This window comes from Xenopus laevis, chromosome 8L (assembly GCF_017654675.1).
Source record: "Xenopus laevis strain J_2021 chromosome 8L, Xenopus_laevis_v10.1, whole genome shotgun sequence".
In the NCBI taxonomy this organism is placed as follows: domain Eukaryota; kingdom Metazoa; phylum Chordata; class Amphibia; order Anura; family Pipidae; genus Xenopus; species Xenopus laevis.
The window spans coordinates 130,738,000-130,805,545 of record NC_054385.1 but is presented as its reverse complement, the minus strand read 5'-3'; the positions used below and the strand labels follow the sequence as shown (position 1 = coordinate 130,805,545).

Genomic DNA, 67,546 nt, shown 5'->3' with positions numbered 1-67,546 from the left:
CTACTAGGAATTGAAATCCTTCAACTTCTAATATCGAAGTCGAAGGATTTAGCGCAAATACTGCGATCGTACGATCGAAGGATTATTCCTTCAATCGAGCGATTAAATCCTTCTAATCGAACAGTTCGAAGGATTTTAATCCAACGATCGAAGGAATATCCTTCGATCAAAAAAACTTAGGAAAGCCTATGGGGACCTTCCCTATAGGCTAACATTGAGTTCGGTAGCTTTTAGCTGCCGAACTAGGGGGTCAAAGTTTTTCTTAAAGAGACAGTACTTCGACTATCGGATGGTCGAATAGTCGAACGATTTTTAGTTCGAATCCTTCGATTCGAAGTCGAAGGTCGAAGTAGCCCATTCGATGGTCGAAGTAGCCCAAAAAATACTTCGAAATTCGAAGTTTTTTTACTTTGAATCCTTCACTCGAATTTAGTGAATCGGCCCCATAGCGTAGTGCTGTACATTCTGATTCACTTACTGCAGGAGAGAGATGATATATGTGCTGATCTAAAGGGAGATTCAGATTTAAAAGGAAATCTAATGTGGATGGTACATGTAGAGATTATTTGGTGTTATTGTTACAGGTTATAGAGGTGGATCATCAGACAAATGTCCTTATTGTTGCAGATGGTCTAATAGATTTATTAAAGGAAGAGAGGCCCAGGAATATCAAGGGGCACGAATGTATCATAGACGTAGGAACATCCTAAGTTGGTAGAAAAGTACTGGGGGGAATAAAGGAAAGGAGAATATAGAGAATGAAAAAACTTAAGAGAAAACAAGATCCAACAGAATATGATGAATGGATATCTCCCCTATAGATATGTAGGGACCCATGGGTTTATCGCCCTCCCTATGGTTTTAGATCTCCTTGTTACTGGGCAAAACTCATGTATCTGTTTATTTAATTTCATATTTCTTTGATTGGCCCTTAGTATGACCACTTCCTGATACACTTTAATGTAGTGTTTGGTTAGGGTGGATCTTTGGCCTTTATCTGTTCAACCAGGTGGATGTACCACTGGGATGAACAAGGCCCCAGTACAGCTGTTCTGCCCTAGAGGGACCTGTACCGCTAAAGAAAGTCGGGGAGCAGGGAGCCCGCAAACGAGGCAAAAATAGTTATAGGTTAAATATTGTCATAACACTTTCTAGGAAAGCAGAGATAGTGAGGTTGGATAGAACAAGCAAGTAGCAGGGAGTAGATTTCCCGTAGGCTCTGATTTGCCTAAAGAGAAGGGACCATTGTTTAAAGAGGGATTAAGGCCTAGGCCCTAGGGGTAGATTTACTAAAGGGCGAAGTGACTAACGCTGGTGAAGATTCTTCAGCGTTACCGCTTTCAGGGACTTCGCAGATTTACGAACGGGCGCAGGCGTCACTTCACTAGCAAAGGAGACAGACGCTAGCGTTGATTCGTACTCTATCGCCAGGCGAATTTTCACTCTGGCGAATGGGCGTTAGATGCAGATTTTAATGTTACCTCTTTCGCGAGACTTGCCTTCACCAGCTCAGACCAGGCCAAGTGTTGCGATGGCTGCGAAGCCGTCACTGGCAAATTTTCGCCGGTTAGTAAATTTACCCCATAGTCTTCTCCCTAATCCATTTAGCTGTATGGGATCCAGACCTTACATCTATGGATTTGTGGGTTTTTAACCCTGTGGATCTTTGGCCCAGCTTTGCATGTTAGAGTCAAGTGTAACCCTTGCTATACTCAATTCAGCTCAGTGTCGGACTGGGGGGCCCGGGGCCCACCGGGACAGCTGTCTAGGGCCCCCCTCTGGCCTCCCCGTCCGGCCCCTACTTTGAAGTGCGCCGGCGCGCACGCATTCTGGCGCGCTCAGCGCGCACGCACGATGCTGTACTCGCCGCATCGGCGCATGCGCAGGCTGCGCGGCGCAGTTTTTTCTTTCCGATTTGTGAATGGAGAGAGGTGGTCTGGCCCGGCGGGGGCCCATGAGGGTCGGGGCCCACCGGGTTTTTTCCCGGTGTCCCGCCGGGCCAGTCCGACACTGATTCAGCTGGACATAACCCATTATAACTTAATATAGCCCAAAATAGCATTAGAGATACGTCGGGAGGAACATTTTAAGCTCCTCTCAAGGACAGATCTCTTTTACATGGAACTTCTCACCTTAGTAGCAGAAGAAGGGTCTCCAGGCTGAACTATATTATTCATAACTCATAAGTGCACAGTTTAATGCATGTTTTAGAACTAATCAGCATTTGTTTTTCACCCATAATGCAGCATTTTCCCCATAATTGCAGTACTAATCACTTAAGGGGGCAATGTGCCTGGTATAGTTGTGGCTGTTAAAATCTATTTATTTATATGTGCACTTTAGAGGTAATTTAAGGGGGTTATTTATTGACGGTCAAGTTGTGTTTTTCCCTTAAAAATTAAAGGGTATTTTCACAAAAAAGTGTGAAACTGTGAAGATGTGTAATTCTCTCCCTGAATCAGTGATACTGGCTGATACATATTTTACTTATTACTGTTACTATCTATCACCAAATAAATGTATAACTATAAATGTATATAAAAGTATATAAAATGTGTAATAATACTAATAACATAATAAAAGTAAATAGAAAACTATATATTTTACTAAATTCCACTGCTGAAGTTATCCATAGCAAACTATCAGATATTTGCTTTTATTTTTGAACTTGTAGTAGAATGATGAGTCAAGATGCCCTTTGTTGTAACTTCCCATAAATCTTCTCCAGTTGGGGCTTTTGTGTTCAAAAAAAGATGTTATTGCTCATACCACGGAGTTCAGTAGGATATGGGTCAGGGGCGTAACTATAGAGGAAGCAGACCCTGCGGTTGCAGGGGGGCCCAGGAGTGTAGGGGGCCAGTGAGACCCTAATTAATTAGCAATTTTAATATATCTTGGTAAAATAGGCCAACTTATAAATATTTTGGGGCCCTAAATTGAATTTGCTATGGGGCCCAGTAACAACTAGTTACGCCACTGATATGGGTGTTACAACTGTAGCCAATTACAGCATTGCCCTTACACAGGTAAATATGTACTGTGATGCTCTATTAGGTCTGCCAAGCGGCCCACTGCCCACTGCCCACCCACTGTCTGGTATTGTACAATGTATGGTGAATATCCCTCTCTACATCATACTAACAGTTAATTTAAAGGTGAACAACCCCTTTAAGGCAGCCTTTTCTACCTACCCCTAGTTTTGGTCTAATATGCTAAATTGGAGGTAGAAGCCAAGTTGACTGAGGGGACTGAGGTCTTTTCTTGGCGTTTACTGTCACAACTGGGGTGCTCTCTTTCCCATGTTCAGGCAATGGGTGCGGAATGGTTTTTCCATTAAAACTGAATAAGACAAAAGAAGCAGAGTGAACCAATAGATTTTGATGCTGCTTATGGGGCTGTTTACATGTAATACTCAATGTGACCACATGGGACCTGTCAAGGGATGTTCCCCCCTAGAACCAGTGGGTTTCACAAATGGCTTGTTATGACATCACATGACATAATCAGCTCTTTATATCAAAACTATTAGACAACTACAACTGAGATATATCTCTTAAAGGATAAGTAAACCTTAAAAATCAGTGAATGTAAAATTGATGAGGGTGCTATTCTAAACACTTTTGTAATCTACATTCCTTACTTATTTTTTTCTCCTACTACTGACCTTTGGATTAAAACTCGACCTGTTTCCAGGTAACTTCTACAACTGAACTCCATTTTCCCCAGACCTCTTGCCTGCTTACGAACTTGCTCTTGCTCACCTTCCTAACCACAGATTGACTTGTTTCCATCTTTTCAACTCATTCTGCATTGTTTTTGTTTTCCATTGTTACCATTTAATCCTTTTGCTGCACGTCACATGACTTCTGCTTCCATTCTACCTAGCAACATGCATAACCTGGGTTACACAGCACATAGACTTTCTCCTACAAACTTCTCACCTGAGGTAGTTCCTAACAGATGGAGGTCTTATTACTGATCTTTTTGTAAAACCTACGGACAAGAACACATTGCTTCATTGTGATTCATTTCGAAATTCGCAAAACGGGCAAAAAAATCATGAAAAACGACTTTTCATGCCCATTAAAATCAATGGGCGTCCATTAATCGTCGCCGGCGTCTAAATTGTCGCCAGCATCAGAAACGTCAACAGCTTCAAAAAACCTTTGATGCCGGCAAATTTTCACAGCAAATTCGCAAATTTATTCACCGGAGGTGAAATGCGTAAATTCAACGCAGATTCGCACTTGACGAATAAATTCACCCATCACTACAGATCAGGTATCCGGCAACCCTCTTAAGACAACATCGGTTGGAGATTGAGGACCTTGGTAATGGAGCAGTTATTATGAGCAAGAAACAATAGGACCTTCTCTTGTCTGTCCCACAACTGCTTAAGCGGTAATATGATTTGCTCCCTATATTATGTTAAATGTTTTTAATTTATGGTTATTTTTTTTTTTTACAGATACTGTGTTACGGCATTAAAGCCTGGATGAAGGTAATTGTTGAGATATGACATTGTATCTGTAATTGTAGCCTTTTTTACTTATTTTTGTTTAGATCGGTCCTTGTGATGTAGTAATATGTCTATAAGTGTCTCTGTATACAATAGTATAAAGTTGCATGACCATGTGTAGATCAGTAACTTGAAAAAAGGAGCCGTGTTTGTGTGGTGTTTATACAAATGGCCTGTAGATATCACTGTACACAATAGTTATACTGTGAATACACAGTACTTCCTAGACTGTTTAAAGGTGAGAGAGTAGGAAGTTACTGTTGTGTAATGGCTGCATGAACCAGCTAATAAAGCACTGTTATACTCTCCTCATCCTCGGCTATCAAAACATAACAAATTGGCAATGAGATGCCTCTTCTACCTCTGCAGCAGCCTGCACCTTTTCTACCAAACCCTGGTGAGCCTGCCATACCTTTTACTGCTGGGATCTGTATGTTTGAAAATTACATTATTGCTGCTGACCAAGGGGATATTTCTGTTGCTAGAAAGCTTTACTTATTCACTGTCTGGGAGCAGAGGGACAGCGTATATTCTATACATTACTATTACCTGATGAGACTTATGAAACTGCTCTTATTGCTATAAAGAACTTTTTCATGCCAAGAGTAAATGTGGTTGCTGAAAGATATAAATTCCGCCAACGTGGACAGCGTAATGGCGAATCCACAGAACAATTTGTAGCAGCTATGAGAGAGCTGGTTGTTACCTGTGAGTTTGGGAATCTAACAGATGAAATGCTAAGAGACCAAATAATGGAAAAAACAAACTCACCTCGCATTAGAGAGAGACTGTTCCTAGAGCAGGATTTAACCCTTGCAAAGGCTATTACAGTTGCTAGTCAAATTGAAACAGCAGTGGCAGAGGCTAAAACTCTCAGTCAGGGAACTGCTGGGAATGTACAGACTGTGAATTCAGCACTGTGGCCTAATAATGCACAGTCACAGGCAAAATACAGTGCTAAGGAAAGGAATTCACCTACACTGCAAAACCGTGCTGCAAATACAAATAGAAAATACTGCTTTCGCTGTGGTTCAACACGACACGTCCTGCAAATTATGTTACATGTTCTGCGAAAGCTAAACTGTGCCGCAAATGCACAAAAGTAGGACATTTTGCTAAGATCTGCCGTAGTTCTGCTAAAGATGTTCATGAAGTCACTACTACAAGTGTCACAGTATTAAGTGTGGATAAAGCTGACACATTTATTCCAGACAAGTTTATATGCACTGTCAGTGTCAGTACTGCTTCTGCTGGCAAGGGACACTCCATTGAAGGAACAGAAACACCAAAAAATGTAAGTGTTTTAAAGTAATGAAAATATCATATAGTGTTGCCCTGCACTGGTAAAACTGATCTGTTTGCTTCAGAAACACTACTATAGTTTATATAAACAAGCTGCTGTGGAGCAATGGCGGAAATTGAAAAACAGCTATATGGCACAGGTTAACTAATGGATAACAGATAACACCATTAGGCAGACAGAACTTATCTGCTGTGTAACTTGAGCCTTTTCTCCTTTGAATGGCTGCCCCCATTAGTACACAGCAGCTTATTTATATAAACAATACTAGTGTTTCTTAAGCAAACACAGCAGTTTTACCAGTGCAGGGCAACACTGCATTATATTTTAATTACTTTAAAACACTTTTATTTTTTGACGTTACTGTTCCTTTAACCTGATGCTTGATACAGGTTCAGCTGTTTCTATACCACCAAAGGAGATTTTCATGAAATACTTTGCAAAAGATCCGCTTGTTGCACCTGCCCTGAAACTGGTCAGTTACTTAAAGGATCCAATCCCTGTGCTTGTTTACTTGCCAGTGACTGTACAATTTGAATCAAATACTGCAAAATGTGACTTTTACATTGTGAATAAGGGAACTGCTATACATGGAAGGGATCTCTTTGCTGCATTAAAGCTACAATTAGTTGATGGTCTCATTACTACAGCACCAGTGCCTGCTACACAGCCAGTGTCTAAAATTTTACCACAAAGCAACACTTCACTGGGTTGTGCAAAGAACTTTGTACACAAAGTTAAGTTGAGACCAGATGTAAAACCAGTACGCCAGAAATTGAGGTGATTGTTCTACTCTATAAGGGAGACTGTCTCATAGGAACTAAAGAAACTGGTAGAGCAAGATGTGATTGAAAAATCAGAATCCTCTGCCCTGGATCTTCAGAGTGTTTATCATCAATCAAGTATTACTGCATGAGGAAAGTAGAGACCTCACTGCATTTATCCCCCATGATGGTTTGTTTTGGTTCAAGCATATACCTTATGGACTGGCTTCAGCACCGAGTTGTATTCAAAGACTGATGTCTTCTATACTCCATGACATACCTGGTGTAGAATGCTACTTGGATGAAATAATTGTCTACGCTCCAACTATGGATCTTCATGACAAGTATCTAAAAATGTCCTGAAATGCATTGATTCTGCAGGACTGAAACTGAACCTTTCCAAATGCCACTTCAGACAAACTCAGCTGTCATTTCTGGGTCTAATAATTTCACAAGATGGATTACTGCCTGACCCTGACCATGTCATCGCTGTTACACAAGCATCTACTCCATCTGATTTCCAGACCTTACGAGCTTTCTTGATGGTATTCTAAGTTTATTCCTAACTATGCTTCAGTTGTGGAGCCACTTAGACCACTACTACCTGCAACTTATAGCCTGGTTTGGTCAGAGACTGCTCAACATAGCTTTGAAATAGTGAAACAGTTAAATGTGAACAGTCTAGTGCTAGCTTTATTTGATCCTGCACTACCCACTATGGTTACTACAGATGCTTCAGACTATGGCGTTGGTGCAGTTCTCACACAGATCCATGCTGATCATGCAAAGAAAACTGTTGCGTAAGTATTTAACTGTTGAAAAAGAAGCTCTAGCATGTGTTTGGGCAACAGAAAAATGGAGAACCTACCTTTGGGGTGGAGAATTTACCTTATGCACTGATCATAGCCCTTTAACTACACTGCTTACAACAAAGGGACTAGGAAGAGCTGGAATGCGTATAACTAGATGGTCAACAAGGCTACTGAATTTCAACTACAAAATGCAATACAAACCAGGTTTGAAAAATGTTACTGCTGATTGTTTGTCACGTTTACCTGCAGCTTCTGATACACTGGATGAGGACATAGAAGTTGTAGCACTGACGGATTTACTATCATCTACAGTTACAGCTGCTGATTTTAAGCAAGCTTGCCTCAAATGTCCAATTCAAGTAAAACTACGGGACATCTTACTATCTCCATGTGACCAATCCTTGCACAAGGCACATGAATGTATTTATCATACAGCCTGAAGACCCCCAGGCCTGTGGCTGGAAATTTCAGGGGTGTAAATATTTTTTGTCAAATTGTATACATTAAAAACTACAAATGGTAATTTCATTGTGTATGAGTGCATCATATGATGAGTGGTCATACTGAAGGTGGGAAAAATATTGAAAAAGAAATTTACCCATTGACTGTGTATATAACACTCTAAGGCACCAAAAGCTTTACATCAATGAAGAAGAAATGGGCAGCAATACTCAAGTTGCCACTCAACTGCTGACTCTGGACAGTTCTGGGTGTTCTACAAATGTACCGTAGAAGCTTGGAGCACCTTCACTTTAGGGCCCAGCTGTAGGTTCATGTCTAATTACTACACCCTTTGGGTATAGACTACTTGGCAGTCCTAAAGTACTAGCAAAGACAGTTGGAGCCTTTGTAAAGTCTTGTTTTTACACTAAGTACCTGGAGTAGTGTAACCCCTTTAACTCATATCTGGGCCATGTGATCTTGAGAGTGGAATGAAAAATAATTCTTTTGGCTTTTTCCAGGCTAAAATGCAAATACATACATAAATGTTATAGAATTATATTTTTCCTTACATATTAGTAGCAGAATGTAATCACTGTTTAGTAATATTACCTAAGTATCATTATTCCTGTTGAAAACTAGAAACCTCCTTCCTTTTTACATCACCCCTTTGCACTGCCCCATTCCCCCTTCACTCACACCCTGCTTATAGAACACATTCTAGAGCCACATCAGCTTCCTCTTACAACGCCATTGTAGGAAAATTGACATTTTCTGTCAAAGGGGTTTTTCACATTTAAATTAACTTTTAGTATGATGTAAAGAGTGATATTATGAGACAATTTGTAATTAGTTTTAATTTTTTTTATTTGTGGGTTTTGAGTTATTTAGCTTTTTATTCAGCAGCTCTCCAGTTTGCAATTTCACCCATCTTGTTGCTAGGGTCCAAATTACCCTAGCAACTATGCATGGGTTTGAATAAGTAACTGGAATATGAATAGGAGAGACAATAACAATAAATTCGTAGCCTTACAAAGTATTTAGATGGGGTCGGCAACCCCTGTTTGAAAAGTGGAAAGAGTCAGAAAGAGAAGGCTATAAAAAAAACTAAAAAGGGTGGGCACCCACTCGGAAATAAATACTGGTTACTTGATGGCAGTAGAGCCTTGGGTTAAGAAGAAATGCTTTTTATTCATAGTTCCAGCCCTTTGTTCAGATAATTCATACCCAGCCTCCAATAAATCCAGACAAAAACACCCTCCCAACACCTCAAAATGAGAACAAATTCCTTCCAACTTCAAGTTGACACCCACACCTGCCCCTGGATCCCCCTTACACTGAGCACCCATATCCGTGCCTTCCACCTCTTCATGTCACACAGAGATTCTCTTGTATTAGGACCAAGCAAAATCGCACTCGGTGTGAATAATTTTCTTGAACCTTTATGTGTGAGAACAAAAGGTTGTACATTGATTCAGTTTCTCTCTATGGCAAGAAAATTTTTAAAAAGTTGAGTTGACTGCTAATAAGAACGACAGATTAGAAATGTTTAGGGGAGATCTGGGAGTTTAGGCATCTTGAGAAAGTTCTTATTTTTGTACAATTTCAATATATCATATAAACAGATTATTTCTCCCAGTATCTGGGGATGGAGGGGCTTTCAAGTTTTAGCTGGTGGGCTCAGTAACTTCTCTATAAGATAAACATTATTAGCCAGTCATCCCAATGCCAGTAGGTCAGCTACCAGCAATAATCTCATCAGCATTGGGCAGAATGAGGGGAAACGGAAGTCAAGGGAGTTAAACAGGGAGAGTACTGGAAGGTTATTCTGAGTCCCACAGGATATACAAGATTTTTTTAGACCTTAAAAGGGATGGAGCTTTTTGTGGAATGGTTGATATTTTTTACAGAACTTGGGTGAAACAGGGCTTCATCCTAATTTGTCTTGGTTTTGGATTTTCATATGTTGAAGGTATGGAGTGAAACAGGTGGTTCAGTTGATCCAAACAGTATTGGACCAGTCAGTGCTAACTCCTGATTGGTTGACTGGGCCAAGGTAAATGTGTACCACACATCAAAAATCACTGTCTCCTGTTGGGAGGCCCAATCTCTCTGTTGGGCTGGTTCCTTCCATTTGATGCTCCACAGCAGCAGCACCACCAGCAACTTTCCAGAATAGATCAGAATGCAGAACTTGATTTATTTCAGTATAGCAAGTTTTATTGTCACTTCACATTGACACACAGTTTTTGGTTACACAAGTACAAATGAAGGCCCCTCAGGAGTAGAGGAGATACATGTAGCTGTTATGTGTGTTAATTATTCAGAGCTGCTGTATGATTCTGTATATACATTGTGCAATGAATGATAAGCCCCTGTATGTTCTTGAGTTCTTCCTGGGATCACTGTTGTTCCTTCCTAATATATCTCTGAATCCAATGTGGTATTTGTACCCCTCAGCAGTCATCATAATCATTTCCCAACATCTCAATCACATTCAGAGGAAAGACCAGACACCTCTCAGCTCTCCAGTGAACCCTTTTGTTTTAATTACTTCAAATATAAACGGCCATTATTTGCTTTGTGACCAACGTCAAACATGCAGAGAAGATGAATGAGATCAACAGGGGCTTATGTTCTAGGTGGAGCTTCTGGAGCAACAATTTGGGTTAGAATAAAGGAAACGTAGGCGAAGCACCCACAACATTTTGACATAATATAATAATAATAATGTGAAGCTCAATGCTATATCTCAATACTACTTTACCTAACTTTACTAACTTCTAGGTGCCCTCAGCCTGAGGGTAGTCATGGGCCATACCAAATATTGTGCACGGGCCGTACCAAAATGACAATGCTGAAAGTAAGCAGAAATTATACCTTGTGACTAGGAAAATAGGTGCAGAAGTTCCTCAGTTTGGATATTGTAGGAATGAACCTGTACAGCAGCTCTCCATGTTGGGAAACCAGAGGGTCTAACTGTCACTTTAGTTTCCCTTTGAACACTAACAGTGAGGTTGGGCGACAATTAGGCCTCCATATGGGACTGTCACTGGGAGGTGTAAAACTTACCCTTCCCAAATCTAATGACATCATTTTAGCAAATATTGACAGAACATTAAAGGGATGCTTCACCATTTCATCAACTTTTAGCAATGATGTCGACATTCATTTTATAAGACAATTTGCAATTGGTTTTATTTTTTACTTTTTGACTTTTTTAAATTATTTAGCTCTCCAGGGTGGAATTTCAGCAGATACCTGGTTGCTATGGTCCAGTTTACCCTAGCAACCAGGTAGTGGTTTAATTCATGAAAAAATTTTTGCCTTCTATAACATACTTAAAATTAACTTACAGGTGAAATGCTCCTTTAATAGTACAAAAGCCATTTAGCCCATGTGATATTTACATTAAATACAATAAAACATATATTTATATAGGAAACCCAAAATCAAGCTTTAGTTGCATATTCTTTGGTAGACAGAAAACTGAAATTGTTAAAAATCGAAATTTAGAAAATATCAAATGTTGGTCCATAAACTATAGGTCAGTGTGTTTATTAAATACATTATTATCACCATAATCAAAAGAGCACTGATCCCCGAGATAACTGGGCCCCGTAGAACCCAATGAGAGATGCTGTAAGTGACTAGAATTAGTGTAGGATCTCTCACACCCTATTTAATTAAAGAGATGCCTGGTGCATTCAGAAATTCGAAGTTTATCATGTGCTGTCTCTTTAAAAATTCGACTTCTACCATTCACCATCTAAAACCTGCCGGATTGCTGTTCTAGCCTATGGGGAACCTCCTATTTGGAGTCTATTGGTGGACTTTGAAAAAATTCTATTTTTTTTTTCGAAAAACTTCAATTCGAATTAGATCGAATGCACTGTTACTTTTCGAATTCGGCCGAATATGGACCTATTCGATCAAAAAAAAAAAACATTTGACTTAATTTCGGTTGGTCTTTTTGAATTCGAATTTCGACGTTTTTCAAATTAGAAATTCGACCCTTGATAGATATGCCCCTTAATGTATAAAATACACAGTGGTTTATTATTGTAAACCCTCTAACACACAAAAAGATAAGTCTAAGTAAAACATCGACACATGACTTGTAAATGGAACATGAACTAAACACAGTTAAACAGCAAAGCAGATTATAATATATAAAAGCATAATCCATCGATCAAACGATTTTTCTTCGACCTAAAAAAGCTAGCAAAGCCTATGGGGACCTTCCCCATAGACTAACATTGACTTGGGTAGGTTTTAGGTGGCAAACTAGGGGGCCGAAGTTTTTTTTTAAAGAGACAGTACTTTGACTATCGAATGGTTGAATAGTCGAACGATTTTTAGTTTGAATCGTTCAATTCGAAGTCGTAGTCGATGTAGCCCATTCGATGGTTGAAGTAGCCAAAAAAAACATTCGAAATTCTAAGTTTTTTTTATTCTATTCCTTTACGCGAGCTTAGTAAATGGGCCCCTTAGAGTGTTGTGCTCTAAAACATTAACTGGGGTCAGTGACCCCCAGAAACCAGAGGCACAATGACCGACTGTATTGATTTAGTTATAGATCCGTCTTTTATTTTCTGTGAACCAGCTTTCTATTTAGACATTCTTCTGTTTCTCTTTTATTCTGGCACCCAAGGTCCTAAATGGTTGCTATGGTAACACAATAAAATGATGGTTTAAAGTTCTCTCTGCCTACAACATTCTAAGGGAGTTATTTATTAAAGTCCAAAAACTTGAATATTTGGGTTTTTTTAACTATAAAATCCAAATTTTTAGTGGGTATTTAATGGTATTTATTATACGACAAGGCTGCAAAAAGTCAGAATCTGAAAATCTGCTATCTCAGACCTGCCAAGGCTGTATATAAGTCAATGCGAGAGGTCCCTATATATGCAAATTAGGGGTGGGGAGAGAAATCTCGTGACTTTTTGTCAAAAAACAAGGAAGTAAAAAAATTATTTCCCCTTCACTTCGGATTCGGTATTCGGCCGAATCTTTCGCGAAGGATTCGGGGGTTTGGCCGAATCCAAAATAGTGGATTTGGTGCATCCCTAATGCCTTGACCCTGGGAACAACTCGAATTCGACTATTCGCCACCTAAAACCTGCCGAGTTCATGTAGAAGTCAATGGCCGAGGTCCAGTGGCCCATTTGAAGATGTTAATAGCCTTCCTGACATTGAAAAAAACTCCATTCAAGTTTAGTCAAATTCGATTAGAATTCAATTCGAGTTTTCGGGTCGGTAATATTCGTTCGAGTCTTAGATGTTCGAGTTTTTTCTTAAATAACCTCCCATTGAGTATATTCGAATTTATTAGAGTAAAAAAAATTCACATAAATTTGACGATTGATAAATCTGCCCCTACATGTTATAAATTGAAATAATGATACCGCAACAAACAAAACGCAGTGGGTGTGGCTAGTGCAGAAGCAGTCTGACCTATGGCCTCCACCTCACTCCTTTCACACTGACCATATATAAAACCCTGATCCTTCTGTAGATGCCGATTAAACATCATTTGAAGTCCAAGTCGCATGGCGGCTATGGCTGCATTGTTGCACATTCCTAATCAGCCATGCAGCCTGTGGATTACATATATGTGGCTGATATGAAAGGGATGAAGAGTTAATCCTGTGGGTGGAGTGAATCTTGATGGGGACATCATTTAGGGCCTCAGTGTAACACTCACAGGACCTCCGTCTTAGGCCACAAATCATTCAGCTTCATTTAGAGGTTTTATTATTTCAACTGCACCTTTAGTATGAGGAATTGAGGAAAAGAATGAAAATTTGATTTTATCTCACATAACAACCAGCTCTTTTCTTTTTCTACCGACCCAGGTAAAAAAAAAAAAAAAAAAAAAAATAGGCTGCACCTGGCTAGAATGATATCATTTAAAGGAGAACTAAACCCTAAAAATGAATGTGGCTAAAAATGGCATATTTTATATAGTGAACTTATTGCACGAGGCTAAAGTTTGAGCTTGTCAATAGCAGCAATGATCCAGGACTTCAAACTTGTCACAGGGGGTCACCATCTTGGAAAGTGTCTGTGACACTCACATGCTCAGTGGGCTCTGATTGGCTGTTGAGAAGCTAAGCTTAGGGCTCGTCACTAATTATCCAGCAGGAAATGAGCTTCCCAGGCTGTAATATAAGCTGATGCTACAGGTTTGCTGATTATTCAATTCTGATGCTAATTGCACTGGTTTCTGTGCTGCCATGTAGTAATTATGTGTATTAATTACTAATCAGCCTTATATTGTGACATTTCTATTCTATGTGTACTGTATATTGTGAGTGGCTCCCTAAACTCAGTAAGTGACAGCAGCACAGAGCATGTGCAGTGAATCAGCAGAAAAGAAGATGGGGAGCTACTGGGGCATCTTTGGAGACACAGATCTTTACTGCTAAAGGGCATCATGTACAACATTTCTAGCTACTCCTTTAGTTAGGCTTTAGTTCTCCTTTAAAGTCAATGGGCGTTTCTTATGCAAGTTTTTTGTCCAAATGCATTAAAGTCAATGGAAGTTTTTTGTTATAGGCATTTTTCTCTGCAAATTTTTCTGCAGCAAATTTTTGCCGCAGTTTCACATTGTGAAATGCTGAAATCCATGGCTGGCAAATAAATTTGCTCATCAATAGTGGAGGTTTGCAGCTATTTGCACAATGCCCCGATTGTTAGGAAATGTGTTGGGAGTTAAGTGTGGTCTCAGATATAACAGGTTCTACTCAACATACGTACTTACCTGGGGGTTTTTTGTAAGTCCTGTTAGGAGAAAAAGAAATGTTTATTGTATCAATGGAAATGATTCTGAGTAACAGCGGCTACTTGTCTATAAGAATCAGTTACATTCGCACAATGAATCTCCCAGACATGCGGAAACCGGGGTTTATTTCAGTAACAAGGAAATGTGTTGGCAGGTAAGTGTGGCCTTAAATAAAACAGATTCTACTAAAAATAGGTACTTACTTGTTTATTCTATACTGTTAGGAGAAAAATAAGAAAAAGGAAATGTTAATTTCATCAATGGAAATGATTCTGAGTAACAGCGGCTACTTGTCTATAAGAATCAGTTACATTCGCACAGTGAATCTCCCAGACATGGGGAAACCGGGGTTTTATCTCAGTAACAAGGAAATGTGTTGAGAGGTAAGTGTGGCCTTAAATAAAACAGGTTCTTATTCATTGTGTATTATTTCCTGTTAAAGGAGTTGTTCCCCTTCCAAAAACTTTCCAAATTCCCCCAGCAACCATTGATTTGAATAAGAGACTGGAATATGAATAGGAGGGACCTGAATAGAAAGAGGAGGAATAAAAAGTAACAACAACTATACATTTGTAGCCTTACAGAGCATTTGTTTTTTTAGATGGGGTCAGTGACCCCCATTTGAAAGCTGGGAAGAGCCAGAAGAAAAAGGCAAATAAAAAAAAAAAAAAAACTATAGAGAAGAAAAAAAGAAAAGTCAAATTGAAAAGTTGCTGTTTTAATATTTAAATTTCAATATTTAAAAAAAATTGAATCGTACGAATCGAAGGAACAGCGCATTCGATCAAATTCGATTACCAAGAAAAACTTTGATTTTTCAAATTCCACCAATTGACTCTTAATAGGTTCTAGGAGGTCCCCCATAGGCTAAAATAGCAATTCGGCAGGTTTTAGATGTCAAGTCGAATTTTTAAAGAGACAGTACATGATAAATTTTTAACTTTTTTCAAATTTGAATCGAATTTGGACTATTCCCTAGTTGAAGTACACAAAAAAATAGCTCGGAATTCGAATTTTTTTCATTTGAAAATTCACCTTGACCTTTGATAAATCTGCCCCTTAAAGTAATTGGAAAAAAAAAAAAAAGAAGTATTTATTTCTGGTGAACTATCTGAAAAAAACAACAACAACTGAACTGTAAAAAAAATGGGGGAAGGTAAAAAACTCCTTTAAGGAAAAAAAAAAAAAAAAAGGAAAAGAAATGTTTAATTGTCTATATTAAAGGAGAACTCCGGCTTCTGAACCAAATCAGCCTGACACAACACAGAAACTCCAGCTATACCGAACACTGTAATCTGTTCCTTCAAAAAGTATAAATAAATGCTATTTTGCTTTATTAACCCTTTTTACTCCTTTTCCATTCTCTTCCACTTCTGATTTCCTTTAGATTTATCTTTTCATTTGTGTTTTCACATTTGTCTCTCACCTTTCCTTTATCTTGCTCTTTCCTGCTTTGTAAGTTTCTGTTTTCTTAAAATTTGGTATTTTATTGCCCCTTACTCCTCTCCTTTCTTCCTACTCCCTTGTTCTCTTAGACCACTTTATCCCTTTACTTCTGCCCTCACCAACATCTCCTTTTTCCCAAGATTTTCCCTCTTTTATAGGCTTCTCAGTTTCCCTTCCATTGTTCCATTTGCTTTCCATTTTTTCTAGCTATTTACACCCGACCCCCAACACTGATGTCAGTAAGTAGCCCCATCATTACTTTAGAATTAGGGTTGCCACCTCACCCCTTGAAATCCACTTCCTGTATGACTAATTAGCAATGAATATAGATTTATGCAGCATGCATATTAATTAATTGCTAATTAGCCACAGGTTCAGACTGGTGGGTGCAGGGCAGTAAGATCGGCGGTGTCCCGCCGGCCCAGTCCAAGTCTAGGGTTGCCACCTCACCCCTTTAAAGAATAAGTAAACCTTTAAAATAAGTGAATGTAAAACTGATGAGGGGGCTAGTCTAAGCACTTTTGTAAGATTCATTATTTATTTTCTTTTAATTCCAATATATTACGGGAAATATGTACTGTTAATATGAATGAATTTTGTTACAACAGCGCCACCTGCTGGTCAGTTTCCCACCAGTCTGACCAGCAAGTAGTCAAGGAAGTTGTCAGGAGAAAGAAAGAGGCTGCTCTGATGTTCTTCTGCTTAGGAAAAAAATTATAAATCTTTCTCACATCTTTCCTAAACAGAAGAACATCAACCTCTTTCTTTCTCCTGACAACTTCCTTGACTACTTGGTGGTCAGACTGGTGGGAAACTAACCAGCAGGTGGCGCTGTTGTAACAAAATTCATTCATATTAACAGTACATGTATCCCTTAATATCTTGGAATTAAAAGAAAATAAATAATGAATGTAAATTACAAAAGTGCTTAGAATAGTCCCCTCATCAGTTTTACATTCACTTATATTAAAGGTTTACTTATCCTTTAAAACCCAACAACAGTTATGTTTGAACAATAAATCTCCCAGACATGGGAAATAGAAGGATTTATTCAATAAGAAGACAATATGTGGGGAAATAGATGTGGCTATAAATGAAACAGGTTTTGCTCAACAAAAAAAGTATTAACTAATCATCTGCTATTCAATGTTTTAATATTAACTGATAAGCAATGACAGTTCAGTTGGGATAAGGGACTAATACTGATATTCTTATGACCTTCTTTTGCATTTGTAGATATTCACTTGCCAACATTCCAATATTGCCCTGGCACCCACACCTTCATTTCATGTTCCTGTCCAGGGAAAAGCGAGACAGTCTGCAAGTAATGGATGTAATTGATTTTCATACTTACTGTACTTATAGATGCACCGAACCAAGGCAACAAAGAAAGCAACAGCAACAACGCACCACCCAGTGACTAATAGTGCAATCTGCCAGGGTTCCCAGCAGTCTTTTGGAGGGAAAAAGACAAAATTAATGAGTTAATGAAATGCTGAATTGCCCACATACAAGCTGTGCCGAATAACCCCTTTGCCCCACAGCGCCCCCATCCTGCCCCTACATTCAACTGCACTTTCTTCTCCCTTATGTGTACTGTATATTGTGAGTGGGTCCCTAAGCTCAGTAAGTGACAGCAGCACAGAGCATGTGCAGTGAATCAGCAGAAAAGAAGATGGGGAGCTACTGGGGCATCTTTGGAGACACTGATCTTTACTGCTAAAGGGATGTGGTTGCCTTGGGCAGAATTGCAGAACAGTTACTTCTTTAATTAGGTGTTTGTTTTCCTTTAATAGCTTCTCAACAGAACACACTGAGCATGTGCAGTGCCACAGACAATCCTAACAAAATCCAAGATGGAGAGCTCCTGTGCACATCCTTGAAGGCCTGGATCATTACTGTTATAGAATGCTGAACCTTTAGGCTGGTGCAGTACGTTTAGTATATAAAATATGGCATTTCTAGCCATGTACCTTTTTTAGGGTTTAGTTTTCCTTTAAGAGCTATATGCAGTAAAAGTGAATTCCTTAATAAATTGCTGCAGGTGAACAGAGGATTTCGTTTTTGTCTGCAGGTCACAAAAAGCCCATGCTGACCCCCATACAGTTTGTATCCATTGTACAGAGAAATAAAGTGTGAGAGAAAACCCAACATATTAGAATATTATATGGATTCCTTACGTGATACATCAACAGAGTTCTGGTGCTTTACATTCAGGAGCTCATTACTTATCCGGCAGGTCACAGGGGAACAGTCATCTTGTTTTATGGAAGATGATACTTGGTACAGGGTTATGTTATCAATATATTTTATAGAAACATAAGATTCCAGTATGTTCCCATTGCCGTCCAACCACTGCAACTTGGGCTCAGGATACCAGCCGCTAGATTCACAGGTTCTAGTCTTGTATCCAGTTGGGGCTTCATTGTTTTCTTGAGTATGGATGGCGGGTTCTTTCCCAACAGCTGAAAGAGAACAGATTGTATCTGGATTGTTATTCATCACATAAATGTAAATCAAGTGATACACATCTCATAAGCAGTGACTAGCCAGAGGGGCAACACTAGCACAACTTTGCTACCTTTCGCCTCCCTGAGCGCAACTTCGGATTTTAGTGAATTAGCGGCGCCCTGGCAAAACTTGCCTGCGAAGGCGTCGCTAGCGCATTTTCAGCGTTTAGTGAATTTGCCCCAGAGAGTTTTACTCAAGAAGGAGCTGATATTAAAGAGATCCTAATACTGCAGTTTAATCACAAAAAAAACCTAGTACTGAAAAATATGGGGTTTGTACAATTATGGGTAGATTTATTAACGGTCGAATTGTAAATTATATTTAGAATTTTTGAATTTTTCTTGGTGTCAAAATACCCACATTCGAATTGTAATCCCCCCAATTCGAATGTAGATTTGAACGTGAGATTTATCACACCTCTGCCATGAAAACAGTTCTAATTCGAGGATTCGCCACCTAAAACCTGCCGAATTCATGTAGAAGTCAATGGCAGAGGCCCCTTAAGCCATTTGAATATGTTAATAGCCTTTCCGGACTCTAGCCTTCCTGATTCTAGGAAAAAATCTATTTGAATTTGATTAAAATTCAATTAAATATTAGGGGGGTTATTTATAGAAGGCCCAATTTATGTGACTTTTTTTTTACTGTAATACATTCAAATGTACCGTACCCTCAACTGGAAAGAAAGGTTGTTTATGGAAAAACTTGAATATCTAATATTTTCCTCTGACAAAAACCTTGAATGTCAGGAAGCCAATTAACATATTCAAATGGATCAATAGACCTCTGCCATTGACTTGTAAATCAGCTCGGCAGGTTTTAGGTGGCGAATATTCGAATTAGAACTGTTTCCATAGTGAAGGTGTGATAAATCTCACATTCGAATTTACATTTGATTTGGCGCTTTCAAATTCAAATTTGCGAGTTTTGCAAAATTTGAATTTACCATTCAAACCTTAATAAATCTGCCCCTTGAAGTTCAAATTTTGTCTTAAATAACCTCCCATTCGAGTTGTGAGTATATTTTGAATTTATTAGAGTTAAAAATAAAATTTGACCTTTGATAAATCTGCCCATTACTATTATCTCCATCCGCTTATTGTATTTATATAGTTGTACTTATACACACACATCACTGTATAGCAGAACAATAAATAAAAAGAACAAACAGGACTCGTTACAATAATAATTACACAGTGCAGGTTTATTAAAGATTAAGTACTTATGGGCAAATTTATAAAGGTTTGAAGTAAATTAGGATTTTTGAATTTTCCTTTGTGTCACAATTCACACATTCAAATTTGAATCCCCCAATTTGTGATTTTGAATGTGAGATTTGTCACACCTTGACCCTGGAAACAGTTCTAATTTGAATATTCGCCACCTAAAACCTGCCAAATTCATGTAGAAGTCAATGGCTTCCAGTCCGTTAAGCCATTTGAAGATGTTTATTGTCTTCCTGATATTCTGAGGGAAAACTCTATTTAAATTGGATTCAAATTTTCAGGTTGTTCCTATTCGAAGGAAAGCTAGCAAAGCAGACACCTATGACTAAGTGCCGGAGGGTACGAAACGCGTAAGGTGGGCCATGTGGGGTCAGTATGTATCGTAATTTTAATGTAACCTAAATAAATATTTTGTTTTAACTAATGAAAAGCCTTGGGACATATATCTTTGGATATAATTTGTTCTTTGATAAATCTGCCCATGCTTGTTAAAGAGACAAGAAGGAAGGAGGTCCCTGTTCCATAGAGCTTACAATCTAAATTGGAGGACAGCTTAAAGGAGAACTAAAGCACAACCAAAGAAGTAGGCTAGCAATGTTGTACATTATGTTTTGGGCTATATATACACGATACAAGTATAGTAGGTTGCATTCTCTCCTTTACATTCTAGGGGGCATTTGTAAAAAAAACTCATAAGTCATCATTTTCCTGGAAAAATAGCCTCATAGACTATCTCCTTATAAACAGAGTTAAAAATAATAAAAAATAAAAATATAGTTACTGACCAGCCACCGTCAGTGTCAGTCTTGCCTTATCGTAATTATTTTCATAAGCAAATTGGCAGGTGTATTTCCCTGTGTCTGACATCATAACATTCTTTATTCTCACACCAACTTCTCCCCGTGTGATGTTCTCTTTCAGAATCTCCGTCCTGTCCTTATACTTCTCATCCTGATTATCATGTTCAGTCTGTCCCTTGTTATACACAGAAACATAGGAGTTTGGGTCTCTTTGATAAAATTTGATTCTCATGTCTTTAGCACTGACTGCAGGGTCCAGGTGACAGCTCAAGTTTGCTTCCTTACCCAGGGTGACAATAACTGGGGTGTGGGAGGCAATAACAGTAAAACTATCTGCAAAATAAAGTAAATGATGAAATAATGACAATTTCAATCTGGTTGACATTGCACTATTAGGTCTCATTGACAAAAACATTGACTTATTTCTTAAAGGAATTGTTCAGGGTAAAAATAAAAACTGGGTAAATAGACACTGTACTAAATAAAAAATGTTTCTTATATAGTTAGCCAAAAATGTAATGTATAAAGCAGCGCCGATTCTGGGGCTACTGCTGCCTGAGGCAGCAGCCCAGATGCCGCCCCCCTCCTCTTCCGCTCTGCGCTTAAAAATTAGCATTGGAACGGGTTTAAGGGGGCAGTATCGCTAGTGCATTGAGCGCAATATCGCTCTTTGCACTAGCGGAGCCGATTTTCTAGGTTTAAAGCCCAGAACTTCGGCTCTTAAAAGTTACAAGGGTTGGCTTTTTGCCGCCCCTTGTAACTGGCCACTGGCTGAGGCAAGGGTTTCACCTAGCCTCATGGCAGAAGCGGCCCTGGTATACTGGTATAAAGGCTGGAGTGACTGGATGTGTAACAGAACAGAAGAATGACCTGGAGGTGGCCATTGAAAGTACTGTTTCTATTTTTGCAGATGAGACTAAATTGTGCAGAACTATAGGTTCCATGCAGGATGCTGCCACTTTGCACAGTGATTTGTCTAAACTGGAAAACTGGGCAGCAAACTGGAAAATGAGGTTCAATGTTGATAAATGCAGGTTATGCACTTTGGCAAAAATAATATAAATGCAAGTTATACACTAAATGGCAATGTGTTGGGAGTTTCCTTAAATGAGAAGGATCTTTGGGTTTTTGTAAAGAACAGGTTGTCTAATTCTGGGCAGTCATTGTTTTCTCTGGAAAAAAGGCGCTTGTGAGGGGACATGATTAGACTTTACAAGTACATTAGAGGACATTATAGACAAATAACAGGGGACCTTTTTACCCATAAAGTGGATCACCGTACCAGAGGCCTCCCCTTCAGACTAGAAGAAAAGAACTTTCATTTGAAGCAACGTAGGGGGTTCTTCACAGTCAGGACAGTGAGGTTGGGGAATGCACTGCCGGGTGATGTTGTGATGCTGATTCAGTTAATGACTATAAGAATGACTTGGATGATTTCTTGGACAGACATAATACAAAGGCTATTGTGATACTAAACTCTATAGTTAATATAGATATGGGTATATAGAATTTATGTGACAGTAGGGAGGGGTGTGTGTATGGGGCTGGATTTTCATTTGGAGGGGTTGAACTTGATGGACTTTGTCTTTTTTCAACCCAACTTAACTATGTAACTGTAACACCAATTTGGGCCATACGGGGTTAATTCACCAGCTAGTGCAATAGAGCATGGGTTGCACATGACTCTAACACTTCAGGTTAGGGCCTTTGCTATATGAAAGATTAAAGGTGTGGTGTAGTGTAACTACAACTGTGCAATAACAAAAGACTTGGGCGCCAGGAGGTTCTTAATAAAACAGGAACAAGATTTATTGAACTGATCAGGTTTGTACTCACGCAGGCGTTGAGGCAACAACATATAGAGAGGTCACACAGATCTGCAGGCCGGCTAACCTAGAGTAGACACAGGCTGACACTCCCTGGGGACAGACTTGGCAGGTATCTCACTTCACCTCTGCGACATATTCCAGTAGTGTCTCTGGATCAACCTCAGGGCAATCACTCTCTCCTGATTCCCTCTCTACTGGGATCCCTATACTACAGGCAATATGGCCTGGGAGAGATACGTCCAATCTATCACGCCTAATGTTGGAGCTCAGAACTGCTCTCTCTAACCTCTCTGCCTTTCTCTCCTAGAAAGACTATGACAAGTCTGCCCTAGTATATCTGTTCCTCATTCAAGGGGTTTCCTGGTCCCAGACTAGGACACATGACTTCTTCAGGGCCTATTGCACTCAGTCCCTCTGAGCACATCCAGCTGGATCAGCATCCAGAGGTGAAAGAGGAAGAGGCCACTCCTTACACTCACTATATAGCAGTGTAGCAGGAAGCTGTCACACCTCTCCTGGCAGATCACTCTAAGAAAAAGGGTGGGGCCTTAAAGCTGCAGGGCAGATTAACCCGTAGGGGCCCCTACATAACTATGCAATGATATGTACCATTACTTCCTGCTTTGTGGCTCTTTTGGTTTCCACTGATTCGTTACCAGGCAGTAACTAACTATATTAGAAACAATTTTTATTTTGCACATACTTTATTTACCCAGGTTTTTATTTGTACACTGAATTGTTCCTTTAAAGTAGAGGACCCACACACTACAATCTTCTACTCAGTGGTGTAACTACTTGCCTTCTGGCCCTGGTACAGGATGGGCCCCCGGGCCCTCCCCCCTATGAATCGTGCACCGGAGTGCTGCTTGCATATGCTCTGTAAAATTTTCCTGCCCTGCTGCATAGCTGCCCACTATAACCATTATTGAGGTTTCCGGCAGGCCTCAAGGGGGTGTGGGCCTGGGTGCGTTTGTACCATCTGCACTCCTGGAAGTTATGCCACTGCTTTTACTCCATACCAAAGGTTCATATATCATTGAGTGACCCTATCATGGCAGAATATGGACTCAAAAGGGGTATAAATCCGAAATGTAAGGGCTCTCCCTGCTACAATTTACCTTGTGTGCCAGTGAATTTTTTATTTCTACAGATTGGGATAGTGCTGCTCCCTCCATTCCCATGCACCAGGTTCTCTTTCCCTGGAAAGTCAGTTTGCACAAGTGTAGTCTACCTACTATCCACCTAACCCGGCACATCCATAGATACTTTTATATTAAAAAAAAAAAAATGTTTTTTTTCAAATCCAAAAAACTCAAATTTTAATGTGCGCTTATTAAAAACTTAAGAACTTGATTGCTTGAAAACTATTCAGACACAGAAAAATCATTATTTCCTTAATTTTCAATGAGTCTGCAAAATTTTAAATTAATTTCAGAAAAAGTCATTGACTTTTAGATGCCACATTTTTGGTTTAAAAGTGATGGTAAACTCTAGTAAAATACTTTCTCCATATTCATAAACAGAAATCCGCCTAAATTCCGACTCAACCGACACTTTTCATATTTTGGTGAAAGAGACAGTTTACAGACACTTTGATGAATTTATCTTTCAAATTACATAAAAACGACATTTTAAATATAATTTTCTCCCAACATTTTATAAATGGAGTAAAGATCAGTATAACTCTTCCCCATGTGTCAGATCAATTCTAAAATAATCTGCTCTGATTCACTCAATCTAAATTTCTGATTTTACTAGTTTTAGCTTAATTAATGAGGCAATATTAATTAATCTAAAGGAAATGTAAAGCTTCCCAGCCATTTTTTTTTAGTTTTAGCAGAACTGATACACTTGACTTAAGATAATAAAAAATTTGTTACAAATCTCTATATTATGCAAAATAGCATTAAGACCCTTATATCTTGTTGCAGAAGTGGAATAACACAAACATGTAGGCATGTTAGAAAGCCCAGGTTATACTGAAAAAAATTATTCCGTATATAATTCCGTAGGTAAAATAACCTCCCTACCCGGAAAATTCCAATTTGATGGCTGACTGGTTTAGTTACAGCTAAAGACAAATTCAAGAAAAATGTCATTAAAATGTTGTACAAAAGACACAAATCTGAAAAGTGTCTGTTTAAAAGACATTCACAAAAGTGGAGATAAAGGTTTGTGAATTTGGAGTGAAATCCAGTATTTTTATCTCTACTTTTATTTTGTCTGAATATCAACACTTGTGGATTCCCCCAATTAGACACTCAAAAAAAGTTCCACAGTATTATCAATTTATTTTGAAAACACAGAATTTCATTTTGAGACACAGTAGAGGAATTTACAAAATGGAGGAAGCATTTCCCGAGGATTGCCACTCCATGGGGAGTGGATATGGCGGAAGACCAGGGGTGTAGCCATAGGTGATTGGAAGCAAAGACATGATGATAGTAGATTTAATTAGAAGATTTAATGACAGCCAGAACACGGAAAACAAAAGGCAGGAACAGGCAAAAAGGATAATCAGGGTGAGGAAAAAATGGGGAACACAGGAACTTGAGGTACTCACTCAGGAACAAAGTACAAGGTATTCAGGAATAATGTAGTCAAAGACAAGGTTTTCAGGTATCAAGGTATCAAGGTTCAGGTTGGCAGATCAGGAACAAACAAATTATATTCAATGATTCAGCCCTGAGCAAATCTCAGGGTGGGGTTTATAAAGGGAAGGTGATTAGGAATGGGAGACAAATGAGGGTAAAAAAGGTGGGTGGAAAACAGGGAGGAAACATACTGGGAACAGGCAGATAAACAGAAACATCAAACACAAGAGTTCAGGATCAGCCCCAATAGCCCCCAGTGGCTCACAAGGCAAATGTAGCCAGTGTCCAGAACCTCAAAAACAAGGGTTCAAGTCCTGGGCTGATTCTGATATGTTTTGGTTGTCAGAGGTGTTTCCTTCTCTAAAAGACACCTTCTTCCAGTTAAATCTTCTGTGTTGACAAGAAGTGATTAGGGTTATAATTGCAGAACCTCGTTTAAAACAGGTCTTTATAGATACTTGGTCTCCTTTTCTGGACCATCCACCTAAATCCAGAACAGGTGCTTGGCTCCCTGGTTACGGCTCTGCTTCCAACTGTAGCAGCCACCTTTGGCCTCAGGAGAAGCACTCAGCTATTTTATTAAGAGAGGAGTCAAGCAAGAGTTCTGGATGAGCAAAGGGGCATGATTGTTTTACCACTGACTATGATGGAAGGCAACACAACTCAGAAGGATCAACCCGGAATAGTGATCAGACAGGCAGAGTTCAAGCAAGGTCAAATAGGCTGGGTTGTTACAGGCAGATTTCACAGGATAGTCAGGCAGGCAAGGATCAGGATTGGAGAGTTTAGAATAGTCAGGCAGGGCAGGCAAGGATCAGGATTGGAGAGTTTGGAAAAGTCAGGCATGCAGGCAAGGATCAGGATTGGAGAGCTTAGAATAGTCAGGCAGGCAAGGTTCAGATTTACAGTGTTTAGAGTAGTCAAGCATGCAGGCAAGGGTCAATACCAGGATACACTATAGGGTTCACGAAGAATAAGCACCCAGGAACTAAACAAGTTAGACCTAACAGCGGGCAACTAATTCAAAACCAAAGTATCTTTAAATACTTTTGAATTTCATGCCAATGCGCGATGATGTCATCACACCGGCGCATAAAACCCAGTAGTGTTCGCCGTGCGCACCATAGAGAGATAGGCAATGGAGGAGACACAACCATTTGGTGGGCATCCCCTCCAGAGGCATCCTCTCTCGCCAATCCTTTCTTTCTGGAATTAATTCCCAACATGCTTTGCCACTTATTCAGGTGGAGTTTCCAGAAGAAAATAGCTTTGGGTATCACATTACATAGGCAGGTATCTGGTAACCATTATCTGTCATGCTTGACCAGCTGGAATCTCTATAGGAGGCCTGTTTCTGTACACAGGGCCCTGACAAAATTCAGGTACAAAGACTTGACACAGTTTCTTTACTGCTACTGACACAGAGAAGGAAGAAACATCAGTGGTCCATTGTAATTGCAGAAAATTTAGCAAAGCATCTTCAACTGCTTTCACATTAGATCCCATGATCAGAAAGTTATCCCAGGAATTTTGAGATCAACTTCCACTTTTCCATCCATACAAGCAGACTTGGCACCCACACCTATTACCTCTTTGTAATCAGGGTAAGTGGGATAAATGGTTCTTCAGATGGAAGATGCACTTCTGTCCTAACCCAACAAGTGGTTTCGGGTGGTTAGGCTTCCATTTCTTACGTCTGATTGAGTTACATTCTCTAGCTTGGCTTTGTACAGGAGTAGCTTGTACCTTACAAGGGCATTTAGTGATGTCATGGCCTTGTTTTCAACAATACTTGTAGTAAAAATTCTGGGATTTAGGAAACTGTGGTGCTCAAGCTTACTGGATCTTTGCAGACTGTGGAGCAGTCTGGGATAGAGTTTTTGAAGAATTCTCTTTTTGATTTATGTTTGAAGTTTGGGTAGAAGATTGTAATGTGTTTCTTAATGTTAAGATAGTAAGTTGTAACCATGTGCTCTCTGCCTCCCAGGGAGATCTCCTTTATGTTCTGCCTGGTAGGGTGGTGATGTCACTATGAGCTGCCTGGTAGGATGGTTTTCCTATGAGCTGACTGATAGGATGTTGTTGTCACTATGTGCTGCCTGTTAGGATGGTTTTCATATGAGCTGCCTGGTAGGATGGTGTTGTCTCTGAGCTGCCGGGTAGGATGGTTTTCCTATGAGCTGCCTGATAGGATGTTGTTGTCACTATGAGCTGCCTGGTAGGATGGTTTTCATAAGAGCTGCCTGGAAGGATGGTGTTGTCTCTATGAGCTGCCTTGTAGGATGGTTTTCAAATGAGCTGCCTGATAGGATGTTGTTGTCACTATGAGCTGCCTTGTAGGATGGTTTTCACATGAGCTGCCTGGTAGGATGATGTTGTCTCTGTGAGCTGATTGGTAGGATGGTTTTCCTGTGAGCTGCCTGATAGAATGCTGTTATCACTATGAGCTGCCTGGTAGGATGGTTTTCATATGAGCTGCCTGATAGGATGTTGTTGTCACTATGAGCTGCCTAGTATGATAGTTTTCATATGAGCTGCCTGATAGGATGTTGTTGTCACTGTGTGCTGCCTTTTAGGGTGGTTTTCATATGAGCTGCCTGGTAGGATGGTGTTGTCTCTGAGCTGCCTGGTAGGATAGTTTTCATATGAGCTGCCTGATAGGATGTTTTTGTCACTATGAGCTGCCTGGTAGGATGGTTTTCATATAAGCTGCCTGGTAGGATGGTTTTCCTATGAGCTGCCTGATATGATGCTGTTATCACTATGAGCTGCCTGGTAGGATGGTTTTCATATGAGCTACCTGATAGGATGTTGTTGTCACTATGAGCAGCCAGGTAAATGGTGTTCTTATGAGCTGCCTGGTAGGATGGTGTTGTCACTATGAGCTGCCTGATAGGATGTTGTTGTCACTATGAGCTGCCTGGTATTATGGTTTTCATATGAGTTGCCTGATAGGATGTTGTTGTCACTATGTGCTGCCTTTTAGGGTGGTTTTCATATGAGCTGCCTGGTAGGATGGTGTTGTCTCTGAGCTGCCTGGTAGGATGGTTTTCCTATGAGCTGCCTGATAGAATGCTGTTATCACTATGAGCTCCCTGGTAGGATGGTTTTCATATGAGCTGCCTGATAGGATGTTGTTGTCACTATGAGCTGCCTGGTAGGATGGTTTTCCTATGAGCTGCCTGGTAGGATGGTGTTGTCACTATGAGCTTCCTGTTAGAATGGTTTTCATATGAGCTGTCTGACAAGATGTTGTTGTCACTATGAGCTGCCTGGTAGGATGGTTTTCATATGAGCTGCCTGGTAGGATGCTGTTGTAACTATGAGCTGCCTGGTAGGATGGTTTTCATATGAGCTGCCTGGTGGGATGGTGTTGACACTATGAGCTGCCTGGAGGGATGGTTTTCATATGAGCTGCCTGATAGGATGTTGTTGTCACATTGTGCTGCCTTTTAGGGTGGTTTTCATATGAGCTGCCTGGTAGGATGGTGTTGTCTCTGAGCTGCCTGGTAGGATGGTTTTCATATGAGCTGCCTGATAGGATGTTCTTGTCACTATGAGCTGCCTGGTAGGATGGTTTTCCTATGAGCTGCCTGATATGATGCTGTTATCACTATGAGCTGCCTGGTAGGATGGTTTTCATATGAGCTACCTGATAGGATGTTGTTGTCACTATGCACTGCCTAGTAGGATGGTTTTCATATAAGTTGCCTGATAGGATGTTGTTGTCACTATGAGCAGCATGGTAAATGGTGTTCTTATGAGCTGCCTGGTAGGATGGTGTTGTCACTATGAGCTGCCTGATAGGATGTTGTTGTCACTATGAGCTGCCTGGTAGGATGGTTTTCATATGAGCTGCCTGGTAGGATGCTGTTGTAACTATGAGCTGCCTGGTAGGATGCTGTTGTAACTATGAGCTGCCTGGTGGGATGGTGTTGACACTATGAGCTGCCTGGAGGGATGGTTTTCATATGTGCTGCCTGATGAGATGATACTGTCACTATGAGCTGCCTGGTAGGATGGTTTTCATATGAACTGCCTGATAGGATGCTTCTGTCACTATGAGTTGCCTGGTAGGAAGGTTTTCATATGAGCTGCCAGACAGGATGTTGTCACTGTGAGCTGCCTGATAGGATGGTTTTCATGTGAGCTGCCTGATAGGATGCTGTTGTCACTATGAGCTCCTGGTAGGATGGTTTTCATAAAAATACAAAGAAGGAAGGCAGTCCTTTAAGTTTAATTGTTACCTCGTGGAGAATCGGAGGCGTGAATTACTGTTAACAACTATTCAAACTAGTATTAGGATCTGAACAACAATTAAAATAAAAATATTGTGAAGAGAGACTCTGCCAACGCGTTTTGCTAAAAAGCTTTTTAGCGAAACGCATTGGCAGAGTCTCTCTTCACAATATTTTTATTTTAATTGTTGTTCAGATCCTAATACTATTTCGATCACCTTGGAAAAAACTTTTTTTTAAATTTCTTTTAACTGAATTTGAATACTCATAGCCTGGTCCAGGGAACCACACTCAATTTCTTCATTCTCTGTTATTTATATGGCACTGGTGGATTTGTGGGTTTTTAGGTTATTTTAGCTCTTTTAAGAGATAGGTCATGTAATATACGAGACCACAGTCCTCAGTGTACTACTTTCTCCCCGTGTGGGGTCCCAGGGCTTAGAAAATAATAGGCAGCAGTTTCTTTGGGACTTCTCCACCTCTACACTATTTTCCTTTTCCTATTTAATTTTCCTTGAATGACGGTCCTGGTTCCTTTTTCTCAAACTAATTTTGCTAATGAATTACCTTGTGATTTTATAATGCACTAGCACTTGTATAAATTATTTATTTTGAACCACACCCAGTCGGTGACTGTGAACATTTGAGCACTTGCACTTTATAACTTATTGGAATTTTGAATCTATTACTTATAGACTCAGTACATAATTTAACAAGTTGGCACTGGCTATTAAAGCAATTCTATGCTTTTTTGAACTTGTTGTTTTGCCAATTGTTTAATATCTATTTAAACCTATTAGAAGGTTTTAATTAACCAAGCAAGTTCTTTTTATCAGCACAAGCACTTTATATTTATCAATTGATTGGTTCACATTATAATTTATATAATTAATTTAATTTATTTGAGAGTGCTGCCTGGTAGAATGATGTTGTCTCTGTGAGCTGCCTGGTAAGAAGGTTTTCCTATGAGCTGCCTGATAGGATGCTGTTATCACTATGAGCTGCTTGGTAGGATGGTTTTCATATGAGCTGCCTGATAGGAAATTGTTGTCACTTTGAGCTACCTGGTAGGATGGTTTTCATATGAGCTGCCTGGTAGGATGATGTTGTCTCTGTGAGCTGCCTGGTAGGATGGTTTTCCTATGAGCTTCCTGATAGGATGTTGTTATCACTATGAGCTACCTGGTTGGATGGTTTTCATATGAGCTGCCTGGTAGGATGGTGTTGTCTCTGTGAGCTGCCTGGTAGGTTGGTTTTCCTATGAGCTGCCTGATAGGATGATGTTATCACTATGAGCTGCCTGGTAGGATGGCTTTTCTTTGAGCTGCCTAGTGGGATGATGCAATTTCAATGTGCTGCCTTGTAGTATTGTGTTCCTATAACCCACTTGTGGGATGGTGCCATCTTTATATGCTGCCTGGTAGGATGGTGTTCTAATAAACTTCATGGTGGGATGGTGTTAATAGAAACACATCTCACCAGGGATCTCCTACCAGTGATGCCACCTCTATTTCCCAAGACCTGCCTGGTAGGATGTTGTTTTCATATGAGCTGCCTGGTAGGATGGTGTTGTCTCAGTGAGCTGCCTGGTAGAATGTTTTTCCTATGAGATGCCTGGTGGGATGGTGGTCATATCAGCTGCCTGGTGGGATGGCATTCCTGTTAATGATTGGTGGGGTGGTGACATCCTTATGGGCTGCCTTATGAGATGGTGTCACCTCTATGAGCTGCCTGGTGGGGTGGCGTTCCTACGAGTTGCCTGGTTGGATGGTGTCATCCTTATTTGCTACCTGGAGGGATGATGTTATCTGTATGTACTTCATAGTAGGATGGCATCCCCATGAGCTGCCTTGTGCAATGGTGTTTTTATGAGCTGCCTGTTTGGATAGCATTCCAGTGAGCTGCCTGGTGGATGGTGTCATTCCTATATGCTGTCTAGTAGGATGGTGTTCCTATCAGCTGCCCTTTCAGATGGTGTAATCTCTATGTGCTGCCTGATGGGATGGTGTCATCCCTTTCTGCTGCCTGGTAGGATGGTGTTCCAATGAACTGTTGGGTAGAATGGTGTAGTCCCCATTATTCCCATTAGGATGATATGGTTTCTATGTGCTGCCTGTTAGAATGGTGTCTTTCTATGTCAGTAAGCTATACTGACTAACTCTTTGGACATAAATGACACCTGGGATGGATGGCATGTAAATGGTGTATTTTCAGATGTTAAATGCAAACTATTAAACCAAAACCCTCTATATTTAACTGAGAGTCCTCAGTGCATTGTCCGTGCTACAATTATATCAGTAATCACTGAACACTGCACCAGGACCATAAGTATGCCTCCAGTGTTCATGCGCCTACTTAGAAATTATTACATAGACCTTGGGGGCAAAGTAATGCAGCTAACTGTGGCAGTTCTCAAATCCACCACCAGGTACATGGGAAACATTTACTTTTAAGAAGTGTGATTCATGCACATCTGTAGGGGGCACATGGAAAATTTAATGTTTAGATTGTAAGCTCTGTTGGGCAAGGCCAACTGTACTTCTTATATCAGTTTTTATATTCTTGTATGTAATCTGTATGTTCAATGTGTACACTTATCTCATTTATTATATAGTACTATGTAATATATTGGTGCTTTATAAATTCAGTCCTAATAAATCACTTTTAACTTTTTATAACTTTAAGGTCTTATTTGTGAAGCTACCTCTTCTTCATATTGGCTTGTTTATTAGCTTAGTGCTATATTGTCACTGTTTCTTAGGAGCAACATTGTTCTTGCTTTATAGATACATGTTAATAATAATAATCATGCTATTAACTATGGTCCAGCAACACCAAGGTCATATTCTTTAGGGGATTATAACACATTCCTATAAAAACCCATATGAACTTTAGGGTTTTCTTTTTTTTTCCAGATTAAAAAACCCCCATGCCACCCCAAGCCCAGTAGTACCAAAATGTCAGCATGGGAAAGAGAGAAGCAGATGCTGAGCAGTTTTCTTCTGTCCCACTGAGCTGGAGTTGGTGCGATCCTTCAATATGATGATTACAAATAAAATTACTCCTGGGGACTATAGATTGCACTGCCTCCAGCACAGCATGACTGACAGAATCAAACAGGATCCAAAACTGTGTCAGAGTGTCATTTTTAAAAAGAAAAAAGTTTTACATATTGTTTGACACGCTCAGAGATTAGTTGCCTACAATGAAATTCCTCTTCTGTTTTCCCACCGCTATTACTGCAAATCATTAGTGGAAAAACATATGCAGGGGTTTGTTTTTCCAAAGACATCTGAAGTTTCCTGAGGCAATGCTAGGTGATAAAAGTTAATTTCTATAAATTACACTCCATGTGCTTGTGAATAACTGAGAGTTGTGTTGCACATGTAAGTGTAACGACTTGTAATGTCCCTTTAGGGAATATTTATCAGATTGAAACTAAAAGTAGAAAATCCCCTTAAGTGATATTCCGCAACTTTCTATTAATATCTATAGGTTATTTTAAGGTGTATTTATCAAAAGTTAAACTCTTACTTTTACCCATTAATAAATATGCTCCCCAAATCCCCATACAAATAAATAGCAACAAATGTTCACTCTGTGGGACTGTGGCAAGCTCTAGTTCCATTGTATAATAAACAGAGGCGGGCCACGCTGTCCAGGCGCCCTAGGCATGCCGGGCAGTATCGGCGCCTGTGCGAATCTGTGCATGCGCGAACTTGCGCTCGCGTGCGCATGCGCGAACCTGCATGCGCAGAATCGAAGAAGATCGCCGGAGGGGAGAGGCAGGGAAAGTGACTGAGGGGAGGGAGGAACGGCGGAGGGGTGGAAGGCGGGGAGAGCAGCGAACATAACTAGGGGTAGGCAAAAGTCAGGTACCTGCCCAGCGCCCTAGGCAGGTGCCTCTTCTGCCTACCCCTAGTTCCGGCCCTGATAATAAATAGTCCCCAAAATTGGAATCTATATTTGATACTTTCTGAAAAAGTAATTACTGCTTATATATATACAGCCCTTAAATTGATCTGCTTTTGTAGCTGGAGCTTTACACATCGGCCTGCAGCCAACCAGGGTGGGTTGCACTAGCGACATTGCACTACATTCAGCTCAGAACTCCTTCAAGTCACCTAGGGGTACTGTATATTTATCAAAGAGTGAAGTTAGAGATTGCCATTGTCCTCTAGAGTGAAATACTGCCTCTCTCTATTCATTTCTCTATTCATTTCTATGGGATTTTTAAAGGCGTATTTATTAATGGGTGAAAGTTCAGCCTTTGATAAATACGCCTTAAGAAATCCGATAGAAATGAATGGAGAGAGGCAGTATTTCACTCTAGCAGACTGTGGTGATCTCTAACTTCAATTTTTTATAAATTTTATAAATTATAGTTGTGCATTGTGGGACTGGACCTTAGAAATGGGAGCGGATCCTGACTACACATTTGTAGTGGATAATGTCCCTGAGGGGTCTCCCATAGATATTGTGAATCACTCTCTAATGGGCAACCCGATATTTGATGCTTTTGAGTATGTTGCACAAGAACCTGCGGACGAAAAAGGATTTGTCCGGTTCTTATACTGGGTCCCTGCTGTACCTCACCATGATACATGGCCTTCCAAGGTGTACCCCATGGGAGTCTCTGAAGAGGGGTGTCCGTGCCGGTATCAGAGCCTGCCTAAGTCTGCCCAGCTTATATGTAGCTCCCCTGTATTAATGCTTAATCAGACTCCTGTGTATGAAAGCACGAGTGGAAATGAATCCTTTTATGGCTCCAGCTTATGGGGAGAGAAAAAGGGCTGTAGCACCAAGGATTCAGGCTATGCTGAAAATAAAGTATCTACTCCTGGGCTTAATCCTTTCCTAGTTAATGATGTCATAGACTTTAGTGATTTTCTGCTAGCTGAGGAACGTTCTGGTTTGGCCCTGGGAACAGAACCATTGGTGGACAATTGCCCTGTGACACCACCGCCTTCACCACCACCTATACCCCCTCATGTAGGAAAAATTGCTGTGAAGAAATTTTGTGCTTCGTAACTCCCAGCGCCACTGCCCTGCCCTGCATGGGTTAAGAAGGGGAACGCATGAAAAAACAGAAAGGGGTGTACCTGATTAACCCCAGGGGGTATTGCCCGAGTCATGGCGAGATGTCCCGACTTGGAGGATAGTACAGCTGAGTCAGAGAAGTCTGTGGCTGAACCGGAGGTTCCAAAGATTAAAACGGAGCCTCTGCCTTGTGTTACTACCCAGGTGGAGCCCGAGCGGCAGTATGTGTACCAAGGTACCTTTACCCCAAGCAAAAGGGGAATGATGATTCCGGCCTGTGGCGCATAATAATGGAAGCGCCCAACGCCTTGGAGGATCCGGATGGTGTGTGTTTGCAATGCAAGGCCCGCTTATGGATGGGACCCTTCAACCAGGCTGATCAACCTCCATTGGTGGAGAAGAGACGGGACAAGGTGAGCTGCAAAACCATTCTCATCTACCAAGAGATAGAGAGTTCCCTGGGGGTGTCAGCGGCTGCGACCACCATGCCAGAACTTATTCCAGAACCTGTCCCAGAACCCACACTAGAGCCGGCCTTAGAACCCATACCCGAAGCCGTCTTAGATGGGTCACCCAGTGAGTCTGCACTCACCTCAGATTGTGCCTCCCCATCCGAAGTGGTTCCGCTTGAGGGAGATGTGCCCGTGACCGCGGCTGCGGTCAGTGAAATAGTACCGTCCGGCTGGATGGCGGATGTGAGCTCCACTACTCCTTTACTACAGCCTGAGGGCTCGTGTGACATTTTGGCGTGCTTGATGCCTACACCATTGATAGTGCCCGCACCAGTGTCAGATGCACCAGGGGGAGAAGTGTGTACCCCCTCAGCCATAGGGGCCCCCTATTGCTGTGTTCCCCCACCAGTACCTCAGCTGGAGGACTATCTGGAAAGGGTGTGGCACGTGTTAGAAGCTGATGTGGCCTGCTGGCCTCATGCTGCTCCTGTATCCTCGGAGGAGGAATGCTTGCAGCCTGTGCTGATGTTGGGAAAGGAGAACCTTCCCGATGATCCTAGAGAATCCCATGCATTAAGGAGCCACGCAGTCCATGTGATGTTTAATTCTGCCGAGCCAGATACTTCACCAAAGGTGAAAATGGACTGTACATTGCCCCATGCCTCAGAGAAAGAAAGTTTTGGGACTGATCAGAAGGCTACTTCAGCGCTATGCCCTAAAGAAGATCCCTCACCCAGCAGAGTGTTGGTGAGTGATTCGAGGCCTTGTAGGGATTTGACTGTCACTATTTATACAGCCCTTGCTGTTCCCACTCCAACTCCAGTCATAGGCCATGATGTTGATTGGAGCAAGTTCTCTTTTGGGTGATTAGGACCTATTGCACCAATAGCTCCAAATATTCGAGATACTCCAATATTGGAGGAAGATGAGGACTTGCTGGAAAAAGTAATGCACTCCAGTGTGGACAGTGATGGAGAATCCATACTGGAAATTCCTGCACAGATTCGGTGCAGATACATAGTAACATAGTAAGTAAGGTTGAAAAAAGACACATGTCCTTTGAGTTCAACCTTTTTTTTTATATATATTAACTACCTATCTGCCAGTTGATCCAGAGGAAGGCAAAAAACCCATCTGAAGCCTCTCCAATTTGCCTTAGAGGGGGAAAAATTCCTTCCTGACTCCAAAATGGCAATCGGACTAGTCCCTGGATCAACTTGGACTATGAGCTATCTCCCATATCCCTGTATTCCCTTACTTGCTAAACACCATCCAACCCCTTCTTATACCTATCTAATGTATCAGCCTGTACCACTGATTCAGGGAGAGAATTCCACATCTTCACCCCTTCCGAATATTAAGGCGGAACCTCTTTTCTTCTAATCGGAATGGGTGACCTTGTGTCAGCTGGAAAGACCTACTGGTAAATAAAGCATTAGAGAGATTATTATATGATCCCCTTATATATTTATACATAGTTATCATATCTCCCCTTAAGCGCCTCTTCTCCAGCGTGAACATCCCCAATTTGGCCAGTCTTTCCTCATAGCTAAGATTTTCCCTTTACCAGCTTAGTTGCCCTTCTCTGTACCCTCTCTAATACAATAATGTCCTGTTTGAGTGATGGAGACCAAAACTGTACGGCATATTCTAGATGGGGCCTTACCAGTGCTCTATACAGTGGGACCTCCTCCTCCCGTGACTCTCTGCCCCATTTAATACAAGTCAAGACCTTATTTGCCCTTGATGCTGCTGACTGGCATTACTTGCTACAGCCAAGTTTATCATCTACAAGGACTCCAAGCTCCGTCTCCATTACGGATTTGCCTAGTGCAGTCCCATTAAGGGTATAAGTGGATATTGTTACATCCCAGGTGCATTACTTTACATTTATCAACATTGAATCTCATTTGCCACTTAGCTGCCCAGATTGCCAGTTTGTCAAGATCCTGTTGCAAGTGCCACATCCTGGATGGAATTAATTGGGCTGATAATTTTGTGTCATCTGCAAACACTGATACATTACTTACAACACCCTCCCCTAAGTCATTAATGAACAAGTTAAATAAGAGTGGACCCAATACTGAGCCCTGAGGGACCCCACTAAGAACCTTACTCCAAGTAGAGAATGTACCATTAACAACCACCCTCTGTACCCGATCCTGTAGCCAGTTTCCTATCCATGTGCAAACGACTTCATTAAGCCCAACAGACCTTAGTTTAGAAAGCAGTCGTTTGTGGGGCACAGTATCAAACGCTTTGGCAAAATCCAAATAGATCACATCTACTGCCCCCCCACTGTCCAGCATCTTACTTACCTCATCATAAAATGCAATCAAATTCGTCTGACATGACCTATCCTTCATAAAGCCATGCTGATTGCTGCTCATAATGCCATTCATTAGGACAAAATTTTGAATGTGTTCCCTTAACAAGCCTTCAAATAATTTGCCCACCACAGATGTCAAGCTTACTGGCCTATAATTGCCAGGCTGAGATCGTAATCCCTTTTTAAATATTGGAATAACATCAGCTTTTCTCCAATCCATAGGCACCATACCAGATGACAGTGAATCTGAGAAAATCAGAAATAAGGGCTGGTCTAAAACTGAACTAAGCTCTCTTAGAACCCGGGGGTGTATGCCATCAGGCCCTGGAGCCTTGTTTACATTAATTTGTATTAAAGCTTTTTGAATCATATCCTGAGTCAGCCACTGACTAGATTGAGCTGAACCATTCGTGCAGTTATTAAGTGAGCTTGTGAACCCAGACTCCTCTATTGTATACACTGAAGAAAATAACTGAATTAACACATTTGCCTTTTCTGTATCTGTTACAACCAGACTGGTACCATTATTTAATGGAGCAACACTCTCAACCTGCATCTTTTTACTATTAATATATTTAAAAAAATTTTAAAGGTTAGTTTTAACCTCCAATTAACTCTTCATTTCTTTTCTTAGCCTTCCGGATTGCTGATTTACAACATTTATTACAGTGTTTATATTCATTAAATGCAGCTTCTGTCCCAACAGATTTGTAGTTATTAAATGCCTTTCTCTTCTTTCCCATTAACTTCTTTACTTCTGTATTAAGCCACTAGAGATGTCGCGAACTGTTCGCCGGCGAACTTGTTCGCGCGAACATCGGGTGTTCGCGCTCGCCGGAAGTTCGCGAACGTCGCGCGACGTTCGCCATTTTGGGTTCGCCATTGTTGGCGCTTTTTTTTGCCCTCTCACCCCAGACCAGCAGGTACATGGCAGCCAATCAGGAAGCTCTCCCCTGGACCACTCCCCTTCCCTATAAAAACCGAAGCCCTGCAGCGTTTTTTCACTCTGCCTGTGTGTGCTGAAGAGATAGTGTAGGGAGAGAGCTGCTGCCTGTTAGTGATTTCAGGGACAGTTGAAAGTTTGCTGGCTAGTAATCGTTTTGATACTGCTCTGTTATTGGAGGGACAGAAGTCTGCAGGGGTTTGAGGGACATTTAAGCTTAGGTAGCTTTGCTGGCTAGTAATCTACCTTCTACTGCAGTGCTCTGTATGTAGCTGCAGTGGGCAGCTGTCCTGCTTCTGATCTCATCTGCTGACTGCTGCAATAACAGTAGTCCTTGTAAGGACTGCTTTTATTTATTTTTTTGTTGTTTTACTACTACTACTACTACTACTATAAGAGCCCAGTGCTATTAGTCTAGCAGTGTTGGGGAGTGGGACTGGTGTGCTAATCTGCTGCTCCTAGTAGTTCAGCAGCACCAACTTTAATTTTTTTTTTTAATATTCATTTTTTTTTTATTTTACTTTTTTTTATTTTACTACCGCTGTAGTAGTGTATAAGTTGACCTTTTAGGCATTATTTGCCCTGTAGGCATTATTTGCACACTGTTTTCTTCAACCCGCCATCTAGCTGTGTGACCTTGTTCACATTCTGTCTAAATATCCATAATATTACCGTCTCCAGAAAAAACACCGGAGTGACTTTTTTCAAGCAGCCATAATATATTTTACGTAATCCGTATCCACCGCTGTAGTAGTGTATACGTTGACCTTGTAGGCATTGTTTGCCCAGTTTTTTTGGCCGCAGCCACTGAAGCACAGAGGCCAGAAAAAATATGCCATATAAATGCTGAAAATAGTCATTTTTTGCCATACGTTGACTCAACGTATATGGCAAAAAATTACTATTTTCAGCATTTATATGGCAAATTTTTTCTGGCAACTGTGCTTCAGTGGCTGCGACCAAAAAAACTGGGCAAACAATGCCTACAAGGTCAACGTATGGCAAAAAATGACTATTTTCAGCATTTATATGGCATATTTTTTCTGGCAACTGTGCTTCAGTGGCTGCAACCAAAAAAACTGGGCAAACAATGTCTACAAGGTCAACGTATGGCGAAAAATTACTATTTTCAGCATTTATATGGCATATTTTTTTATGGCAACTGTGCTTCAGTGGCTGCGTCCAAAAAAACTGGGCAAACAATGCCTACAAGGTCAACGTATGGCAGTTGTTTAAAGAGAACAGTAGATTACTAGCCAGCAAAGCTACCTAAGCTAAAATGTCCCTCAAATCCCTGCAGACTTCTGTCCCTCCAATACAGAGCAGTATCAAGCAGATTACTAGCCAGCAAACTTACTATCATCTGTCCCTGAAATCACTAACAGCTCTCCCCCTACACTATCTCTTCCAAGCACACACAGGCAGATTTTTCAGATACATTTTTGCCCTTGATCCCCCTCTGGCATGCCACTGTCCAGGTCGTTGCACCCTTTAAACAACTTTAAAATCATTTTTCTGGCCAGAAATGTCTTTTCTAGATGTTAAAGTTCGCCTTCCCATTGAAGTCTATGGGGTTCGCGAACCGTTCGCGAACCGCTCGCGTTTTTGCGCAAGTTAGCGAATATGTTCGCGAACTTTTTTTCCGACGTTCGCTACATCCCTATAAGCCACACAGGATGATTCTAAGAGCTTCTACATTTAGTCCTTAAGGGAATAAATTGAGAACAGTAATGATTTAATATCATTTTAAAGGACAACCATTTCTGTTCTGTGCCAAAAACCTAATGCCCCAATCAATGCTCTGTAGGGCAGCCCTCAAGGCACTAAAATTAGCTTTTCCAAAAAGACAAAAGATCTGTGGCTAGTGATCCTGTAAACTCCTTATGCCCCAAAGTGATGGTGCCTCAAACTCTCAGTGAACCAGGAGACAGCACTTGTGTGGCAGAATTATACCACTATGAGTGGGGAAAGATATCCCTTGAGAGAGAAAAGAATTTGCTTCCAGCTATTCAAAAGCCGAAGGAAGATAACCCCTTAGGACCAGTTCCAGGATGAGAAGAGTATGAAGAGAATACCCCCACAGCTGAACCTGAGTGGGACCCTCCTACAGAAGTGCCTCGCAGCTTTGTTGCTCCTCCCATTAAAGGTCCAGAGGAGGAAAAAGATTTCTGGGTGCTGCCAGGACAGGCAGAACCCAATGTGTTCACTTCTGTTTCCAGAGTACAGAGAGTGATAAACTTCCATGTGCATAGAATTTGGGGTTATTTTATGATCTATGCTCCTCTGTGGGTGTACGAGAAAGTGGCTGCATCCTATGAGAATTGGCTGATTGATGAGATTGTACGGAGGGAAAAGATGCACCACAGTTGCCTCACAAACCCAGTCAAGGTGAGGCATGAGCATGATTGGCAGTACCTGCGATCCATTGAAAAAGAATGGTGGTATAGTCGCACCATTCTCAAGAATGCAGTGAAAAGTTGTGGCAAGTATAATCCCACCAAGTACTTCAATTTGGAGGTTTATTTGTGAGATGGAAAATGAGTGGACAAACCCCATCCCAAATATTATATCCCTTATGAAGAAACCAAAGCCAGGTTTCTTCACATGATTTGAATGGTGGGTGAAGGCCTGTTTGAAGGAAATTGCATTTTTTCCATTGATGATACTCAATTGGGAGTTTGCTTGCAGCTATTTTTGAGCTACCTGTTTTCCTGCCCCTCCAGAGTGACTGAACATTCTACAGGGAAGGATTCTTCTTCTTTTACTGCTCTTGGAGTTAGGTCCAAGGACTGTTTCAGTTAACACCTGCCCGTTGGTAGGTTCATCCAATTTTTCCCCTTACCCTCCTAAGTGCATTTAAAAAGGACTGTGGGTTCGACTATTTGATGGACTAGAATACTGATGTGTTTGAAATGCAGTATTTCTAACTTGTACCTCCTTTTGCAGGTGTTTACTGATAAAGTTTACCTGCCCATGAATGAAACTGTTGCTATTGATATATTTCTTTCCAGCTATGCCATTGTACCTGGGTTACTCAGGAGAGTTACCCCGAAGAGGTTATAAGGTAATGGTATAGAAATGCAATACATATAGCTAAGTGCAATGTATTTTGGTATTTGAAAAGGTTTCTTGCATGATGTGCCTTAACTGCTTGAAAGTTTTACATATGTGTTTACAATGTATTACTAAATTTTGAGTTCTCAAAGGTTCCTTGCCAGGACGGAAGGAATTCACCAGGGGGAGAATGTAGGGATGTGAAAATTTAGACACCCTTACACAATACTGACAGGCACATCCCTAGTAATATGGACGCCTAAGTGGGTCCTTATGGGGACCTTGTGCTTATGTAACCCCTGCAGTTCACACAGTGTACACCAGATGGCACTGTGTCAGAGTATAAAGGTCTTGGGAGGTCTGGGTCCATTGCTTTAGGCCAACCAAGCAGGCTAGAAGGAAATGGTTATATGTCGACCCTAGGTGCATTAGCCCTAGTAATAAGATAGCTATACTCATTTATAGATCACTCTAGGAGTGATAGAGAGGATATATAGTTGAGCAGCTCAAGGCTCCACCGAGGATATTAGAGGGATTAAGATCCCAGGGCATTACTGACCCGGAGTAGGGACTAAAGTGTTTAGACAAGGGATGATAGGAATTCCCCTAGTCTGCCACTGGAAGATATCCTGAAAACTGGGCAATACCCCTCACAAGCTGCCACACTCTCTGCTGTATATTCCCTAGCCTGCAGGGATTCAGCCTATACTGGTTCTGTGAGTATATGCTTCCTTTATGCTGTCTGATTGTTCTAAACTCCATTGTGGATATGTGCTACGTGCTATGTTAAATAAAGACAGTTCATTGTTTAAGCGTTAAAGAACTACTGGCGTCCATCATTGTGCTATTGCACCTATTACAGTTATACTACATTCTGCCTCCATCCCGCTGCGAGGGCTTACCCCTGAGAGAGAGGGCATCATATGTGGTATAACCACACACTGATTTTTTAACACTGTTTTTAATAATAATATATAAAAAATTATTTTAATATGTATTTTATTGAAGGGGTAATTATTATGTATCCTTCTTTTACAGCAAAACTTTTGCACATCTAAAATATTGGACACTTCAAGGAACACTGGACTTTATGCACAAAGGTACAGAGATACACGTCTTTTGGTTTATGTAACCTGATACAATCATGGCGATTTGCAAATGTGAAACATTGTAATTTTGGAAAATGTCACTAGGGGTCCCTGTGATACATTGTATAAGTAACAGAGCACAGGTGCTGTTTGAGTGGCTTGAGAAAAGACAGAGAGTGGTCTGAAACGTTGCTGGGTGTTTGGGGTCAGAGCCTATGTCCCAATAAAGGCATTTTAAGATAATAAATCGCTGACTGGTGCCGTCAATTACTATATGTGCTATGCTCCCTGTGTGTGCCATATTCTGCCTGTCCTATGCTCCCTGTGTGTGCCATACTCTGCCTGCCCTATGCTCCCTGTGTGTGCCATACTCTGCCTGCCCTTTGATCCTTGGTCGTGTCATACTCTGCCTGCCCTATGCTCCCTGTGTGTGTCATACTCTATCTGTCCTATGCTCCCTGTGTGTGTCATACTCTGCCTGCCCTATGCTCCCTGTGTCTGCCATACTCTGCTTGCCCTTTGATCCTTGGTCGTGCCATACTCTGCCTGTCCTATGCTCCCTGTGTGTGTCATACTCTGCCTGCCCTATGCTCCCTGTGTGTGTCATACTCTGCCTGCCCTATGCTCCCTGTGTGTGTCATACTCTGCCTGTCCTATGCTACCTGTGTGTGTCATACTCTGCCTATCCTATGCTCCCTGTGTGTGTCATACTCTGTCTGTCCTATGCTCCCTGTGTGTGTCATACTCTGCCTTCCCTATGCTCCTTGTGTGTCATACACTGCCTGGCCTATGCTCCCTGTGTGTGCCATACTCTGCCTGCCCTATGCTCCCTGTGTGTGTCATACTCTGCCTTCCCTATGCTCCTTGTGTGTCATACGCTGCCTGCCCTATGCTCCCTGTGTGTGTCATACTCTGCCTGTCCTATGCTCCCTGTGTGTTATATTCTGCCTGCCCTATGCTCCCTGTGTGTGCCATACTCTGCCTGTCCTATGCTCCCTGTGTGTGTCATACTCTGCCTGCCCTATGCTCCTTGTGTGTCATACGCTGCCTGCCCTATGCTCCCTGTGTGTGTCATACTCTGCCTTCCCTATGCTCCCTGTGTGTGTCATACCCTGCCTGCCCTATGCTCCCTGTGTGTCATACGCTGCCTGTCCTATGCTCCCTGTGTGTGTCATACTCTGCCTTCCCTATGCTCCCTGTGTGTGTCATACCCTGCCTGCCCTATGCTCCTTGTGTGTCATACGCTGCCTGCCCTATGCTCCCTGTGTGTGTCATACTCTGCCTTCCCTATGCTCCCTGTGTGTGTCATACCCTGCCTGCCCTATGCTCCTTGTGTGTCATACGCTGCCTGCCCTATGCTCCCTGTGTGTGTCATACTCTGCCTGTGGAACATAACACTGGTATTTGTTCTGGGGGTTTGCTAACATTTGAAAAGTATTGTTAGGGGCCCCTAAGGTGTTTAATCATGTGCTGGTGGGTGCTGTGTTATCCACAGGCATATGGATTTAAGGGTATGTCTTAATATGACAACTTTTTTTTACATTTGAGTGATGTGATATCCCTGCAGTGAGCACCAACCTTTTTTTTTTTTTTTTTGGTGTGCTTCCACAATTATGGACATGGTCTTGTAGTAACATGGGTGTGGTTTAAAGTGAGTGTGGTTTAAAAACAAGGAGAGGTTAAGACTGGCTTCCACTATCGGCCATCCACCATGTAGGCCAGAAAAATTCCGGCCATCGGTACCATGGAAGTTGGACAGCACTACTTTAGGGCAATGGCACATGACATTTTTGCCTGTGGTAAAAATATGTTACTTCAGGTGACACAGCATCCCTAGTTTCCTTTCCACCCTCAGTAGTGTGAACCACAGGTGGGGAAACATGTGCATCACCTCCACTTTCCAAACTAGCCTGAAATTGCTTAATGAAAAAACTTTAGGATACTTTGAGTGTGTATGTTTTCTGGCCAGTGATTCAAATTTAGATGTAAACCAGGATTTTTTTGTTGCCTGAGGAAGCTCAAATTTGCTTAAGGGGGTGGTTCACCTTAAAGTTAACTTTTAGTATGTTATAGAATGTGTAATATAAGCAACTTTTCAATTGGTCTTCATTATTTATTTTGTTTAGTTTTTAAATGATTTGCCTTTTCCTCCTGACTCTTTCCAGCTAAATGGGGGTCACTGAAACCAATAGCAAATTGTCTCAGAATATCACTCTCTACATCATACTAAAAGGTAACTCAACTGTAAACAACCCCTTTAAAACATCCCATGTGCCATTGCCCTTAGTGTTTTAGCTATAAATTAGAGAAATAAAAATAATTATCAAGAGGGTGGAAATGGATGCAGAAAAGTTATGCAAAAAAAAAAAAAGCTGAGTACATTAAAAAGGGAAGGAAAGGGGAAGAACAAATATAGGGCAGTGGAAAGAAGATCAGAAGATAAGTGAGTGAGGGCAAAAGTGGACAGATTAACAGAAGTGGAATGGGATGCAAAAGGGACTCAGAGAGGAACATATAGAGAGGAAATACAGTAGGAAAAGAAAGGGAAGTAGTACTAGAATAAGAATGGAATAGAGAATACTGTGTGTTAGGATGACACTCTCCTGTCAGGCAGCTCATAGTGACCTCTCCATCCTACCAGGCAGCTCATAGTGACATCACCATCCTACCAGGCAGCTCATAGTGACATCACCATCCTACCAGGCAGAACATATATGAGATCATCCTGGGAGGCAAAGAGCACATGGTTACAACTTACTATTTTAGCATTAAGAAACACATTACAATCACTTTTACTGCACATTTATTGCACAAATATACAAAAAGTATAGTTGGGAAGTAGATTTGTTTTGAGCTAGAAAGAAAATTTGCAGCTATCTGCCCTCAGAGCCTCCATGTTACATGAAGATGTCAGTGTAATTCACTAAAAAAAAACACAGCCTACACTCACACCCACAGATTCCCTGCTGCACTCAGATTACCACCTGTATGTGACTTTCTGTAGAGTTCTGTGCAGTCTCCTACATAAAACTTCTCACTGAAATTCTGCATCTCTGCTGGAATCCTCTCTCTTTTCAAATCACTTTCCCTCCAGACTTCAGCAGCCATGATAAAGGAGGAGCAGATGACATCACACAGCACATCATCAGAGGAAGGAGCAGATGACATCACACCCTCCATATCTGGCTTTCATTGAAAGCAATGCTAGTGTACTGGCCAATGAAGTGTGTTTATCCTAGGAGGAGGGTGTGGCTGAGCTGTTATCTGCCTGGTAGATAGAGCTGCCTTGAAGGCATCCTTCGTTCCCTATTCCTCCCACAAATCTCTCACAAGAGACAATGAGAGATTGCAGGCTGTTCTCAGTAGTTCTGTACAGAGACCATACTTTATTCTTCTTCTTCTTCCTGGAAAAGATCTACCTCACTTTTATTTTGGCTCCAACCCTCCTTCAGAGGGGTCACAAGGTTAGAAGAAAATCCTTCTTGCTGATTGGTCAGGCTGAGGCTGTAATCTGTCTCACAGCAGTGCAAGCAGCAGCCATGTTTTTGTTGGCTCCAAATTTTAGTGATACTGACACTAAAAAACTACTTTTTAAAATATGAAAGTATATTAAAAATTACCTATAGGTCATGTTGATTGTTTTTTGCAAAGAGGTTTGTTTTTGTAAGTAATTGTTAGTTGAAGTCCCTTTTGACAGCTCAACCTTCAGCATACCTCCCAACTGTCCCTTTTTCGGAGGGACAGTCCCTCTTTTGACAGCTCAACCCACAGTCCCTCATTTGTACTGGAAAGTCCCTCTTTTCTCTGCACTGAACAGCCAGAAAAAGAAACAAAGTTTCTCACTTAATTGGCTTTTAGCAGAGAGCCCAGAACAGCTAACAGGTGCAAATAAGATACTTTGAAACAATTTTGAGACACAAAAAAACAGTTTAGATAAGGAGATATATTTTCAAACTTTTATAACCTGCCAAATTTTGTAAAACTTACATGGTAATTAGGGGGTTTGGCCACAAAAATGGGTGTGGTTAAAAAAAATTGCCGCGCTACATGCGGAAAAATTTTTTGTCCCTCTTTTTACTTCCAAAATGTTGGGAGGTATGCCTTCAGTCCTGGAAAGTCCAGATTTTCTCTGCACTAAACAGCCAGAAAAAGAAATAAAGGTGCTTCGCTCACATCACCACATTTCGGCAGGCTAAAATTCACCAGGATAACACTAATTCACTAAAATGCGTTGTTTGGTACCAGAGCGCCGAACAATGGCAAAGTTTCGCTAGCGTTAATTCAGCAAGCAAAGTGAAGTTGTGCTAGCATTGGTTAATTTGCATATGGCGGGAATTTAAATTTCAATAGATATGTTGCAGCAAATTACACTACACAAGCCCAGGGAACCTTAAAGGGCATGTAAATGCAAAAAAATAAAATCCTATTTTTACTTTCTTTAATGAAAAAGAAACCTATCTCCAATATACTTAAATTAAAAAATGTGTACCGTTTTTATAAGAAATCAGACTGTATGCAGTGAAATTCTCCCTTCATTTACTGCTGTGGATAGGAATTTTCAGACGGTCCCTAACTGCTCTGCAGGGAAACAATCATACTTATGTACAGCAGGGGGAGCCCCCGTCTTACTTCCCAGCCATGCAGAACTCAAGCAGCTTTGTTTGTTTCCCTGTAGAGCAGTCGGCAACTATAGAGATTTGTATTGGATTTTATTTTTGCCTTTACATCTCCTTTACTGTTTCCAACTCCAGCTGCAGGGACAAAGCTCATGGAGCCAGATTTAAACAGATAAACTGGGATTCTATTTGGAGGATTATTTTGCTGCAGCCACTGGTTCTGCAGAGTTGGAGAAAGTTTATATTTTTTTTTTTGTAACTTATTTTTTATTAATTTTACAGAAGTCATTTTAAGCGATAAAAACTTCCATCATTTTAACTGCGTACACACAAAAAAAAAAAAAAAAAAGGTGAGTATAATAGTATAAACATATATCGGTGTTGGACCAAGCCTGGAACCCGTTAACAGCTTAGTTTTTCCACACATCTGGATATGTGTTAAAGTGGGTCCAAACTGGTCTTTACATTGTGTTATCGTTGTTAAGTAGCATAGTCAAACAACATAGTCAAACATTGTGGTTCACTCTGAATGCCTAACTTTATAGGTCAGTAAATAAGTTATCTCAAGTCTGGACCGTGTGTGGAGAGTGGATTCCCCGGCTTCCAGTAGCAGATGAGTCTCTCAACTCCCAAATATCCCAAACTTTTATATGTTGGTCAACCTTGTTGGTCATCATTGCAATACCAGCTTCAAACATTTTATTTGAATTTATTCTATTGACTATTTCATTCAAGGTTGGTGGTGTGGTAGATTTCCAGTGGAATGAAATAGCTAAACGAGTTGCCGTCAAGATCTGATTAACTAGGGCTTGACCAGATCTGCGTAGCTTTGGAATGGGTTTACCTAGTAGTAGAATTATGGGGTCCAAAGGTATAGATTGACGCAACAGTTGACTTAAGAGCTTAGTTATTTCAGCCCAGAGTGGTTTGATTATAGGACAGTCCCAAAAGATATGCAACATAGTACCATGCGATCCACAATTTCGCCAGCATAGAGGAGAGAGTTGTGGAAAAAGTTTATGTAGTTTGCTAGGGGTATAATACCAGCAGGTCAAAATTTTATAAATATGCTCTTTTTGTCTTACGCAGGTGACCATATGCTTCGCGTTGTCTCAGATCAGGGGCCAATCCTTGTCCGGGATTGGTTGAGAAAGAGCTTGATCCCATCTGTCCATGTATTTGTATCTAGGTTGTGCTGAGTCTGGAGAGGTAGTCAGCATATCATAAAGTCTGGAGATAAGGCCTTTTTGCGGGAGCCCGTGGGCTGCCATCCTTTCAAAGGCTGTAGGGGGACTTGTTTTAAAAAATGAGGCATAAGGAGCCAAGAAGTGGCGGATCTGGAAATATTCAAATAGCTTTATGTCTACTGTTGGCTGCTTCTCTTTGATAGTTTGGAGAGGCCATATCATATGAGTCTGTGGGTGAATAAGATCCTTTAACGTAAAAAATTGTAGCTGGGACCATCTCGTACAGAATGACGATTCAGTTCCTGGAGGGAACTCCGGATTATTCAGGTATGTGAGCATTGGCGATTTGGCAGAGATCATCTTATGTTTATGTCTGGTTGTAATCCAAACGGAGTATGTTAGCCTAGTTGTCGAAAGAGCACTAGGAGGTAGACGCGTAGGTGATTTAGGGTTCCAGATAAGAGCGTTGAGATGATAGTCTTTTGTCATAGAGTTTTCAATGTGTCCCCAGGTAGTGTAGGGATAATAGTGTGACCACGCTAATAGTTGTCTCAGTTGTGCTGCCTCGTAGTATTTCTGGAGATTAGGAACTCCTAGGCCTCCTTTTTTGGTGCTTGCCATCATCACTGTCTTGGCAACCCTATGTCCGCGCCGAGACCATATAAAGTTGTGAATTGTTGCCTGAATGTCCTTAAAGATTATGGAAGAAATTGTAATTGGTAGGGTTTCAAACAGGTAAAGGTATTTCGGCAAGATGGACATTTTTACCGCTGCTATCTTCCCCAGCCAAGAGATGGTATATTTTGTCCATTTTTCGAGAGAGGACTTTGTTTGCCGTATTAGTGGTTTGAAGTTAAAATTGAATAGCTGGTTATAATGTGCTGTGATCTGTGTCCCCAAGTATGTCAAAGAATCCACTCTCCACTTGTAACTAAATCCAGATTGCAATGCTTCTAGGTCTTTACGTGGGATATTAAGAGGGAGAGCCTCTGTTTTATTGATGTTTAATTTATATCCTGAGATTTCACCATAACTATCTAATACTCGGTGGAGATTTGGGAGAGAGATATGCGGGTTGGTCATGGTAAGCAGGACATCATCCGCAAATAAGGCTATCTTGTATTGCATTTGGTCTACTAAAACTCCCCCTATATCTGGGTGTGTTCGTATGGCCGCTGCCATAGGTTCAATGCTGAGGGCGTATAGGAGTGGGGAGAGAGGGCAACCCTGCCTGGTGCCATTCTGTATAGGGATAGCTTTAGTTGATTGTCCAGGGAGCTTAAGATATGTCGAGGGGGTGCTGTATAAATTCTGTAGGGCAAGTAGGTAGGGGCCGGAGAACTTTAAATGTCGCAATAGAGTAAACAGATACGTCCAGTCCAGTCGGTCGAATGCCTTTTCGGCATCTAGGCTAAGAATTAGCGAGCTTTCTTTTCGTCTCTGGAGTATCTCAATTAAATCTATTGTTTGTCTAGTGTTGTCTCCAGCCTGTCGTCCCATAATAAAGCCAACTTGGTCCCTATTTATAAGTTTTGGTAGAATTCGAGCCAGGCGATTTGCTAGGATTTTAGTAAATAGCTTTAAATCTGAGTTTAAAAGGGCTATAGGTCTATAATTTGCGCATTGAGTGGGGTCTTTCCCTTCTTTGTGAATTAATGATAAATATGACGTTAGGTTAGAGGAGGGGATGGGTGTGCCTTGTAAGTACTGATTAAACAATTTAGTCAGGTATGGAGATAGAATATGTCGATATAATTGGTAATATTTATATGGTAGTCCGTCCGGGCCTGGGGTCTTGCCGTTAGGCATATTCTTAAGAGTACTTGTCAATTCCTCTAGAGTAACTTCTGAATTTAGAGTATCTAGGTCCTCTTCCGTAAGGTTTGGGAGGTCCAAATTCGCTAAAAAGTTCGCAATCAATGTGGTGTGTTGCTCTTTATCAGCTGAGGGTGAGGCCAAGTTGTACAATTCGTGGTAATAGTCGGAGAATAGGGAACCAATTTGGTTGGGATTGTAAGTCAATTGACCTGAGGGTAACTTTAGGGAAATTATTCTAGACTGGGCCTGTTGGTCTTTTAGTTTCCGAGCTAGTAAGGTATGTTGCTTATCTGCTTTCTCATAAAATTTCTGTCTTGTCCAAAGAATAGCCTTTTCAGCCTGCTTCTGCCTTAATACCGCTAACTCGTTGCGGGTATTATTGATCTTTGCCAATAAGTACTCAGTTTGAGTTTGGTTGTATTGTACTTCTAAGTCTTTAAGCTGTCTATGCAGAGTAAGATAGGCAGTGTTAGCCAATCTCTTTTTATGTGCTGTTAAGGCTATTATTTGGCCCCTTAACGTAGCTTTGTGGGCTTCCCATAGTGTTGTCAAGGAGTCGACAGAACCTTCGTTGATTCTAAAGAACTCTTGAAGGTTACTTTCAATCTTAGTAAAAGTGTCCTTATCATGTAGGATCGACTCATTGAGGCGCCAATGTGCTTCCCGAGGGGGGGATTTAAATAGTTCTATCGTCAGTAAAATCGGTGCATGATCTGACCAGGTAATCGGTAGAATGTCCGAATCGTATGGTAGATGGAGACATGAGTGAGATATAAGAAAATAGTCGATGCGTGAATGTATCTTATGAGTATGTGAGTAAAATGTGAACTGTTGTTCCGTTGGATGCTTTGTTCGCCAAGAATCAAATAACTGTGATTGGCGGATGATCCGTCTAAATGAGGTAGACATATTATGGGCTACCTGGTCTGGCGAGGGTGGAGAAAGTTTATATTAAGCAATACAAAAACTATAAAATCCACATTAGATTACATGACAACACAGGACCCAGTGCAGTCTGTATATTCTGATTATTAATCATATATATAGTCTTGCTGTATCGGCTTTTAGTAGATATTAGTTGACTTGTGCTGTTTTGATAATTTATGACGATCCCTAAGCAGCCCAGATCACACTGAGCATGTGCACAGTCTTGGTCTTGTAAAGACGTATAACAAAGTTACAATATGACAGCCCCCTGTGGCCAACTTTGAAAGCATAAATCATTTGTTTGATTAGACTTGTGGTGCAGTAAGTTCATGTTTATATTTAGTATACAAAATACAGCATTTCTAGCCTTATTCTATTTCAGACCTTCCTTGTCCTTTAATAAAAGAAAATAAAGTTGTTATATCGTCCTACACATGTGCCCAGTGTATAGTGTATGTGCCATATGGTAGAAAATGTAGGGGGGAAGCTGGTTACCCTAAAAAAAATTACAATCTTTTGCAGCCTATCACCCTGAAAAACTTGGCAGCGTTTTTTGGGACATAAAACAATTTTCACATTTTTTTTTAGGAACTCCTATCTACTCTATTGCAAGAGTTTAATTTCTGGTGTCAGTATCTCTTTAGTCACAGGGTGATGCATTCAGGGAAAGGGCAAATAACACTTCCCTATAATAGATATAGTTCTGGTGGGTGGGTGTAGGTATGTGCGCTGGCTTCAATTTGGGGTTGAACTTGACAGACTTTGGTCTTTTTTCAACCCAAAGTAACTAAGTGACTATGCCTTCCTATTCCAACCAGTTCTTTTAATATTTTAAAAAACCAAAAATTTCTTCTCTGAAATTGGAGAATACAGAATTTACAGAATACAATTCTTACCTGCCAATGAAGTCAGAAGAGTTATTATTATTATTATTAACATGTATTTATATAGCGCCAACATATTGCGTAGCACTAAAATACATTTGAAGAAGATGTTCAGTCTAAGCCTGGCCATGGCTCTCATCAATTCTCATCTGCAATACAACGGACAATAGAACTGTTAGAGCTGATATATAAATGTCTTTTTTTTAAATTATCATTATTTCTTGGTAAGCCAACTTGACCCCTTTTGTTTACTCATTGGATAAAGGTCAACATGTCCTACTCTCATTAACTTTGTGTATGAATGTAGAGAAATTAGCCCTGGTTCAGGTTGGCTTTAGGATAGGAAGTAACAGCTTGTGGTATATTGAGAAGGGCTCTTCTGGGTTCTGAATAGTGATTTAATCTGAAGATAAAGCAGATATTTCATTTAAATCTAAAAAGATTGGGGTGTCCATGAATAAAATAACATTTTGAAATATATACAAATGACACCATTTTTAAATGATCAAACTATTTAAATAAAAAGGCAATATTTATGCACAACCATGGCAATTATGCACATTTCAAAATGGGTTCAAATCATGGGATCCCTCTCACATAAATGCTTAACCTCACAATGTGATAAATGTGAATCAGATGTGGGAGAAATGCATACAGGATTAAATGTACAGGCTAACCACTCTGTCCATACTATTAATGCACAATAGAAATCAAATCAACATATATCATGTACAATAATGTTAAGCATTTGTTAGCATAGATATGAACTGGTCCCGGGACCCGGAGGTCTTATATAGACAAAGGTCATATGTTGGCTTATGACAGTTATGCAATATAACTTATATTCTTGCGGTTGAAAATAATTGTTTAAATTCCGGCTTGGTCGGGCTGACAACCCAAGTGTATGTTATAAAGTCTAATGGAAGCCTGTCCCAACTTTCCAGAAATGAAATCCTGGTGTGATAGTTATGTTGGTGCTCTGGCAGTAATGTCTAAGGGGCCGATTCACTAAGGGTCGAATATCGAGGGTTAACTAACCCTCGATATTCGACTAGGAATTAAAATCCTTCGACTTTGAATATCGAAGTCGAAGGATTTAGCGCAGATAGTTCGATCGAACGATAATATCCTTCGAATCGAACGATTCGAAGGATTTTAATCCAACGATCGAAGGAATATCCTTCGATCAAAAAAAGTTAGCCAAGTTAGACTTTCCCCATAGGCTAACATTGACTTCGGTAGCTTTTAGATGGCGAACTAGGGGGTCAAAGTTTTTTTTAAAGAGACAGTACTTCGACTATCGAATGGTCGAATCCTTCAATTTGTAGTCGTAGTCGAAGGTCGAAGTAGCCCATTCGATGGTCGAAGTAGCCCAAAAAAAACTTCGAAATCCGAAGTTTTTTAACTTCACTCAAAGTTAGTGAATCGGCCCCTAAGTGTTACAGTTCAAGCTCAATTAAATTAAGTACCCAGAAAATTTTTGTGTTTGATCCAGCGACTAAATTAGCAATTTCAGTGTCACATACACCTGCTTAAATAGTCTACACCATGAGTGTGGATACTTTGCCAATATGATTCAGGATACTAAAAATGTCCTGCTTGAGCATGAAAAAAACTTTAGAGGCACTGGGGCTCATTTATCAACACTGGGCAAATTTGCCCATGGGCAGTTACCTATAGCAACCAATCAGTGATAAGCTTTTTGAAACCAGCTGCAAGCAGAACAATGAATGCAGCAATTTGATTGGTTACCATGGGTTACTGCCCATGGGCAAATTTGCCCAGTGTTGATAAATGACCCCCCGTGTGTCCAGTCCTACCGCCACAGAGCCGTGTTGCATTTATTTGGTCATCCAGCCTCAGGCCATCTGTTCTGCTATACGTTGTGTACACCACAGGTCAGGATTTGTCAGGATTTTGCAAATACGTTTCACTCCTGCACATGCGCACATGCCATATCCATGTATTTGATGTTGTTACATCCCGGCACAGGGTCAGTTATGTCTTACCTCTAAAACATGTGCCCAGGGCCTAGAACCATTTTGTTAGGTTCATTTTAGTAGGCAGTCACAATAAACCTATAGTAAGAGAGGAAATACATCCACTTCAAAGAATACGCATGTGATATCGCTAAGGACCATGTTACCCCTATGGCATGGTAATGAAATCATTAATAAGTAAAAACTTTTCTAGTGACAATCATATGAAATACTAAGAAGATTTTGTAAATATGAATAAAGTACTGAAAACAAAATGAAAACATGAAAAATTTGAAAAGAATGAAAAAGATTTGAAAAATTAATAAATTAAAAAAAAAATGGAAACAACCATGTAAATGGATTACTTATTGACAAAAGCCTGGAAATTCAAATGACCGTTCAATCGAAATTCTGATTTATAGGTATTGAGCTTAAATATCAAAGCAGTTTCTAACTGGTAATTTATTGTCAAGGTCACCGCCCCTCGGATCCCCATGGAGTCGATCTATACCTTTTAAATAAAAGCCTGCATAATATCCATCATGCATGCAATAAATGTGCTTTGCAATACTTGACATGAGGTTGCAATTTCTTATGTCTAGTAAATATTCATATAGACGCAGTTTGAATCGTCTTTTTGTTTTACCGACATATAGACTGCCACAATATCAGGTAAACAAGTAAATTACATGTGTAGTGGTACAACAAATGTAATGATGCATGTCAAATTCTAAATTATCCTTACCAAATGTGTTTGACAATTTGATGAAATGCCATTGTTCACAGGTGCCACATCTAAAGCCGCATGGTGTTTTACAGCAGACTGTCTTAGAGTATTTTTGAAAATGACTTTGGGTTAAAGGGCCCCGATACTTTTTCTTATACGTGAACGGTGGACAGGGGGTGACCACTCCGCTCAAAGTGGGATTTTTTGATAATATATCCCAATGCTTATAAATTATAGACCAGATATCTTTATCATTATTACTAAAACTCATGCTGAATCTGGTCTGACCCTGATTGCTTACCCCGTCTACGGATTCTATAAGATGTATAAAGTAAAGTGTCCATTGCTAAGCTCTATGACCCTGTGCCTTAAATCTCTGATACAGCTTGTAAGACTCCTGTTTGAAGCCATCTGAGGAGCAAATTATTCTCAGTCTCAAATACTGACCCTTAGGGATACCCTCAATACATTTTAAGGGATGCATGGATTTGGCATGAAGAAGGCTATTACTTGCTGTTTTTTCAGAAATAATTTGTGGACACTATATACTGATTTTCTTTTTTAATCTCGATGTCCAAGAATTCCAACCTCAAACTGTCAAAGTTCATGGTTAAGGACAGATTGAATTTGTTGTTGTTAAGTTTAGCCACAAATTCTTTCAGTAATTGTTCAGAGCCCTGCCATATTAGCATAATATCATTGATGTACCTGTGCCATCTGAGAATGTGGCACAGGTACATGTCATATTCATTTGCTTAAAATATATGGTACAGATGAAGCCAGAACGAATTGTACATCTGGAGCGCTGTAACGGATGAAGATAAACGCGCTGCTCGCGTTACATGCAGGGAAACACGATGCCCCGACGTTCAGAAAAGATAGGAGCTTAAATTAAAATAGGCGCGATTCCACAGACGAGAAATTAGGGAGACAGAAGGGCAGATGAAAAAACAGGGTGAAAGAGGGGACAGAGAAAAATAAAAAATTGGGGAGACAAAAAGGCAGAAAAAAAGGCCACTCTATTGACTGTAACTGTAACACCTATACCACTACTATGATCTTTTACAAATACTGAAACCATTGTGTCTTCCATATTGTCACTTTAGTATCTTTGCCACCCTTATATTTTGTAATGGTAAACTAGACACTCGCACAATGTTTGTCTCTATAGAAATACATTGCATAAAACAGCTCATTAAGCCTTTTAGGTTAGGAAAGATTGCCCAGTGTTTCTCTTTCCTCCATTTTTTTCCCCTCAGCCACCTCCATGTCTTTCTCCCTCCTTTCCTTTCCTTTCTCCAGTGTCTCTTTCCTCCATGATGAAAAATCGGGCTGAGAGAGGGGACAGAGAAAAATGAAAACTAAAGGTGCCCATACATGGAGAGATCCGCTCGTTTGGCGATGTCGCCAAACGAGCGGATCTCCCTCCGATATGCCCACCTAGAGGTGAGCAATATGGGGCTGATCCGATCGTGGGCCCTAGCGAACGCGCGGTTGGATCGCGGGACCGACGAACAGATGCGGCCGCGATCCAACGGGATTTTTAGTCCCATCTGATCGAGATCTGGCCGACTTTCGGCCAGATCTCGATCGGGGAAGCCCGTCGGGGGCTCCCATACACGGGCCAATAAGCTGCCGACTCGGTCTGTCGGCAGCTTTTATCGGCCCGTGTATGGCCACCTTTAATGATACAGAAGGGAAGATGAAAAAATGGACTGAGAGAGAGAACAGAGAAAAATGAAAAATTGGGGAGACAGAAGGGCAGATGAAAAAACAGGGTGAGAGAGGGGAAAGAGGTTAATAAAAAATTGGGGAGACAGAAGGGCAGATGAAAAACGGACTTAAAGAGGGGACAGAGAAAAATAAAAAAATTGGGGAGACAGAAGGGCATATAAAAAAACAGGGTGAGAGAGGTGACAGAGAAAAATGAAAAATTGGGGAGACAGAAGGGCATATAAAAAAACAGGGTGAGAGAGGTGACAGAGAAAAATGAAAAATTGGGGAGACAGAAGGGCAGATGAAAAAACAGGGTGAGAGAGGTGACAGAGAAAAATGAGAAATTAGGGAGACAGATGGGAAGATGAAAAAACGGACTGAGAGAGGGGACAGAGGATAATAAAAAATTAGGGAGACAGAAGGGCAGATGAAAAATCGGGCTGAGAGAGGGGACAGAGAAAAATCAAAACTTAATGAGACAGAAGGGCAGTTCAAAAAACAGGGGGAGAGAGGGGACAGAGAAAAATGAGAAGTTAGGGAGACAGAAGGGCAGATGAAAAAACGGACTTAAAGAGTGGACAGAGAAAAATGAAAAATTAGGGAGATAGATGGGATGATGAAAAAACGGACTGAGAGAGGGGACAGAGGATAATAAAAATTGGGGAGACAGAAGGGCAGATGAAAAAACAGGGTGAGAGAGGCAGGGGTGATCCTGGCCCCTCCGCTGCCTGAGGCAGTAGCAGTTGCTGCTGCCTCACTCCCCCGGAAATTCGCTCTTAAAGTACCACAAGCAGCATTTTTGCTGCCCCTGGTACCTATTGGGGCACTGCCGCCTGAGGCGACAGCCTCAACTCGCCTAATTGGCGAAGCACCCCTGGAGAGAGGGGACAGAGAAAAATAAAAAATTGGGGAGACAAAAGGGCAGATGAAAAAACGGACTGACAGAGGGGACAGAGGAAAATAAAAAAACAGGCTGAGAAAAGGACATAGAGAAAAATAAAGAAATTGGGCTGAGAGAGGGGACAGAGAAAAATGAAAAATTGGGGAGACAGAAGGGCAGATGAAAAAACAGACTGAGAGAGGGGACAGAGGAAAATAAAAATTGGGGAGACAAAAGGGCAGATGAAAAACGGACTTAAAGAGGGGACAGATAAAAATGAAAAATTGGGGAGACAGAAGGGCAGATGAAAAAACAGACTGAGAGAGGGGACTGAAAAATCAGGGGGGAGAAAGACACTGGGCAAAAGAAATTCTAGGGGAGGGGGAAAGACAGAAGTGGCTGAGGGAAAAAAATAGGGAGGAGAGAGATAGACACTGGGCAGAGGAAATTCTGGGGGAGGGAGAAATACATGGAGGTGGCTGAGGGAAAATGTCTGGGAGGATGATATATAAATCGTTTTACTTTTCAAAATAAATTAGTTAAAACGTTACTTATGGCGGGGATTGAACACTGAACCCCTTGGTCAAAAGGAAACACTTAAACCATTAGGCCACCACTACAATACTTGCTACATTTTGCGTTGTCATCTCCCTTGATAAACCATTAGCTGCATACGGAACTAATCATATTACTTAGTGCTTGGCAGCCTCTAGTTACAGAAACTAATATTACATGCTGGTAAATGAGCTAAACGCGATGAGGCTTCATGACACATCGCACATGCTGCCACTTCAGTAGCGTTACAGCGTGATAAACGTTCAAAAGTAAGTGACTCCATCTGTAGCTGGGGGCACATTTCACTCCAATAGCCACACCTTGGCATTGTAGATAATGGATACTATCAAATAAAAAAACATTGTGATGTAGAACAAAATTTAGGGCCTGCAAAATGAAACTACGTTGTTCAGGATTGGGTCTATGGATTCGCTCAAATGCCAACTTAATGGCTTCTAAGCCCAAAGAATGTGGTATGCTCATGTACAGTGCCTCCACATCAAATCCTACCAATATGCATTCAGAGTCTAAAGTTAGTTTATTAGTTTCCCTCAAAAGATGGGATGTATCTAAAACAAATGAGTCCAATTTCTTCACCAAAGGTTGTAATACCATATCAATGAATTCACTGATAGGTTCAGTAAGTGATCCACAACCGGAGATGAAAGGCTTCCCGTGGGGTCACTGGTGGACTGATGAACCTTCGGCAAAGCATAAAAGGTTGGAATTCTTGGATGATTGACCTTGAGAAAGTCACAAGTATTCTGATTAATTATTCAGAATAATTTTTCCTTGTAACCTTGTAACTGAGGCAATAGAATGGGTTGTTACCATTGTTTGTTTTCTAAAATCATTTTGTACATAGAGACATATTTAGTGGAATTCTTGATCACAATATTGGAGCCCTTATCTGAAAGTTCTACTAATTTATTGGAATAGCTTTCCAAAAACTCATCTCTGGTAAGATTGGGATATCTTCCATCAGACTTTATAACATGCACTTGGGCTGTCAGCCTGACCAAGCCGGAATTTGAACAATTATATTCAATCGCTAGAATATCAATTATATTGGATAACTGTCATCACGCCAACATATGACCTTTGTCTATCATAAGGCCTCCTGGAAACCAATTCATATCTATGCTAACAGATGCTTAACATTATTGTACATGATATATGTTGATTTGCTTTTTGTCTCAGTGTGTTGCTCGGTTTGAAAAACACAGGGACGTGGTGTTTGTTAAAAATCCTCCTGAGTTTCTCTGACACTCCAGCTACATATGGGATGACTATGTTTCGCCTACTATGTGTTATGGGTTATCACTATTGGTGTTCGAGTTGGGCTTGGTTGCTGCTGTTTTGACAAAGGCCCAGTATGGGTAGCCACACGCTTTCAAAGCTCCTCTGAGATGTTTTTGCTCTTTGTCTTTGGACTCTGTATCAGTTGCCACAACTTCCACCCTGTGGTGCAGAGTTCTAATGACACCCAGTTTGTGTTCCAAATCAGGGTATCAGCTGTGACTTTCTAGGCCAGGGGGTGGGAATCAAACAACAGATATTGATCCGTATGAGTGGGTTTTCTGTATACTTCTGTCTTCAAGTTACCCCCCTCTTGGATGCATATCAAACAGTCCAAAAAGGCAAGTTTGTTCTCATGGACATCTTCCCTTGCGAACTTGATGGTATTGTCCACTGAGTTAATGTGTTCTGTAAAGGCCGCCACTTTATTGGATCTGATTTTAACCCAAGTCTCATCCACATATCTGAACCAGTGAGTCGGTGTAGTTCCCTGGAATGTAAGTAAGGCCCTCCTTTCCACTTCCTCCATGTACAGGTTTGCTACATTGGGAGAAACTGGAGAACCCATTGCACAGCCATATTTATGTCTATAAAAAAGGTTCTTGTACATGAAGTATGTGGTGTTAAGGCACAAATCTAGCAACAAACATACTTGGTTGGGACTGAGCTTCGTTCTGCTGCTGAAGGTTGCAGTTGATTTCTTACAGTCTCAATTGCCTCCGTCGTAGGTATACATGTGAACAAAGAAGTGACATCATATGATAACATTGTTTCTTCTGCCTCTAGTGTAACACCATGAATCTTGGTTACAAACTCATTGGCATTCTGGATATGATGCACTGTATTGCCTACCAACGGGGCTAAGATGTTAGCCAGGAATTTTGCAATGTTGTATGTCACTGAATTTATGCTGCTGACAATGGGTCTTAGCGGGGCTCCTTCTTTGTGAATCTTGGGGAGTCCATATAAACATGGTGTGGCTTCTCTGGGGTACAGGGGGTGGTATAAAACTCGATCAATGACTTTCTCCTTTTCAAGTTGTTGTAGGCAACCAATTACCCTTTTCTTGTAACTGCTGGTTGGGTTTTTCCTTAAGGGTTCATATGTATTACTATCACTGAGTAGGGAGGGATCCATTCTCCCACATGCAATACCCCATGATTTTAACCTGTTTTTAAATGTGCATAATGGCATGGCTGTGAATAAATATTGCCTTTTTATTTTAATAGTTTAATCATCAATAAAGAATTGTGTCATTCATGGGCCTATGGTTGGGGATTAAGTCCCAATTTTTTTTGTATATAGTTCAAGATGCGTGATTTAATGATACTTATCTTAAAAGCTGAGGGACCCCCCCTCCCCATCAGGGGTTCTGCAGTGAGTGCAAAATAACCAGACACTTTTGTGTCTACACAGAAGTCCCCTGGCTAAACCCCAGGAAGTGGTTTGCATGTACTTGCATATATACAGGATCTACAACTGCATATTCAAGCCTGCACACTATAATAATGGTAAATTCAGCATTATTTGTTTCCTACATACTTTCAACTTGCAAAAGCTTTCAGCGCCGTCTTTAAGGCGTTGGTCTGATTCTGTTCTCAATCTTAATTAGCGAATCACAAATTTTTCCTGTATAAGGTTAAATGAAATAACAGAAGTATACAGTACGTTTCACACAGACTTGTAGTAGTAAAGCCATTTTGCTACAAGAAAATCATTTTGAAGTTTATTTCAGTCATTTGAGAAGCACCATCAAGCCCACAAACACTCATCCTGGCACAACAAAATGAACTGCTTATCCGTGAAATAAATCACTATCATCATCATCATCATTTATTTATATAGCGCTGTCAAGATACGCAGTGCTTTACTGTAGTTATAGCAAACAGGGAATAAATGGTGGATAACAGACAAGGATTACAGATACAATAGGGTTAGAAGGACCTAGAGATTAGGGTTTACAAACTAAAGGTTAGGGTACAATTGAGACATTAGGATTATATAAACACTTTGTCATTTTTGATACAGCAATGATTAATTAAGGTACATCGAATAAGTCTCTTTAAACAGATGGGTCTTTAAGGAGCGCTTGAAAGTTTGGAAGGAAGGAGAAAGTCTGACAGCTTGTGGCAGAGAGTTCCAGAGAAAAGCAGAAGCCTGAGAGAAGTCTTGTAGATGAGAATGGGCAGAAGTGATCAGAGGAGAAGTGAGGCGAAGATCAGAAGCAGAGCGTAGGTTTCGTGAAGGAGAGTATTTGGAGATTAGAGATGAAATATAGGGAGGGGTTTCATTATTAAGGCCTTGAATGTGAGTGTAAGTAATTTGAATTTGATTCTAGAGGAGATTGGGAGCCAGTGAAGGGACATACATATGGGAGCAGCTGATGTTGAGCGGTGAGATAGATGAATGAGTCTAGCGGCCGCGTTTAGAACAGATTGGAGTTGTGAAAGGTGACTTGTTGGAATACCTGTGAGGAGTAAGTTGCAGTAATCAAGGCGGGAGATGATGAGAGGCTGAATCAGTGTTTTAGTTGATTCTGAACTGAGATAGGGTCGTATTCGAGCAATGTTGCGCAGTTGAATACGACAAGATTTTGCAAGTGTTTGAATGTGTGGTGAAAAAGACAGATGAGAGTCTAAGATGACTCCTAGGCAGCCTGTGTGGTGGAATGAAAGGTGGTGTTGTTTACTGTGAGTGATATCTGAGGGACAGGGGAAGATCTTGGAGGAAATATAATGAGTTCTGTTTTAGAAAGGTTCAGTTTCAGGTGGCGCTGTGACATCCAGGAGGAGACAGCAGAGAGACAGTCTGTGACTTGGGAAAGGACAGAATTAGAAAGATCAGGAGTAGACAAGTAGAGTTGGGTGTCATCAGCATAAAGGTGATACTGAAGTCCAAATGACTGAATACGTTTTCCTAGTGAAGTTGTATAGAGCGAGAACAGATTATAATATATCCCTTTAGTGAGCAACTTTAGCAAAACCAAGAGAAACTGAGAACTTGTATTTTTCTTGATTGCCAGCATGTTTATGAAAACAATTCAAATCAGAAAAAGATCTCGTTAAACCATGCATAAAACAATGAAACTGAATATTTTTGTAAAAACTAGAATTTTAAAATAGCTTTGAAAATACACTTCACATCAACTTCTACTGAAGATCATCAGCTTTCAGCTCATATCAGCTTTTAAATCAAATCAGAAAAATATCTTGCTAAATCATGCAGAAAAACTTGAGTCTTAAATTTGTTGTTAAGTTTAGACACAAATTCTTTCACTAATTGTTCAGAGCCCTGCCATATTAGTAGAATATCATCAATGTACCTGTGCCATCTGAGAATGTGGCAAAGGTACATGTCATACCCATTTGCTGAAAATATATGGTATTCCCAAGATACAAGTTGGTATGGGGGCATACACCTTGGCATTGTAGATAATGGATGCCATCAAATAAAAAAACATTGTGTTGCAGAATAAAAATTAGGGCCTGCAAAATGAGACTATGTTGTTCAGTAATAGGTCTGTGGATTTGCTCAAATGCCAACTTAATGGCTTCTAAGCCCAAAGAATGTGGTATGCTCACATATAAAGCCTCCACATTCAATCCTCCCAATATGCATTCAGAGTCTAAGGTTAGTCCATAATTGGTGACGCAATTAAATGAGTCTAATTGCTTCACCAAAGGTTGTAATACCATATCAATGAATTCAGTGATAGGTGATCCACAACCAGAGATGATAGGTCTTCCCAGGGGGTCACTGGTGGACTTATGAACCTTCGGCAAAGCATAAAAGGTTGGAATTAAATCATGCAGAAAAACTTGAGTCTGCAAAGGCTATTTGACTATTATTGTAAAAAACAGATTTCTAAAATATCTTAAGTCTTGAAAATACACTTCACATTAACTTCTACTGAAGATCATCAGCTTTTAGCATTAAACTAATAATGTGAGAATGCTTTTAAATGATAGTCTAAAAAAATTCAAGACAGATTTTTTTTTCAAAATTGAGTTTTTTAAATTAAAAAATTGGAAAAGGTTGAACATTCAAATGTAAATTAATTAGATCCTACTTGACACTTAATGATAATATGAAATAAAGTCAGAAAGACCCAGAGTGGACCATTCTCATCCTTATGACATGGTGTTTGTTGATGTCTCTGATGCTCCTTCTTGGTGACCAACTGCTGGGTGAGACCAGACATGACCAAGCTCACCCCACTGTTAGGACATCTAGAGATTTCATTCTCCTTTAATCTGAAGCTGTGAATGTAATTCTAAGAACAATGCTATATTCACATCCACCCACTGACCTTAGAGCAAAATCATTCAAAGACACTAAAAATAATCAGATATGATACATTTCTACTATACTGATTTAGACAGAACAATTATAATAATTATTACTTACACCAGTTCTGCTGTTTTCTCTCTCCCCTCGGTGTTACAGCAAAAATAAAATGTTGCTTTCAATTTAGTGAAATAGCTGTAAAAAACAGTTTCTGGTGGAGGGAAGGATATTACTGGTTTATACAAGAATTAATTTCCTGCACAAGCGGAGTAGGCGAGCTCATGAGCACTTACTTAAAATGAAGCATATCAGTAACGGAAGGTTACATGTGAAGAGGGGGAGTGTAATTGTGTAAATCACCAGACAAGTGTCCTTACTGTTTCAGATGCTCTAATATGTTTATTAAATGCTAAGTAAACCTTTAAACTAAGTGAATTTAAAATTGATGAGGGGAATATTCTAAACACTTTTTCACATGTACATCCTATATTTATTTATGTTTAATTCCAAGATATTAAGGGATACATGTACTGTTAATATGAATGAATTTTGTTACAACAGCGCCACCTGCTGGTCAGTTTCCCACCAGTCTGACCAGCAAGTAGTCAAGGAAGTTGTCAGGAGAAAGAAAGAGGCTGCTCTGATTTTCTTCAAATCTTTCGTAAGCAGAAGAACAAGAGTTTACAAAGAGATGGTGTGGCTCCAAAAATCAACTCCTGGCCCCATGCTAGAGTCTCCCAGCAGCTGGGGAGGGGGTATTCTTTTTAGCTATAGAGGAAGAAGACCCCGCAGTCCCAGCCACCAAAAAAGCAGGGTCTGCTTCCTCTATAGTTCCGCCCCTTGTGGGGGTACTGCTCATAACTTAAATAACTCTGTAAATATCTAATAACCTGTATAGTTTCTATACAGTCTGTATATGTGAGTTATCTTTAGAAGAAAGGAGATTCAGCCTAAATATTGGGAAGGGGTTTGTTACAGTGAGAGCTGTGAAGATGTGGAATTGTCTCCCTGGATCAGTGGTACAGGCTGATACATTAGATAGGTACAAGGAAGGGTCGGATGCTTTATTCACCAGTAGCTCCTCCCAGCAGACAGGAGGGAGCCAATGAGATTAGAGGAGGGAAAGGGGTGTTACAGGGAGAGCTGGGAAGTGAATCAGTGGTACAGGCTGATACACTAGATAGGTACAAGGAAGGGTCGGATGCTTTATTCACCAGTGGCTCCTCCCAGCAGACAGGAGGGAGCCAATGAGATAAGAGGAGGGAAAGGGGTGTTACAGGGAGAGCTGGGAAGTGAATCAGGGGTACAGGCTGATACATTAGATAGGTACAAGGAAGGGTCGGATGCTTTATTCACCAGTGGCTCCTCCCAGCAGACAGGAGGGAGCCAATGAGATAAGAGGAGGGAAAGGGGTGTTACAGGGAGAGCTGGGAAGTGAATCAGTGGTACAGGCTGATACATTAGATAGGTATAAGAAGGGGTTGGATGGTGTTTAGCAAGTGAGGGAATACAGGGATATGTGAGATAGCTCATAGTACAAGTTGATCCAGGGATTAGTCCCATTGCATTTTGGAATCAGGAAGGATTTGTTTCCCCCTCTGAGGCAAATTAGAGAGGCTTCAACTGTTTTTTTTTCCTTCCTCTGGATCAACTGACAGTTAGGCAGGTTAAATAGAGTTAAAGGTTGAACTTGATGGAAGTGTGTCTTTTTTCAACCTGACTTCTATGTAACTGACTATAGCACTAAGGGGCCCTACTGTATTTGAAGTGTGTGTCATGGCTGTGCTAGGAGTATAAGTGTGCGAGAATTGTGTGTATTCAAAGTTGTGTCTGTAGCATGTTCATATAAATGTTGTTTGCATTTAATACCCTGCCTTTAAAGGAAAACGATACCCCTCACACAATGTAGGTCTCTATAAAAATATATTGCATAAAACAGCTCATATGTAAAACCCAGCTTCATGTAAATAAACCATTTTCATAATAATATACTTTTCTAGTAGTATGTGCCATTGAGTAATCATAAATAGAAAATTGCCATTTCAAAAATAAGGGCCGCCCCCTGGGATCGTAAGATTCACTGTGCACACAAACATACCAACAAACCATACATGTTAGGTCACATGAGTCAATTAACAGACAGAGTTCTGTCTTTTGCCTCTTCACTTCTTCCTGTTACAGTTAGAGCTGCAGTATTTCTGGTCAGGTGATCTCTTCCTGTTACAGTTAGAGCTGCAGTATTTCTGGTCAGGTGATCTCTTCCTGTTACAGTTAGAACTGCAGTATTTCTGGTCAGGTGATCTCTTCCTGTTACAGTTAGAGCTGCAGTATTTCTGGTCAGGTGATCTCTTCCTGTTACAGTTAGAGCTGCAGTATTTCTGGTCAGGTGATCTCTTCCTGTTACAGTTAGAGCTGCAGTATTTCTGGTCAGGTGATCTCTTCCTGTTACAGTTAGAGCTGCAGTATTTCTGGTCAGGTGATCACTTCCTTTTACAGTTAGAGCTGCAGTATTTCTGGTCAGGTGATCTCTTCCTGTTACAGTTAGAGCTGCAGTATTTCTGGTCAGGTGATCTCTAAAGCAGCACACAGACCATCACAAAATGGTGGTTCAAGGCAAGAGAGATAAAAGGGCAATATTTACTTAAATATATATTCCAGTTTGAGTAGATTCTTTAATATGCCACTTTATTTGATATACGCTAGCTGTTGCCCAAGTATTCATTTTGGGGGTATAGTTTTCCTTTAAACAAATCATTATGATTGCTAGTACAAATTTTATGGCTCCTTAGGGGGTCTTACCTGGAGTTCCCACAGCAGCTTCTTCCTAAAAAGATGGGCACCCACTCTGAATGTTTAGTTATAGAGTAGATGCTGACCACTTTATGGCAGTTGAGCCTTGGGTTAAGAAAATATGCTAATTTGTTGGTGTATTCCCATGCCTGGAATCTCCGTTATATGAATAAGAGTGAATGCTATGGAAAACCATACAAAAAATTGTTTTTAAACCTTGCGCAAATATAGAGGTGGATGCGCAAAACACAAAGGGATTCCACCCGGTAAAGTCAATCAGAAGGAAAGTTTTGTATGCACTTCCTGTAATAAACCTTATCCCACCAATTGGATAGCTTAAACCTTTAGACAATTATGGGGTAATGTAATTAAAGGCACTAAGTTTGCCCAGGGGCAGTAACCTATAGCAACCAATCAGCAGGTAGAATTTCCTGGTCACATGTTTAAAAGCAAACATCTTATTGGTTGCTACTGGTTACTGCTCCTGGGCAAACTTAGTGCATTGTATTACATGTGGGGGTAAATCTGTAATGTCCTGTAGATATTTCACAGGGCGTTGTATCAGAAGCAGGCAATGGATTAGCGTTCCTCCTTTCTAGCGCACCAGTTTCTCAATACATTTCACCTCAGGAGAAGCAGAAAGAAAAGAGTGTTATTCCATCCGACTCCAGAGTGTGTCGGTAACCTTAAGGTGGCCATACACGGATAGATCCGCTCGTTTGGCGATGTCGCCAGATGAGCGGATCTCCCTCGGATATGCCCACCTTGAGGTGGGCAATATCGGGCTGATCCGATCGTGGGCCCTAGGGCCCAACGATTGGATCCTAGCGTTCGCCAAACGGGCGGTCGGATCGCGGGACCGCATCAACGAACAGATGTGGCCGTGATCCGACGGGATTTTTAATCCCATCCGATCGAGATCTGGCCGACTTTCGGCCAGATCTCGATCTGGGAAGCCCGTCGGGGGCCCCCATACACGGGCCAATAAGCTGCCGACACGGTCTGTCAGCAGCTTTTATCGGCCCGTGTATGGCCACCTTTACTTCCCTGGGGAGGTATAGTCCTTAGGGTCTTATTAGATGTGGGAACCAACTTGGCCACATGGCGGCGCTATATTGATGACTGCATTATTGTTTGGAGGGGGAGCGAGACTTCACTAAAAGAATTCATATAAGACTTGAACAGTAACAATTTCAATCTCAAGTTTACATATGAATACAGTAAAAAATCTGTTAATTTTTTAGATCTTAATATATATGTAACAGCTAGTGGACTCGCCTGTTCAAGAAAGAAACGGATTGCAATGGGTATATACCCTATAGCAGGGATCCCCAACCTTTTGACCCCATGAGCAACATTCAGAAGTAAAAGCAATTGGGGAGCAACACTAGCATGAAAAATGTTCCTGGGGTGCCAAATAAGGGCTGCGATTGGCCATTTACTAGCCCCTATGAGGATTGTAAGCCTACATTGAGGCTCTGTTTGGCAGTACACCTGGTTTTTATACAACCAAAACTTGCCTCCAAGCCTGGAATTCAAAAATAAGCTCCTGCTTTGAGGCCACCGGGAGCAACATCCAAGGGGTTGGTGAGCAAAATGTTACTCACGAGCCACTGGTTGGGGAGCACTGCCCTATAGTAGTGGTCACCACATGAAATGGCTAAATAACATACCTAAGGGTCAGTTTGGAAGAATTAAAAGAAATTGT

General features: G+C 40.8%; 1 protein-coding gene across 2 annotated transcripts; it reads right to left on the bottom strand.

Moving 5' to 3' along the window:
* Nucleotides 1–13,125: 13,125 nt before the first annotated feature.
* Nucleotides 13,126–63,426, bottom strand: LOC108699448 (butyrophilin subfamily 3 member A2). 2 transcript variants are annotated; one of them, XM_041573717.1, is made up of 8 exons: nt 63,169–63,426; nt 51,618–51,754; nt 20,592–20,939; nt 18,250–18,534; nt 17,424–17,522; nt 14,827–14,840; nt 14,603–14,622; nt 13,126–13,608 (listed from the first exon to the last, which is right to left on the bottom strand). In XM_041573717.1, the coding sequence occupies exons 2-6, from the start codon at nt 51,742–51,744 to the stop codon at nt 14,836–14,838; spliced, it is 864 nt and encodes a 287-aa protein (XP_041429651.1). In that variant the 5' UTR covers nt 51,745–51,754; nt 63,169–63,426; the 3' UTR covers nt 13,126–13,608; nt 14,603–14,622; nt 14,827–14,835. The 2 variants fall into 2 exon arrangements, with proteins under 2 accessions (XP_041429651.1, XP_018087022.1); XM_018231533.2 differs by lacking the exons at nt 51,618–51,754; nt 63,169–63,426 and adding an exon at nt 24,999–25,164.
* Nucleotides 63,427–67,546: the final 4,120 nt, after the last annotated feature.

Bases quoted from the DNA above. Each gene is read 5' to 3' on its own strand.
- LOC108699448 (XM_041573717.1), bottom strand. From the start codon at position 51,744: ATGAGAGCCATGGCCAGGCTTAGACTGAACATCTTCTTCAAATGTATT. The intron at 20,940-51,617 runs GTAAGAATTGTA...TTTATTTTGCAG, and splicing joins TCTTCTGACTTCATTGGCAG to ATAGTTTTACTGTTATTGCC. The intron at 17,523-18,249 runs GTAAGGAATCCA...TCCCTCCAAAAG, and splicing joins GAACTCTGTTGATGTATCAC to ACTGCTGGGAACCCTGGCAG.